The sequence below is a fragment of the Camellia sinensis genome, chromosome 1 (assembly GCF_055761805.1).
Source record: "Camellia sinensis isolate YWXY chromosome 1, ASM5576180v1, whole genome shotgun sequence".
In the NCBI taxonomy this organism is placed as follows: Eukaryota; Viridiplantae; Streptophyta; class Magnoliopsida; order Ericales; family Theaceae; genus Camellia; species Camellia sinensis.
This window is the reverse complement of record NC_138961.1, coordinates 119,694,186-119,766,274: the sequence shown is the minus strand read 5'-3', so window position 1 is coordinate 119,766,274 and position 72,089 is coordinate 119,694,186.

Sequence of the window (72,089 nt, the reverse complement as noted above, 5' to 3'; positions counted from 1 at the left end):
AAGTGGCAAAGTAAAGAAAAAGTGAGAGACAAATAAAGATACATAGATACAAATCTTTTACCTAGATGATGGTGGCTAGGCAAAGACGAATGGTGACAAGCTGAAGACAGATGACGGTGCTGATGATGGAGAGGAGAGGACGACAGACGACAGTGTTGATAGTGAAGAGGTGAGGTGAGTGGTGAGATTCAGAGGGCTAATTCAATTAGATTTTTGTGAAATATATATTATAAGGGTTTGAATTTTTTTGAATTTGTTTTCCCTACAATAGTGTTGGTCAGCCAAAATTGCACCATTGAGCTACGACCAAATTTCATTAGTCGCTAAAAAATTTTGGTAGCATTTGGTAGAGTTTTAGAGTCATGATTTGAAAATAGAGTTGTATTTTGAGTTTGTGAGTTTTGGAATTATGATTTGAGTGTGAAAAATTTGTTTGGTTATGAGTTTTGAAAAAATTCTATTCAATGCCCATAAAAAGTTTTAAAAAAAATTCTAAAAATATTTTTTATTTAAAATATAAAAATAACAGGTGCAAAAAAAAAAAAAAAACAAAAAACGAACGTTGTTTCGGTCAACCAGCCAGACGTTTGGGGGGATGTCCGGGATGATGATCGGGTAGACATGTTTTCAACCGTGGGTGTGGAATCAATTTTTGAAAGCTCTCACCAAACATGAAACTCAAATCGTTTGGTGGAATTAAATTTACAAATCTCTACCAAACAGAGCCTTTAAGTATCCCGTCCAATTTTTCACCTTCCTGCATACATTTTTGGGGACTAATATTTCAAATTAGTCGCAGAAAATCACTTTTGTGCAACTAAATTTCTTTAGTCAGTAAAAGTTAGAACTTAAAGCTATCAATTTCAAATTAGTCGCAAAAAAGTGATTTTTTTGCGACCAAAATTATTTTAGTCAACAAAAGTGTAATTTCCTGTAGTGATTGAACCCCCTATATTGTATTACTTGCATACTATTGGTGTAAGAATGCAGTAATATCAATAAGTAATATGTTTTTATATATCAAAAGTTGTTGAGTCTCGTTTCTTATTCTACGAATATCTTACATGATGAAAAATATAACATTAGTCATTAATATACCATTGCTATACAATTGTCATGAAAAATAAATAAATATAAAAAGTACAATTATTATCGTGATGTACGTGTTTTGTAAAGTCTTGGTTTGTTATTGAAAGTGTTTGTTGTGGACACTTGCTTGTATGACAATTGCCATACAATTATTGAGTCTCATTTCTTGTGCTACAAATATCTTGCATGATGAAAAATATAACATTAGTCATTAATATACAATTTCTATACAATTATTGTGAAAAAAATAAATATAAAAAGTACAATTATTATTGTGATGTACGTGTTTTGCAAAGTCTTGGTTTGTTATTGAAAGTGTTTGTTGTGAACACTTATTTGTATGGCATGTATGTGTATATGTATTGAACATAAGTTGATAAGAGAACAATACACAATTCTATAGTTTTTTTCCCTAATAAATATAAATATGTTACTAAAGCAGTACATGTTAGAAAATTAAAATATTTGGTGGTAACATAGCATTACAGATTGACAAATGTATGAATACAATAACATATATAAATTTACATTTATATTTTTTTATATGTTTATATATATAGACATTGACATATATAAGTTATCACAAAAATAATATGTGAAATCTTTTGCAACAATGTAATAAGGTAACAATGAGAAATTAATTATTCATAATTAAATAGTTATTCATAATGTAGATGTTTAGTGTTATATTTTTGTGCGTATGCAAAATTTTTTAATTAGATTATTAAATTCACATAAAAATTGAAAGGAATTTGTGAATAATTTGTATAAAATTAGAGATTAGTGAAGAAAATTTTTTTAAAAAAAGAAGAAGTTTATAGTGTTTGGTTTGAATTTTTTATTAATATTAAATAATAATAATAATAATAATAATAATAATAATAATAATAATAATAATAATAATAATAACCAAAAAGTTATAATAATAAAAAATAGTACATGTTTGAATTTATAAATTATTTTACTAATATTTTACTTTTTAATTCTATTTAGATTATTAGATATTATATTTTTATGTGAAAGTTTAATTTAAATATAAATTATGAAGAAATTCTAATATCTTTAATCACCAAAATTGAGAAAATATGAAAAACCATAAACTGAAAAACAGATTTAAAAAATAAAACCAACGAAAATGGTTCTTATTTAGAATTTTTACATTATACCTTGGTTATTAAAGTACCATGTAAAATATTACAGTTCATTAAATATAATTTAAACAAAAAGAAGGTGTATGAAGATAGCATGCAAATTTTTTAGATGCAGCACAAATCTCTATTTTAAAAACGCAGGTGCTTTCTTCCTCTATTTAGATTAAAAAAAATGCATACAATTGTTTGATTCAACCAAAACTATTCATAGTGACTTGATCCGTGATGGACAATTATAAATATTATATATATATATATATATATCTGTGTAGAAACAAACACATGAAACAAGAAAGAGTAATTATTTTTTGTTCTTCAATCATTATCAATGTAAAAAATAGGGAGATGATTTTTTTTTTTTTTTTTGATAAGAAGGGAGATGATTTGTTTATATTTATATAGAACTCTTGGAACTAATTTTCTCTAATATATATATAGAAAATTATTGTCAAATCTTCTTTTTATAAGGTTTAAGATTTTCAAAAATAAAGAGATAGTTGGTTTATATAGGACTCTTCATGACTTTTAGAAAGTATAGTAGATTTGAGAGGGTAATATTGGGATTTAAAAAAGTAGAAAATATGACAGGCTCTTTACACTTTTATAATAGTAGTAGATATATCGCCTTTCTTGGACGAGTAATAATGACTAAATGAGTATAGGCCAACGCCCAAGAGAAGTGAGCCAATTAGAAGGCTGAATCAAGTCCAACCCGTTGGATTTGAATGGACTCTTTGCGATGAAAGCACCTAAGGGAACCTGTCGAGGTACTATTTGTTGCGGTCCAGTACCCCATTGGAAGGTCATTGTGGTGCCACCTTTAAGATAGTACTTGAAGTACACTTTTCGAGGGAAGAGTAGCCAATGTGACTACAACCTCTGCAACTAAGTTATGAACCAAGACTCCCCAAGGTGATAGTAGCTTTTGAAGGAAGCCTCCTCTCTATAAACAAAGACTAATGCTTGGTGCTAATAGCAAACCTAAAAGCATTACTAGCTTGGCGTTGATAGTAGGTCCCAAAGTTCACTCCTTTAGTGCTGATAGTAGGCTCAAAAGTTCATTAGCTCGGCGTTGATAGCAGGCCCCGAAGTTTACTAGTTGGAGCTGATAGCAGGCTCTAGAGGTACCAATATACCGTGGTGACCCTACGCAAATGGGAGCAGGGCGACTTGAAAGTAAGGGACTTTCTTTCCATTACCCTGGTTATGGATTTGCCTCGGTCGCACTGGCAAGACCAAGGAAGCCCCCTTAGGCTTGGTATAAGGCATAACACGACTGATAGTAGGCTTAGATGTGGCCTCCACCCTGTGAAGTTGGGGAGTTTGTGGATAGTTTGCTAAGGGTAGAGGAGTCGCTAAGATAGACACAAGTATGGCTCATAGCAGGCTAGGAGTCCTAAGTTGTGCTTTGGAAAATCGAATTAAGAATGGGGGTGTCGCAGCAAGTACCATCGCCGAAGGTATCACTGAAGCAGGTGCATCGTCCATGGTCTATACGAAAAAAAGACACCTTCCGAGGTTAGTACAAAAATAGGCATTTGTTGAGGTTCATGCCAAACAACAAGCACATGCAGAGGTGTGTACCAAAAAATGAGATATGCAGAGAGACACGTGTCTACCAAAACTTGGTGGTTTAGGAAAAGAGATATTTCGCGTAATCCTCTTAGATGCGTTTCATCATTCTATTTGGCCACTTTGTGTGATCAGTACCAAGGAAAAGTCTACAAATAGACCCATTTTTCCAAGGTTTGAGAACTTAAGAAAACTCAACAGAGAGAATTCTTGAGAATTTTGAGGAATTTGGAGAGATGCTCCATTGCCATATATTTCTTCTTGAACTGCTTGCTTTACTCTCACTTAGCCACTCACTCTCCGGTTATCTCAGATTATTGACTCATTAGCACAGCTTTGTCTCTCTAAGTGATACTATTATCACTATTCATTTTGGACCCCTTACATTTTGCTACTTATAAAAGATGAATATATGCGATGGAGTTTAGCCATAGCTCCGTCATCATAAGAGTTTACTAGTATAAGGACAAAAAAACAAAAAACAAAATTACTTCCTAGTTATAGTGTTTTAAATTTTTGGATGCCATTTTCAGAACAAAATGTCTCTCCAAACACCAATGCTTGAGCAAAAGTGTAGTTTTAATTTTTAAAGGATTTTCAAAAGTTAAAATTTAATAACTTTTGATCTATATTATTTATTTTTATAAATTGTATATTTTTGGGAATACTTTCATCAAGATCTATCAAATAATATCTATGAGTTTTTCGGACCCTCAAACTATTTTCAAAATGTTTTTAAGGAAATTAGCACATTTTCATTCATTTTGGCCCTCCTAGGTAGTGTATTTTTCCAAAAAAATGTTTAATCCACTTTCCAAAAGAGATAGCTTAGAAAGCCATAATGAACAAGAAAACAGGGAAAGCTTTCCAAGAAAATCAAACGGATAAGCTTTGCTCGGCCGAACATCCTTTCAAACAACATGCTGAACGATTTTAGCCCATGGACGCGTGCTCGGATCTTTTCTTTTTCATTGAACATTTTTCAAGCAACGCGAAGAACAACTTTGATCTGTGGACATGTCTCTTGGTCTTTCCAGATTCGCCGGGCAACTTTCTGAGGAAATATGTCGGGCTACTCTACACCAGTTGGACATTTCTTATTCGGTGTAACCTGTTTTGACGTTAGCCAAATAGCTTTCTTGTGAGTTGTCCCAAAGATCTTGGAATATGCCATCCGGATCCATAGGATCTAGAGGCATATTCCAAGGCATAAATGCCATTTAAGGGAAAAGGGTTCTAGATTTTCTAGAGTTGTTTCAAAAATTTTTAATCACTATCCCTAATCCCTAATCCCTAATCATCTCTAATCACTCCCTCTAATACTTAATCAAATGCACTAAGAAAGAGAGAGTTTGGTGAGAATTTTGGACTACTTTCTACACACCCTTGCTTGGATGACTTAGAGCTAGAAGACTTATATTGATCAAAGGGAGCTTAGGTTAGAGCTTGTGATCAGCTTGGGCCCCATATCTGCTATTCTAGAGGTAATCCTTACTTTCATCTTGGGATTGTTGATTGATTTGCTGCTAGCTTGGTTAGTTTCTATCCTTCTTCCCCATTTTCTATAGTTAGTGGAGGCCTGTATGGCAGTTTTGGCCAAGCCTGAATTATTTTCTTTTTGATTTTATGGGTTAGAAACCCAGTCATTGTTTCCTCTCTGAGAGGGGGTAGTTTCTCTCATCCTGAACCTATTTTACTTGGATTTGAGCAGTTTACGCTCTTTTTCATGAGTACGAGGATGAGAATCTCCCTCTTCTCATTAGAACTTTTACCCTTTTTACCATTTTTGCTAGTTTTGATAATGAAAAAGCCTGGATATGGCTTCCTTTGCGACAATAGGTTCGATCTCCCCTCTCATCACCATTTCTTATGGATTTGGATAGTTTATACTCATTTTCATGTAAAAGGGAGAGGACCTCTCTATCTTCATCAGAATTTCCTTTATTTTTTTGCCTAGTCATTTTTGTAAGCTCATTATATTGTTGTGTGTGTTGAAATGGGTCTCCCTTCTCCTTACCCTTATATTGTTTCATTCTTTGTTAGTTTAGACTTGTTCTTATCAGTATCATAATCGTATAATTAGTGTATGAGCATGCATTTGGGCTTGGACCATTATTTTCAAATTAATTATGTGGTTTGTACTTTGTTCATACCCATGTCATCTTGATAATGTCCAAAGCTCCTAGGATTCATTGTATGAGGATCATGAATTCTTTTTAGACTTTTTTCTATTTTCTCTTGGCTAGAGTACCCAGTGAGCATCTCTAATGCCTTCTCTGCATCTCATTTAGTTTAGCATCTAGGATCATGCATCATTTTCTGACGCGTTTGGCATGGTATGGAGGATTACAAAGTGAGCTTCTTTCATCTTTGCATTCTACTTATGATTTTCTTATTACATCTAGCATGCTACCATGAGGCTATGTGCTTACTTGTTATATCTCTATGACTGTTCATTGTATGGAGGTCTCATTGCCTAAGTTGGAATAATTCTGATCTCCTTGCATGGCGGATTTCTCGATTTTTCCTAAGATTTCTGCTTTTCAAACTCTTTCCCAAAATAGTGAATGATTAGAATATTCTAATGTAGGTGATTTGGTCTATAGTTGTCTACTCCACATAGTAAAAATAACTGTAATAAATGAGTTATATGATCATATCATGTTAGTAATTCTCATATCATAAATTGGTAGAGGCCGATCTTTGACCGGGTAAGTGGGGGTGCTGAATTCTTGACATTCCCCTCTCATACCCAAGTTCTTGAGCTGAGACATGTTGGTTACGACGGATCATGACCTTTTGGTATGAGTCATGGGTTTCCTATTTTTCCTCAAAAGATTATGTGGCAACTTTGAATTTGGTGATATAGTCCATTGTTGGCATTTCTTCTGATTATTGGATTTTCTATGGAATTTCCAACTTTGGACTGTCATTCCATTTTGCATTAACTTATGGAATGAGATCAAGGGTTTGAACTGTCGGGCATGCTCAGTCCCCTCCTATTCGGGAGATCCCATACGTGTGCATAGCATGATCATATTCATTTTGATCATTTATATACTTTGTTAATGGTATTCCCAACGGTCATTAACTCACCCCAAATCTAATAAAATTTTCATGACTTGATGGTGTGACTTTGCCAAATTGATTAGGCGGTGGAGATTTTGATTCGAGCACAAGGGCTCATTGATGTTATATGTTGAAGCCTAAAGCTAATGTGCTTTTCGGACTGAATGTCCACCTTATGTGTAATCAAGGGATTTTCCTTCAAATGTGTACGCCATTAGGGCACTTTATCTATGTATTCTCTTGCTTTTGAACGATTATTACACATGAATGTACGATTTTGAAGCAATGATGTATAATTTACTTGAAATAGTTCAATGAGAAAGAGATTAATTTTAACTAAAAGACAATGTTTCTTTATTTATATTTCACGTGATTTTGACGATAATAAGGATAAATTGGAATAAATTTTAAGGTTTTGGATACAAAATGGATTATAAATTTAGGGGTGTTACAATTTGGTATAAGAACTAACCATGTTTGAACACTTGGCTCATGGGACATGGCTTTTGCCACAATGGGTTTATCATGTTGGGAATGGACATTAGTTTGCCTTGTATGCTTATGTGTTTATGTAACTATATGGGTATGGGGTTAAGCTTCCAGGATACAACTTGCACGTATTGCATTCATCTAAATCCCTTTAGAAAGGCACCTGATCAATGCTTTTTCCACTTGGAAGTCTTTGAGCATTGTGGGACTAGTTGATATCTTAAGAGAGTGATTCGTATGTGTTTTATGTGACTACGTGCTTACCTGGTTTGCCTTAATTTTGCATAGAAAGCATGTAACTTGGATTATTTAAGAACAATGCAACACACACACACACACATGCTATAGAGATTAAGAAGACTTACCTGATTGCCCACTTTCAGTGTCTTACATGTAATACATAAAATAAATATAACAATCTATTTTGGGAGATCGCTCGAGTGGTTAATCTGTCGCTCGAGTGGTTAATCTGTCGCTCAAGTGGTGATACGAAGCTCCTAGTATCTTGCCTGTTTGCAGTCTAGACCACTCGAGCGATTAAGTGGTCACTCGAGTGTAGAAATGAGACTTCTAGGATTTTTATTGTAGCTCTGCAAAACTTCTAAGACCTTGTGTTTACTGCTTGAGTGGTGTAGACACCCCATTTTTGACTGCCCGTAAGACTTGGGCGCTATATTTCGAGCACTCCATGATGAAGGTTACGTTGTGTAAGTGGTTTGACTTCTCAATAAAGGAATTTGAATTCGAGCTCTAAACAATCCCAACCTCCATACCTAAGATGTTTTTATCTTAGAAACCCATTTTTGAGCATTGTGCCAACCTGCATTGAACCTAGAATAGAGAGGCAGGGGAGCTACATTGGGGCCCGGCCGTGCCTCGTTTGGGGCCGGCTGTGGCCATTGGGATCCGGCCGTGCCTTTTGGGTGATAAACACTGTTTTGGGCTAAAATCTGCTAACTGTCTAGTTTTGAAGATATTTATGACCTATTTGCCTCATTCTATAAATAGACCCCCTACCTTCAGAATTGAGGGTTAGCAGATTTTCCTAAAGGCTTTGAAGGATATTGAGAGTTAAAACCATCCTCCTTCCTCCCTTGACTTCCATATCGTCCTATGGCTATACATACACAATACATACACCATTAGAGCTTGTTCTTGAATCTTTTTGTTGAAGTTTCAAACCATATTTCATAAACTTGAGGGTGTTTGGAATCAAGTTTGTCAATTAAGAGCTTATCTCTCTTTTAAAGAGGCATAACTTTGCATTTCGTCTTTACTTTTCTTTCATTCTTTTCCTCTCTTTTTCTTGCCTACATACTATTTTTCAAATGTTTTGAGGGGCTGAAATATGTGATTTAAGTCTCAAAGGGGAGGGGTTAGCCTCAATTTCTTAACCTTGCTTGCCTAGCTCGTTCTATCCTATTTCCCGACACTTTTTCCACAATTTTGAAGTAATTTTAGGTACTATTTTTTTTGGGTTTTAGGGGCTGTTTGATTCATTTAAATAGTTTATGCTTTGAATATTATATTTGTAATATTATAAGTCCTCATAGATTTGGTTGTTTAGGTCTTAGACACTGATTCATTTGAGTTGATAGCTTTATTTATTTAGTTTGCATGCAAATAATCTTACTTTTGTAATAATCAACTTCGCATAATCATCTTTGCAACCTCCCTCATTTCTTTGCTTCTTTTGACTAAGAGTTGTATCCGACATAGGATTACCGTTCAAAGTAAAAGAAAGAGACCCCTCATGTGCTAAATGGTTTAATCTCTTCAGAGATTCATTACCAGGGCATTACATCTCTCTTATGTTGAGAATGATCCCCTTGTTTCATACTTCTCTTAATTGCCGGTGCATTGTTTCTAAGGGACTAGTTTTTTAACTTAGGCCTATGAAAATCACAAAGAAAGGTTTCATTATAGCTTGTCATCGAGTTCGGATTTGAGGTCATTATCGCCCTTCTCGGGTTTGACTCCGAGTCCATTATTGCTTAGGAATAGGTTTGATTCCTTCTTTGTGATTTCCCCTATAGAGAAGGGCTTGAAAGGTTCATTTCTCGGGTTAAGCTTTGCTTGTTCATCTTTATTGCTTGTGGACTTGGTGGACGTAGATATCACTTTTGGACAAAATGGAATAAAAGATAAGAAATGGAGAGGTAAGATGAAAAAAGCTAATAAAATTGGCTTAAAATTGGATTAAAACCGACATAAAGAGCTAATAAAATTGGTTGGATTCGGTCGGACGTTATACTGAATCTGTCGCTTCTAGAGTCATGCATACTAAATTTGTGATGTTTTTTAATAAATTCTTGTCCATTTCAACTTGCGACAATTGATGGTATGAGGACCGAACTCGATCCTCCCTCGAGTATCTTCATGATAAGAAAAGGCAGAAAGGGCAAACATGACTTAGGAACACTCTGTCTGCACTGTTTTCATCTCAGAGCACAAAAACAGACTTCTGCAAAAAAATAGGGCACAACCAGATTTGTCTAGGCTCGGCCGGGCTCCAATGTATGGTAAACATTGCATTTTTGTTGAAACACAATGTAGATGCGCTAGAACGTCCTGGGGAAATCCCGTTTTGTTCATTGGGCTCACTACAGTTCGGACTCAATGTCACGGTTCTGAATCTAATCTCACAAAGTGCAATGAAAGATCGATAAATCACCAAAGAGTCTAAATCCGGCAAATCGTTTTGAAAAATTGATTTTTAGAAAGATGTGCCAAACATGGACTGCTTTACCAGATACAGAGTCGCCACCTAAATATTTTATTTTGGGGGAATTTAGGAAACCCTGACTCGTGCCTAAGGCCACGTGTCCGTCATCACCAAAGTTGCCTCGGCTCGGGAACTTGGGTACGAGAGGGGAAGGTCATGCAATGAGCACCCCTGCTCGCCCGATCAAAGATCGGCCATTACTAAACATGATATCTTGTTTTTGAAAACACATGTGATCTTATTCTGATTATTAGATAGAATTACTATGTGATGCGCACAACACACAAGTATAGACTGGATTGCCCAAGTTGGAACAAAACATCTCATGTTTGTTTTTGAAAATGGTTTGCTACTCACAAGTAGGCTAAAATGCGAATTTTGCTACCCTCAAGTGGGCTTAGAAAACATGGTGATTTGCCACTCTCAAGTGGGCTTAAAACTCGCAATCAATGAATTGTTCCAATTCAGGTAATCCAATCTTCACCCACAGGCATTCATGCAGTTATATCACTTAAGCAGTTAGCCTCATGGCAAGCATGCTATCATGGCAGTCACTCACACACATGCAAGGATGCTAAAGCATAAACACTTACCGAGTACTCCGAGCCAAAACAAAAGCTGTGTTAGAAATCAACACATGATCCGAGCTATGTCAAGAATGCCTAACGCAACACATGCAAAATGCAACTAAGATAGGCTCGGCTATTCTAAAATGTCATGTGAAATGCAATTTGATACATGTATTCAAACAGGAATTGAAATACAATGCAGTTAGTATAATGCGCCGAGCCCGGTGCATGCAAGACAAATGAATGGATGCAAACATGCGAGCATAAGGATGCTAATTGAAATATGCCCTAAAACTAACCTTCGTAAGCTGGTAAATAAAAGGGAGAAAGAAATGGGGGTTGGAAGACATGCATCACACACACGCACACTTATTTACAACAGTTGTGCCCTCTCGACGGAGGGTCCGAATGAATAATACAGAACTAACTAGCTAATCTAAGCTAATCTAATCAAACTAGTTATTACACAACAGAATGAATAACAAGCTACAACTAATTATTACACAACTCTAACTAATTAACAAATTAACTAAGTTAGCAATTAAATAAGCATATAAACTATATGATGTAGGCTACCTCAGCACTGCTTTGGATGACAAAGGATGCATGCATGCTCGAGTCGCCTTATTCGGAAATCCCTCGCGACACCCCGATTTGCCTCTGTTTGCAATTGATCTCAGAAACTTGCACCAAGCTCCAGAGAGATGAAACTCCACCAAGGGAACTTGTGGGAAGGCTGCCGACCAGATATTGGCCTTGGAGACCACCGGCCGACCAGTTTTTGTGGTGAAAACCAGAAAAAACGGTCGACCTGCCACTTTATCTGGTCGGCCGACCAGTTTTTACTGCTGGTTTCTGGTTTTCTGCAACAGAGGGCAAGAAAGGGGCATGGCAAAGTATTTGCAACACAAGTGTGCACAACCATCCTCCCTATCATTACATGAGCTCAAGGGAGTATAGTTCTCGATCCTCTAGCCATCAATCACGCATCTCGATGCATGATGGCCGAGGAGCCGAATTGCGTAACTCAATATGAAATGAATACACATATGAACACGTAAAGCCTAAAACTCCATCATGTATAGTCAAGAGTGTCGACGACCGGAAATTGAGGCACGTTTCATCACCTCGAGTATGAAATGCCCCTCGTTTCCCGTGTTTGGGCTAACTCCTATCCCAAACACAATGTAGCAAACATGGCATGCACAATGCGACTTCAAGTATGCAACCTAATGCGGTACAACTTAGACATGCAAACATGCAAGGGATGGACATGCAAACATGCGACTAGCATACACAATGCTATGAATTACATGGCATACACAATGCTCATGACGCTTGCATACACAATGCACATGGTAACTAACATGCATAATGCGATGAAAACGGCATGCACAAGAGTAATGATCAATCATGCAACAACACGACACATTCAATACTATGAACCACATGGCATACTCAATGCACAATGGACTTAAACCAAGATGGATATGCCTCAACCATGTCCAAATCAGTGGCCAATGGTGATGAAATAAAGGCAACAAAACACATACAATCATGCACAATGCAAGGGCCCAAGCCGAAGGCACAAAACACAAGTTTCCAAAAACATTGAAAGGATGCAACATGGAGTGCAATGGCCTATGTTCCAGCACTAAAATGGCATGCAAGATGACTTATAATCATGCAAAACAACTCATGTAATGCATGTTGAAAGGCTCAAGCATCAAAAGCTAGTGAAGCATATTACACTACAAGTATGCATGGAAAGCATCATTTGACCAAGGGGCCTCAAAACAGAGCTAAGACAGCCCAAAATATGAATGAGATCATGTTGGAGCATGGCCAAAATATGCTAGAATGGTGAGCCAAAACATCATGCATTCAAAGCTAGTGAACAAGATTTACACTACAAGCATATGAAGCATGCAAGAGGCTATTAAACCAGCCATAAACAGAGCCATGACATGCCAAATGATGACCAAAAATCCACTGAAATGGAGTTAAAACATGCTAGATTGACACGCTACTTTGATGAGCCACAAATGAGATTACACTACACATATGAGAAGCATGCCAAGGGTGACCAAACCAACCATGGACAGAGTCTAGGCAGGTCCTAAAAGTCACCAAAAAGTTCCTAAACCAAGCCTTGAAAGTATGAAAATATATGCTCCTTTGGTAGGCAAAAATGCAAGTAAACAAGACAAAAAGAGAGAGGGTCACCCCTCTCTGATTTAGGACCTCAAAACTACGTTCCAACCAATGAAAACCACTGGATTTCAGTGGCTAAAAGGCCAAGCAAGGATTAGCTCAAAGGCCCTAAGGCATGGCACAAAACAAGGCCAAACAAGGCATGCAAGAGGGTAGGAGACCCTCAACGCCCAAGAGGCCTTAAACAAACATGATAAGTGCTCAAAAATGAATCTTTTTTTAGTTAAAAACAAAGCTCAAATAAGCATGCAAGTATGGCTAAGAGAATGATCAAAACAAAGCTTAAAAGGGGAGAAAATGGATTACCCTTGAAGCTCAGCAAAATCAACAGATTTTCTGAACCAAAAACCAACTTTTCAACCTCCAAAAAGGTCCTCCAAGAGCCTTAGTTCAATGGTGGGGTGTGTGGTTAAGAGTTGTAGTGTAAAGATGAAGAACAACACACACTTTAGGCACCAAATATAGAGATATAGAGGGAGGTATATGCTTGGCTTAGGAAATTTTTCTGAACCTCAACTAAGAAGAGGGAAGGCCTCTCTTATAGAAAAACCAAGGGTTCAAGCTTCTTGGAGAAGCTAAACTTGGATGCAATCCCTCCACGTGTATGGAGGATACAATCTGTGCCCTCCAGCTAGCACAGTTGGCATCCATTCAGTCTGACAAAACATGGGGAAAGCTTGTAGTCAGCCTGCTACTTTTAGTGGTCGGCTGACCACCCAAAGTGGTTTCCCAGGAAAAAAGGTGGTCGGCTAGGGAAATTGGTGGTCTCCACATTGAAAGCAAGCCAATGGTGGGGTGGGAAACCAGAAAATGTGGCCCAAAGACCAAGAAAACCAGTTTCCCGACCAGAAAACTGGCTAGCGGGGAGAAAAGTGGTTTCCAAGGAAAAAGCTGGTCTGCCACCCTTGTACCACTTCCCAAACAAGGAAAGTAAGGTTTGTACCCAAGACAAACCAAAACGGATGCAAGATGAGGGTTCGGGAGGCAAGACGCATGGCCGGGAGCCCCAAAAACCAGCTGCCGAGCATCAAAAGTGGCGTACGGCCACAAAAGTGGTCTCGTGGACCACAGTGTCCCTCTAGACAGAGGAAACGAGGTGTGTTCCAAAAACCGTGCCAAACGGAGAATGTTAAGCCATCCCGAGTCGAGGCGTACGGTCGATGGCTCTGAAAATCGGACTAGTCTCCAAATGGGAATAGTAGCCTACGACCACGAAAAGTAGCCTACGACCAGTGAGAGATGGTCTATAGGACCTCTCCCCCCCTCCGGGAAGAGAAAACAAGACTTGGTCCGCGGATCGAGTCATAGTATAAAGGGTCCCGAGGTCCGGAGGCGAGGCTCTCAGCCAAGAACTCTGAAACCTCGAAACGAGCACAACATGCGCAATCACCGAGCGCTCAATCGGTGATGTCTAAGTCTTAGGGTCAGTCAAAAATGGGCTGTCTACACACAAAGCAGTGGCTAAGGGTGAAACAAAACAGTTTCCTAGGAGGCAGATAGAGCAGTTTCTGAGGACTGTCTTTGTTGGCGCATGTGCGATCTTTGTTTATTCTCTATATATTGTTGTGGTAATATTATTGTTGTAATAAATTAGATAGTTATTCATTTATTATTCATTCGGATTTGTAATAAGTAGTTGATTTGGACACTTAGACATTTAGACTCCCTTGTATGAGGGTAAAATTGTAATATTGTGTATGTCTTCCAATCCCTATTTCTTTCTCCCATTTATTTACTCGCTTATGATGGTTGCATCCATATTTTGATTTCATATCATTACTGTGTGTAAATAACCATTTTTACATGCATTGGGTTCAGTTCATCATTTTAACCATGTTGTCATTTCTTACTTACTTGAATACGTGCACTAATCGCATGACTTGATTTGAGCCATATGCCATGTTAAATAAATAGAACCTAGTAGTTGCATTTTTTATGTGTTGCATTAGTCATTTGCATCGTTAGGATCATGCATTTTTCTAACTATTTTTGTTCTATTTTGGCTTGCCTTGGTTAAGTACTGGGTGAGCGTTTCCGCTTTAACATATTGCATGTATGTTTGTGTTGCCATGCCAAGCATATTACCAGGAGGCTAAATGCTTATTTGATATATCTCTTGAGTTCCTGTGGATGAAGGCTAATTTGCTTAAATTAGGATGATTTGATTAAATGTACATATGAGCTTACTTTTTCAAGTGGTATACATTCCAAACTCTTTGCAAAACGAACATGAAAACAAAGAGTTCCAAATTTTGTGAAATAGTCTATACTTGTTTAACCTCACATAGTAAAGATAACATAATAATCAGAACATGAGCATATCCTGTACATAAAAATCACATCATGATTTGTAGAGGCTGATCTTTGATCGGGTGAGTGAGGTGCTCAATTCATGACCTTCCCCTCTCATACCTAAGTTCCCGAGCTGAGACGTTTTGATAATGATGGACAAGTGGCCTTTGACATGTGTCACGGGTTTCCTAAATTTCTCAAAAATATTTAGGTGGCAACTCTGAAATCTGGTAATGCAGTCCATTTTTGGCATCTCTAATGATAAATGGATTTTCTAAAGATTTGCCGGATTTGGACTCTCATTTGTTTAATCTATTTCACATTGCACTTGTGAAACCAGATTCAGAACCATGGGAGTCCGAACTATGAGGCTATCGTATCCAAGGAAACTAAACTCCTTTGAGGAGCACGAAAAGCCAGCTACAAGCAGTCTTTTTGATTTTGTGTACTTCGCTTGAGCAGTGGAAGTTTGCTCTAGCGGTCTATTGAAGATAGCATATTTAAAAGTTGATTTGAACATATTTTTCTCTCACTTTTTCACATCCTTTCTCTCTCTAACACCCATTTCCGAAACGCTAACCCTAAAACACTTGATTCCTCATAGTTTTACCCAAGATTCACCTTAGATCTTCAAAGAGGGTTAAAGAACAAGCTAGATTTTTAAGGATCTACTAATTGTTTCGTGTTATTTTGGAGCTTAGAGTTAGGTCTTCATTCCTTGTTTTCAATCTTGAGGTAGGGGCACTTTTAACTTGTTATATCTTTGATTTGATATGCATATGTGGTATTTTCATTAGTTATCAAAATTTATGAAATGTATTTGAGTTATAAAATAAGTTTGATGAAAAAGGGCTATACATCATGATTTTTGGAAGGGTTTATGTACATTTTTGATGACTATTGTTGTCGATGATAAGGATTGGCCTATAAATGATGTAAGAAGGAAAAGCCTCAATTTTTCTAAAATCTTAGTTTTCAAATTGGTTCAATAAAAGGGATTTTGCTCATTGGACTCTTAAATTTTGAAATTGGGTGTAGTGGCTTGACTTTGATGTTGGCATATGAGATTTGGAACTTCTTAACAAATAACCATGTGACGGTGATGATTGTGAGTTAGGGAATTTTTTTTGATTCTGAACGTTTATATTATTGGATGGTTGTGAGTTAAGAATCACCTTAGGGAAATTAAGATTTGGAAATTCATGCATCATATGCATTTATAAATATAATTTAGGACTTTAAATGTTAATGTTCGAGAAGTGTTAGAAGGGGGTAAATAGAAAATGAGTCCTGGTTGTGAGTCGGGCCTTGGTTTGAGTTGTGTAATGCATATTGGTACCTGAGCAGAGAATCAAGGTGCCCAATTTCCTTATCTTGTGCATATTGCTAGACGAATGTGGGAAAGGTTTTAGGGTGTCCATGAGCTTGTCGTTTATAGAGTTGGTGAATGTGGAAAACAGGATTTTGGTTGTCCACGAGCCCGTCGTTTCAAGAGTCGACAAATGTAGAAAGGAAAAGGTATTGGGTGCCCATTGCCCCACTGTTTTGAGAGTTGGCACATGTGGGGACTACTTTCTATATGTCTATGTATGGTTCACGGCTCATGTATTGGGACTTCATTGCAGATTTACACCACATGGTTTGGTTATGATATGTTGTTGGCATCAACCATTTCGTATCATGGTTTTGTAAAGGAAAAAGGTTTTGGTTTTCTCATCTCTAGCATGGCATGATTGTATGTATTTCGATTAGTTATATAACACGTTAATGGTATTTTCTACTAGGTAATTGCTCACCCTAAAACTAACAATCTTTTAAGAGATGATGCTATTGTGCTGCCAAAGTGAGTTGGCTTAGGATGGATTTTTGGATGGGAGCACGGAGACTCTTTGAATGTTTCTTGTTGAAGTCTTGGGCTATTTTTGTGCGGGAGGTAGAACTCCATCTTTTGTGTATTTAAGGAAGGGAATTATGTTTGGTTTTATCTCTTGTGTTCTGAACTATATATTCTGTTGATGAATGTACTTGACAATGATGTAATCACTCGAATAGTTCAATGGGGAAGAGATAACTTTTCAAATTAGGAAATGGATTTATTTAATGGTCTAACTGGTGTTTATAAATCAAATTTTGTGTGAACAAATGTTGTGAAAGGATGATAATTATCGGGGTGTTACAAATTGGCATCAGAGCTAACCGATTTGAATACCTAGAGTTCGTGGGATTTGACTTATGCCATAATGTGTTTATCATGTTGGGATGGGATGTTAGTTCCTTATATGTTTATGTGTTTATGTGCTTGCATGACTATGTGAGTATGGGGTCAAGTTTCTAGTATACAACTTGCGTCTATTACACTCATCGATGTCTCATTAGAAAGGCACTTGATCAATACTTTTTCTAGTTGGAAATCCTTGAGCATCATGGGATGAGTTGATATCTTAGGAAGGTGATCCGTATGTGTTCTATGTGCTTATGTGCTTATATGGTTTGCTTTATTTCAAATAGATACATAAGTAGAGTTGAGATTATTCGAGTGTGTCAAGTGGGTTGAGTGTGAGTATATGAATTATGAGTTAATTCTACTTTACCTTTACGCTTATATAGAATGTCTGGATATGGCAGAAGCTATGGTAGACCTTGTTGGCATGGTCAAGGTATTTTGGCCCAATAAGATCTTCTTTTCCAAGAAGAAGGAGTAAGACAAAACAACGTTGCTACACCTCCTACCCAAGATGCAATTGGGGCACTAGCCCGAGAAATGGTCGAGGCTCTTTGGGAGTCCATGGACATATTTTGAGCCGAGCAAGCGGCTAGAATAGTGGAGGGGGAACCTAGAACCTCCTTTTTAAAGAAAGAGTTCTTCCGTTCTAATCCCACCGAGTTTTTTGGCAGACTCGATCCCATGAAAGTCGACGAGTGGCTAGAACAAATTGTCAATCCTTCAAAATTCTGGATATTCGTGAGGGAGAGCTTCGAGTAATCCTAGTAGCTTACTAATTGAGAGGAAGCCCGTCAATGGTGGAAGACAGTTAAATATAAGGTCGAGCATACTTGGGAGGCATTTAGTCAAGCCTTTCAGGAGAAGTTTTGACTCCTACTGCTAAGAGGTTGAGAAAATAGTTTGAGGAACTAAGGAAACTAGATACACCTGTGGCAGAGTTTGAGGCCACATTCACTCGTTTATCACGTTTTGCACCCCAGCTCATGGCGACCAAAGGGTGTCGATGCTTGAGTTGAGAAGAGGTTGAGGCCCAAGATCTTGATGAAGGTGATGGATAACATGTTTAGGGAGTATGACAGTCTTGTTGAAGCCACAGCTCATGTGGAGATCATGTTGGAGGCTGAGGAGTCTAGGTAAAAACACAAGTGGTCGGGTTTTGTGAAGTCCCAATGTGACGCGTTCCAAGAAATAGAGGGGTTCTTCTTCTTCTTTCCAGTCATTACCACAATAGGCTAAATCTTCAGGTTTTACTTTTATGAGGAGTTCGGGAAATACGAATCCGAGCCATATTACCATTTTTAGATGTGGCCAACAGGGTCATAACTTTGAGTGCAGATAGAGTCTGGGTCAGTAACAGTCGGCTCGCGCTTAGAGCTAATCTTAGGAGAGGTGTCAGTTGCCCACTTGCTATCATTACAGATAGTTAGGGCATATGAGGAGGTCTTGCATAGTTAGTCGGGACGACCAGTGCTTCATGGTCTCAACAGGCAGGAGGTTATCAGGCATGCCAGGGTTAGAGGCTGACACATTAGCCAGTTTAGTCTAGATAGGTATCGAGAGTAGTGCTTGAGGCCACTTCTACGCAGTCGGTGTAGCCGACCTATCAAAGGGGAGACTAGAGAAAGCAGGGACTACATGAGCAAGTTTATGCCATTACCCCGTTTGAGCAGTTGTCTGGGCCATCTAGTGAGAGGTACATATCTTATCTTTAATACTTGGGCCAATGTATTGATAGATATCAGAGCATCCCACTCATTTATAGCAGCTGCATTCACATCTATTTTAGGGTTAGAAATTGAACAACTAGAGTCTGTGCTTATGGTAGAGTCGTTTGTTAGGGGTAAAGTTGTCTTGAATCGGGGATGTCGCTGGTGTGTGATTGAAGTCGTTGATCGTTGACTCCCTTTTAGTTTTGTGTTATTAGATATGTTAGGTTTTGATATCATCCTCAGCATGGATTGGTTGTCCTCTTACCGTGCCATCATAGACTGCTACCGTAGGAGAGTTACCATGTGCACATCGGGTGGTGATTGATTTTCTTTTCTATGGAATAGAACCGATAGATTGTTACCACCATTGTATGACCCACATGGTCAAGACTAACTTAGCTTTTTTCTGGTAACCTTTATGAATGATGGGAGTGGTATAGTTCAGGGTGCTTTTCCTAGAGTGGTTTGCGAGTATCTAGATGTCTTCCCTAAATACCTCACAGAATTACCCCTCCACCGTAAGGTCGAGTTCTTTATAGACTTGGTGCCTGGCACGACACCATTGTCCATGTCACCCTATAGATTTACGCCGACACTGTTACTCTTTTTAAAGGAGCAGTTGCAAGAGTTACTAGATAAGGGCTTTATACACCCCAACACTGTGCCATGGAGAGCATCGACTCTCTTTGCCGAAAAGAAGGATGGTTCAATGCGGTTGTGTATCGATTACGACAAGTTAAATAGGGTCATGGTTAGGAATAAATACATGTTGCCTAGAATGGATGACCTTTTTTATCAACTCAAGGGTTCTCGATGTTTCTCTAAGATAGATCTAAGGTTAGGTTATCATCAGCTGCAAGTAAAGGAGGAGGATATACCAAAAATGACCTTTCGTACTTGATATGGCCAGTATGAGTTCCTTATGTTCCCATTTGGTTTGACCAATGCCTCTACCATTTTCATGGACTTGATGAATCGAGTCTTCCGCAAATGTGTCAACAAATTTGTAGTGGTTTTTGTAGATGATGTTCTTATCTATTCACCTTCGGAGAAAGAACACGAAGAGCACCTCCGTGTTGTCTTACAGTTTCTTAAGGAGCACCAGTTATATGCTAAGTATGAGAAATGTGAATTATGGCTTTCCGATGTGAAGTTTTTGGGTCATGCTATTTCTGGGGATGGGGTCACTGTGGAACCTTCAAAAATTGAGGCAGTGCAGAATTGGGAACAACCTAAGAATGCCTTTGAGGTTCATAGCTTTTTTGGGTCTTGCTGGTTATTATAGGTGGTTTGTGAAAAACTTCTCTACCCTAGCATCCTCATTGACTAAGTTAACCCAAAAAGGGGTAAAGTTTGTTTGGAGTGAGTCTTGTGAGAAATCTTTCTTGGAGTTAAAAGGTAAATTAATTGCTGCACCAATTCTAATCATTCCGAAGAGAGGGTTGGGTTACACCGTGTATTGTGATGCTTCTAGGAAAGGTTTGGGGTATGTCTTGATGCAAGAGAGTAAAGTTGTGGCGTATGGTTCGCGTTAGTTAATGACTCATGAGAGAAATTATCCAACCCACGACTTAGAGTTAGCCGCAGTCATCTATACTCTAAAACTTTGGAGATATTATCTCTATGGGGAGAAATTTGATGTGTTCTTGGATCATAAAAGCCTTAAGTATCTATTTTCTCAAAAATATTTGAACCTACGTCAGAGGAGGTGGATGGAGTTCAGAGACGATTACAACTTTGAATTACATTATCATCAGGTAAAGGCCATTATAGTGGCTGATGCCTTGAGTAGAAAGTACGTAAGTATCGTTGTTGTCACAATGCAAACCCGCCCTTAGAGGTTTAGGCTGTAATTGACTAGTAGTCCCAGATTAATCAGCCTCAAAGACAGAATTCCAAAATATAATTAAACATACGGGGCCTGAAGCGGAAGCAGAGTAAGACATTTGTTCATTGAGATGTGCATACATGGCATGAATGGAAGCAAATAAAACACATCTAACTTCATATCATAATATTTGCAAATATTTGTCTTATATACAAAACCCAAGATCAAAACTTATAACATAACTGTAGACACCCCATTTTTGACCGTTCTCAAGACTTGGACGTCATCGTTTGAACACTCGATGATCATCCATGCTCGTGTTCGTTTTGAGTTTCTGAAGGTCTTGGCTGTGCGCCTTGCCTTGGAGCCTCTCAACTTGGCTGCTTTGTGCTTGGTTGTGGACCAAGAGCTTGTGGCTTTGTTTTTTAGGGAAATGAGGGGACTGCTGGCCAGCCCTACAACCCATTGGCCAGGCCCTGTGCCCATCGGCCATGCCCTCTTTCCATCGGCCATCAGTGTTGGCCGGTCGGCCTCACTGATGGCCGAGGCCTTTTTCTTTACTTTTGCAGATATTTTGTTGCCAGCTAAGCACAGAAAGCATCCTCCATACACGTGTATGGAGGGATTGTAACAAGCTCTTAGCTTATCAAACAAGCTTGAAGCTTGTGATTCTATATAAGGGGAGGCTCCTCTCCCCTTGAAGAGGTTCAGAAAATTTGGATTAGGGTTAACATATCCCTCTGTCTCTATATTTCTCCCCCTCTCTCTCTATATTTTCACTATATTTGAACCAAAAATGTCATTTCTTCACACTTTTGCACACAAATACCTACTCAAACACCTTCACTCTTGAGCTGAGGTTATTGGAGGTTGCATTTGAGTGATTTTGGCCTGGTTTAGCCTCAGAGGTTGCTAACTTGCTGTTGTTCTTCAAGGGTCTTCAAGGGTAAGCATATACCCCTTTTAAGCTTTCTTTTGATTAATAGCTTAACCACCTTTGCATGCTACTTTGAGGCTGGTTTTAGCCTCTTTAAAACTCTGTTTTTAAGGCTTTGAAATGTGGGTTTGAGTCCTGTTTGGTTAGGGGATGTTTCCCCTCTTTTGCTCTATGGCTTGTAAAGCCTCTTGAGCCACCATTCTTAGCCTTTGTTGTGACCTTTGTTTGGCCATTCTACCACTGAAACTACCACTGAAACTCAGAGGAATTTCAGTGGTAGAAAGTTGGTTTTCTGGCTCAAAATGAGAGGGGGTGGTCCCCTATCTTTACGTCTTGTTTGTATGCATAGAGGGCCTACCAAGTGAGCATGTATTTCTCTACTCTTAAGGCTTAGTTTGAGCATGTTTTTGTGAGTTCTTGGACCTGGTATAACTTTGTTTTTGGCTGGTTTGGTTGTCTCTTGAATGCTTCATACACTTCTAGTGTAATTCTATTTGCTAGCCTAACATGCTCTATGCTTTGGACCATCATTCTAGCCTTTTTTTGACAACACTCCAGCATGCTTTTTGCCATGATTTCACATGCTTCAGGTCTGAATTGGGTGGTCTTGATCATGTATGCTTTGCTTTGTATAGCCATAGTATAAAGCCCCTCCACTAGCTTTGTGTTTCGGGTCCACTAGCATGCATTGCTTGGGCTATTTACATGATACAACATCATTTGATATATGATTTCAGAGCATGTTTCAATGTCATACCCTCATGTGTGTTACTCTTTCAATGCTTTGGAGGGTTATGCTTTATGCCTTAATCATGAGCCAATTTGCATGCATGCTTGTCTAAGCTCTTGGGTTTCATTTCAGCATGTTCTTGGCCCTTAACTTGGCATGTTTGAGCTCTGTCCAGAGCTGGTTTGGCTAGTTGTGCTATATATTGCATGCCTCTTGTATGATGCTCTTAACTAGCCTTATGCTCTAGACCCCCTAACATGCCCTGTTTGTGTTATTTGTGTGATTTGGCATCATCAAACACTTGATTTCAGAGCATATAGTATTGCCATATTCTCATACATATCACTCTTTAATTGCATTTAAGAGTTGTGCCTTTGTGCCTTGCTTGCGAGCCATGAGTTGAGTATGCATTCCTTGCTTTTTGTGTCTAAGTTTTGTTGAGTTTTGGCCACTATTTTGGCATGCATGATCTCTGTCTGGGGATGGTTTGATCATTTGAGCATTGTAGTACATGCTTCATGTGTGATACACTTCACTTGCCTTGATGCCTTAACTCCTAAACATGCCATGCATGCATTGTTTGCATGTTAAGAGTCTTATGCATACCACCTTAACATGTTAAGATTAGCATGTGATTTGCATAGCATGTTGTTTGCATGTGTGTTGCATTGCATTGTGTTGGGATCGGATGTTGATCCAAACACGAGGAACGAGGGACGTTTCATACTCAAAATGATGAAATGCGCCTCATTCCTTAGGTCACCGACACCTTTGATCATGTATGATAAGGCGGAGGTTCATCGAGTCCTATATGTTATTTGAGCATTTATCAACATTGTACAAGCTTGACTCTTTGGCCATTATGCGTCGAGATGCATGATTGGTTGCTTGAGAGCCGAGCACTACATTCCTTTGAGCTTCAGACATGATAAGGAGTGTGGTTGCATACACATTCCCTTGCAAATACACTGCCATGCCTCTGTTTGTGCTCTGCTGCAGTAAAAGGAGAAATTACAGGAAGTAGTGGACGACCGGCCATCAAAGCTGCTGACTGACCACCAAGTTTGCCGATCGGCTATCAAAAGTGGCCGATGGCCATCAACTCTGGCCGATGGCCACCATTTTTGGCCGATCACCCCTTAGTATGTTCCCGAGGTGGGTTAACAACAATCTGGAAGTTGGCACAAGTTTCAAAAGTCCAATAGAGTGAAAATAGAGGCATCATGAGGCACGATAGTGGATTTCCGGGAGGAAGCCGACCGAGCATGCATGTCCCTCATCCTTGAGGCCATTTAATTGCTTTTGTTAACTTAGAACAAGTTAGCTATTTTATTCATGCAAGTATTGTAATAATTAGTAATTGATTTGCTAGGTATTCGATTTGGTTGTGTAATAATTAGTCTAATTATATTATTAGAATAGTTAAGTAGATTAGCTTAGAATAGCTTAGCTTTCATTCGGACCCTCCGTCGAGAGGGCACAATGTTGTAATAAGTGTGCGTGTGTATGTGAATGTCTTCCAACCCCACGTCTTTCTTCTTTTTATTTATCCGCTTTCAGTGGTTAGATTAGGGCATATTTTGATTAGCATACTTATGCTTGCATGCGTGCATCATTCGTTCGTATTGCATGCACCGGGCTCGGTGCATCATTCAAACTGCATAGTATTTCAATTCCTATTTGAATACATGTATCAATTGTCGCATTCATATGCCATCTTTAGATAGCCGAGCCTATTTAGTTGCATTTTTGCATGCGTTGCATTAGGCACTTAACATAGTTAGGATCGTGCATTGATTACTAACTAGCTTCTGTTTTGGCTTGGAGTACACTGTAAGTGTTTATGCTTTAGCATCCTTGCATGTGTGTAAGGGCTGCCATCTTTAGCATGCTTGCCATGAGGCTATGTGCTTAATTGCTATAATTGCATGAAAGCCTGTGGATGAAGGCTTCATTGCTTGAATTGGAACAATTCATCGAAATGCGAGTTTTAAGCCCACTTAAAGTGGCAAATCATCATGTTTTAAGCCCACTTGAGGGTGGCAAATCCGCATTTTCGCCTACTTGTGAGTAGCAACTTCAAACCATTTTCGACAAACAAACATGAGATGTTTTGTTCAAAATCAAGTGATTTAGTCTATACTTGTATGCCGTGCGCATCACATAGTAAGGTTAGCTAATAAACCGGAACAAGAACGCATGTGTTTTCAAAAACAACGTATCATGTTAGTAGAGGCCGATCTTTGATCGGGCGAGCGGGGGAGCTCATTTCATGACCTTCCCCCCTCGTACCCAAGTTCCCGAGCCAAGGAAACTTTGGTGATGACGGACATGTGGCCTTAGGCACGAGTCAGGGTTTCCTAAATTTTTCAAAAATAAAATACTTAGTTGGCGACTCTAAAATCTGGCAAAGCAGTCCATGTTTGGCGCTTTTTGGTCAAAACGATTTGCCGGATTTGGACTCTTTGGTGATTTATCAGCTTTACATTGCACTTTGTGAGATTAGATTCAAAACCGTGATAGTAGTTCGAACTGTAGTAGCTAGAACACAAATCGCGCCCTCTTCGAAACGGGGGCGCGCGGAGCACGTTCGGGCGGTCTACATTTTCTGGCGACTCTGCTGGGTACTTAGAAAACTTGACTCAAACTCATGATATCTTGTTTTGTCTACTCTTATGTGCTTCTTTGCATTGCATTCGCATTGGTGTGCCTAGGACACCGTGTTTGCCGTCTACTATTCCTGAACGGTTTGCCGGAGGCTCACTTGGAAAAGCGTGCCATAAGGATGACCGGTTACGGGTTCTGCCACGATAGGTACACAAACCTCGGTTTTTACAGAGGCACCCTTTTTGACCATTCGACCTAGTTGCATATCGGAATCCATAGAGACCATTCCAAACTAGGACAGGTTGCTTACCTAATTATAAGTTGTTTGAAACCGCTGCGTGCGTAGTGAAACCCTAGCTCCTGACAAAGTAGGATAGGGAAACCCTATCCCTCCACAGGGGTGTTTTGGCTCTCATTTTCTTGTTATTTGCTTTTAGAGTGTGTCTCTACAGGAATCCATGTATCAGTTTGCAAGTCAGGGTAGATGTCTGAGGACATCAGTATTTGGGGGTATCAGATTTGAGGCAGTGATTTGGGGACAACGATCAGTGTTGAGAACAGTGTGTTCAGCTTACAAATGTCAACTGTATGTTGTGTTTATTTTAAGCCGAAATGTTATCCATTTTTCTGGTTGTTTGTTTCCTTATTTTGCTTTATTTATCTCTTTGCAAGGTAGTATTCCATCATTGCTTTTGAAAAGGCAGATACCCCCCGAGCACTCTAGACTAGAGGTAGAAGGCTTTCCCGATCTAAGAATCTAGTTGACGGACAACCAGTGTTAGTGTCATTACCCCTGGTTACGAGATGGAGGTCATCCAGGCACAGATCACCAGTACAGTGGTTACCAGTTCAGAGGTCTTTATCTACTCCACCTGTGCACAGTAGGGATCAGATTATTGTTTCTCCCGCAGAGAGGGAACATACACTGGTTCAGTCAGATCCACACTTTACAGTCGAAATGGAGGACATGATGCGTCAGCTCCAAGAGACCATGCAAGTCATGCAGCGGGATGCTGCCCGCCAGGCAGAGTTTGCCGCCCGTCAGGTAGAGGTTGTGGCTCAATAGACAGAGCTGATTGCAAGACTTTAGCAACAGTAGCAACCACAACAAGTTGGAGCATCTGCTTCGCATCCACCTCCACCTCCACCTAGAGTTCTAACACTCGGGGATACTACAAACGTCCAGGAAGATACAAACGCTTCAACAGGGCCAGCCCTGCCACCAATTCTATTGCAGATTTCAAAGACATCGGCCTTCTCAACAGATACACTGTTTGAATCTGGGATGGACCCGACCGCTCTAAAAGTGAGCAAGCTAGAAAAGCTGTTGAAGAGAGCTCAACGCATCAATTCCATTCCAGATTCGGCGGTGACTTTGTTGGACCGGTTTAAGATGCCGCATATAGACCGTTTTGACGGTTCTAGGACCCCATGGTACATTTACGGTTGTTCTTAGATATCCTAAGGCCAATGGGCCTCTCCAGACTACAAAAGCTTTCCCTCTTTGGCTGGACCCTGTCGGTTGTTGCGGCCATCTGGTACGTGAAGTTAGAAGATTCTGTTAAGAGAAGTTGGGAGGAGATGGCTGAGGCCTTCGTTGCCCAGTATTCATACAACACACAAATCGAGGTCAAAACTTGTGATCTCGAGACAACGAGGCAAGAGCCAAAAGAGAGCTTCTCTGACTTTGTAACCCGTTGGAGAGCCAAAGCTTCTATGATGACCACCAGGCCGGTCGAGAAGGATCAGATACGAATGGTTGTGCGTAACCTTCGACCCAAACTAATGTAAAAGATGATCGTCTTACCCCTCTCCACCTTTGTTGATTTACACGAGATTGGGGTACAGATTGAAGACGCCATGAAGTAGGGTCTGATTGACCACGAGAGAGAGCAGCCCAAGCGGTCATTTACACACAGTTCGAATGTAGGTACGAGTAATGCTGCAGCTGCTAGAATTTCCGATATAGACATGGTCACTACCACCACTCCAAAAACAACCAATCCCTTTGCTGGCACTTTCACTTCAAACCCCCAAACTCCGAATTATGCACCCCGAGGCAAGAGGGTTTTTACCCTGTTGTATATGCCTTTGTCCAAAGCTCTGGGAGTCCTACTCAAGAAAGGACATCTAAAACCGTTAGAACAACGGCCTCTACCTGATCCTCTCCCTCCAAAGCATGACTCGACTAAATACTGTGCCTTCCATCAATAGCATGGTCATGACACCGACCAGTGCTTCAGGCTGCATCATGAGATCCAGGGTCTCATTGACAATAAGGTAATTACACCATCACAAAAGCCAAATGTCACTGCCAATCCTCTCCACCCACATAATCAAAACCCTCCCCCAAGGTAGGTAAACTTCATCCAGTCAACGGCCATTCCATATGACCCAAGCATATATATCACGCCCTCCCACCTATCCAAGCCTGAGGTGTTCATTCTAGACAACACGAACTTGTGCATGTTGAGCATCTCCCAAACCCAACCTGAATCGGTGGTGGTGACTGTCGAAGATAGAACCGGGATGACTTTGGGGGCAGATGGGAATGTTGATTCAGAGCCTGAGGGGTCTGGGAGCTTTGCGTACAACTTGAGTGGTTATATCACATCAACAGATCAGGTTAAGCTGAGGGTAGAGTTGCTGGTAGGGGCAGAGATCAGTGTGGTTCAGGAAAATGGACCAAGTCAGGGGTTAGATGACCTGGCAGAGCTGGAAGAGGATATTGCCAATCTACAGTTCTTCAACGAGCAGGACTTAGGGGATATGGACATCAACTGGTTCGACTTGGATGGATCAGCAGAGAATACAGGGTGGCTCAGTGACGAGCTAGATGTTGTTGAGATGCCTCAGCCAGGATAAGGGCAATCAGAAGCCGGAATATCAACAGTGGCCGGAATGGCCGAGAATCAGGAAGCATCGTCGGAGAGCACCGATGCTAAGAATTTTACTTGGGATCCGGGTAGTTTGAGAATAATAGATACCGAATAGGAGGTTGCATTGAAGCGTCTTGAGTAAGAAAAGATCGAGGATCTTGAGAGGGCTATGAAGGCCAAAGCTCCTGCGGGGACGAAATGTGCTGTGAGCACAGAAACAGTTGCAACAGGACCGGACAGCTGTCAGTTGGTTGCTAACGGGATGTGGTGAGAAGACAATGACTTATGTCTTGCCCACACCGACGAGGACTGGGGGCAGAACAAACTGGATGACACCTGGTACATCGAGGAGGTTGACCATATGACTAGGAGTGGGCAGTACTTCAAGCCCCCACACTTAGACCAGTTGGAGGCATCCGGGAAGGACAAAGAAGCGGAGAGGCAAAGGGAAAAACTGCTAGAGTAGGAGGCTGTACTGAAACAACTTAAGAAAATTCAAGCAGACATCTCCATCTGGGGACTGCTTATGGCCTCGGGGGTTCACAGACAGGCGGTCCTTACAGCCATGGATAGGGCCAAGCTTTCAATTGATACAACACCTGAGCAGTTGATAGGATTGGTTTTCCCGGGAGCAGTTTCCCCGACCTTGACCTTCAGTGAAAAAGAGCTGCCGCTTGAGGGCTCAGATCATAACAAACCGCTCTATATCTCCGTGGAGGGCAGAGAGAAGTGGATACCGGTGGTCCTGATTGACACAGGGTCTGCAATCAATGTATGTCTGTCGAGAACGGCGTATGCTATCTGGTTGAAGCCCGCGGATTTTGTGCCTACGGCCTACGTGATACAAGCCTATGAAAATACCAGCCAAGAGGTGACCATACGAATTAAGACTCAGGTTGGCCCGGGGCAACAGGACATTGAGTTTCGTGTCTTGGATGTTCCCGCAACCTTCAATGTACTCCTTAGGCAGCTGTGGCTGCACCAGGTAAAAGCCGTTTCTTCCACCCTACACCAAATGCTGAAGTACCCCCACCGGAAGGAGGTGGCAATCATTTTTGAAAATTCCTCGATACATCTACCGCCAGTGGTTTCTAAACAAGTTCTGGAGATTGAACATGGCGCGGAAGATGTATTTTTGTCAGGATTCACCATAGCTGAGGCCCGGGTTGTACAAAATATGCTAGTTACTGATGAGAGGCTACACGTCAGTGCACAATCTGTCTACCTTATGAACAAGCTTCAGCACACGCCCGGAATGGGATTGGGGCGAAGTAGCAAAAAGGGCATCACAGCATTGGCCGAAGTGCCGCATAACCCATATACCTTTGGCTTAGGTAATATGCCTACCAAAGAAGATTAGGCGAGGAAAGGAAGAGAGATGGCTGGAAGAGCCAGGGCAAAGCAAGCCGGGAAGCATTATGAGTTGGTACACCGACCTATCTAGGGGACCCTGAACGGACGCTTTGTCCGGGAGGGGGAAGACTTCCCATTCTACGGCTTTCCGGAGCCTTGGATAAATTTAGAGAAGCGGCGCTTGCCCAGCTTTGAAATCATTTTTGATCTTCAGTTGTCCGAGGATGAAGTTGCCGAAGAGCAGATAGACCCACCAGCTGAGGCTGAGTAGTGTAAGGAGGAGGATTCCGAGGGCACAGAAATTGAGATGGGGATATCGCTGGCTTGTCTCATCGCTGATCCTCAAATCGTACCGGAGTGCTTGGGGGATAACTTCTCAGTTTCTATGATCGGGGATGAAGCGGCTGTGGGCCCATCTTCAGGCATTCTTGATGCATCCATCACACCCTCCCTTGTCTGGCAATACAAGGAGGTCTTTTTATCGAGCAGTTCCGGGTTAGGTAGTGAGTCGGAATCAGGTTCCAGCTCGTTTGAGTCCGGTATTCTTGGGGGTGATAACCCGGATGCCACTGTCCTGTCCAGGTCATCTTTTTCTTTTTCCTTTGAGTCTGTTGTAACAGAGGAATAGGACGGACTGGATGTTATTAATGAGAATGGTATGGCTGTGGCTTCCGAGTACTTTTTTGTGCCTTTAATTTATTGCATTAATCAAGACTTTCAAAATTTTGATGAAAACGACGAGGAAGAAATTCCTCCAGTTTTGAAATATTTGCTTGATCAAGAGCAGGAGAGGTTTGTAAAACTGTTGGTTGATGAAATCATCACAATTAATGTTGGTACTGAGAAGGACCCGCGGCTGGTCCAGATCGGGTCGACGTTGTCTTCGGAGGAGCGCGAGCGCTTAGTCATTTTATTAAAAGATTTCAAAGATGTTTTTGCGTGGTCCTACGAAGATATGCCTGGAATCAATCCTGAGGTTGTACAGCACCGGATCTGTCTTGACCTAAAGGCCTGACCTGTTAAGTAGAAGCTCCGAAGGATCCACTCGGACTGGGCTTTGAAAATCAAAGAAGAGGTCACCGAGCAGATCGATTCAGGGTTCCTGTTAGTATCTGAGTACCCAACTTGGTTGGCCAATATAGTTCCGGTGCCAAAGAAGGACGGCAGAATTTGGGTATGTGTGGACTTCAGGGATTTGAACAAAGCCAGTCTGAAGGACGATTTTCCTCTGCCGCATATCGATGAATTAGTGGACTTCACTGCTGGGCGTGCATTGCCCTCATTCATGGATAGGTTTTTAGGCTATAATCAGATTTTGATGGCACCCGAAGATAGGGAGAAGACTGCTTTTACCACCCCGTAGGGAACCTATTGTTATAGGGTGATGTCGTTCGGCTTGAAGAATGCTGGGGCTACGTATCAACAGGCTGCGACCATGATTTTGCACGATATGATCCATAAAGAGGTTGAGGTGTACATGGACGATATGATTGTCAAGTCCAAGGAAAGCGAGGGCCGTTACACCGCCTTGCAGAAATTCTTCCAACGGATCAGAGAGTATCGGTTGCGGCTGAATCCTCAAAAATGTACATTTGGTGTTATAATAGGGAAAATGCTGGGGTTCTTGATCACACAAAGGGGTATTGAGGTCGATCCTTCCAAATCAAGGCCATCTTAGAAATGCCACCACCGAGGACTAGAAAGGAGGTGCGAGGCTTTCTGGGTAAAGTGCAATTCATAAGATGGTTTATTGCAAAATTAACCTTGACTTGTGAACCACTATTTGGTCTTCTGAAGAAAGGAAAAAAGTTCCAATGGGAAGACCGATGCCAAGTTGCTTTCGAGTAGATCAAGCAATATTTACAGAACCCACTTGTGTTGTCACCGCTTGAGCCGGGGAAACCATTAATTCTGTACCTATCAGTGACCGAAACAACAATGGGCTACAGGGTTGCACAGGAGTCTGAGGACAAAGTGGAAAAGGCTATCTACTACCTGAGCAAGAAAATGCTGGATTACGAGACCCGCTACACTCTGCTAGAGAAGGCTTGTCTAGCCTTGGTATGGGCTACTAGCAAGTTGAGGCACTACCTGTTAGCTCACTCTGTAATACTGGTTTCAAGATTAGATCCCATCAAATATCTCTTCGAGAAACCGGCACTTACGGGTAGGCTAGCTCGTTGGTTGCTTCTGCTTTCCGAATTTGATCTGAAGTACATAACGCGCAAGTCAGTGAAGGGGAGAGCAGTAGTGGAGTTCCTAGCCGACCGCTCAGTTGAAGGGGATGAAGCAGTTGAGTATCTGTTCCCAGACGAGGCCATTTTTCATGTCGAAGAAGAGACTTGGATGATGTACTTTGATGGAGCATCAAACCAATACGGGTATGGGATAGGGGTGTTGTTGATAGCACCTGACGATTCCCGCATACCCTAGCATTCAAACTCCGGTTCAAAGTGTCGAATAATGAGGCAGAATATGAGGCATGTATTGCTGGACTAGAAGCCGCCCTGGAACTAGGGGCAAAACGGTTGGATGTCATCGGGGACTCGAACCTTGTTCTATCTCAAGCTAAAGGAGATTGGAAAGTTAAAGAAGAAAAGATGAGAATTTATCACCAGACCTTGGACGTTCTGATTCCTCGGTTTAAAAAACTGAATTTCGCCCGTCTGTTAAGAGAGAACAATAGGTTCGCTGATTCATTAGCAACACTATCTTCTATGATAGACATCCCTTTCGGAGTCCGGATACGTCCGACCATCATTGAACATAAATTCATGCCGGCCTACGAGCTGATTGCTGCCATAGATGAGGTACAGGATGAGAACCCCTGGTATTACGACATCTGGAACTTCTTGGAAAAGGAGGTGTATCCACCAGGGGAAAATGCCAAAGATAAGAGGGCAATTCGAAGAATGGTTGCTCAGTTCATCGTCTGTGGGGGTAAATTGTACAAGCGGGGTCATCTCGGGATGCATAAGTTATGCGTTGATGCTGAAGAATCCAAGCGCCTGATGGAGGCCATCTATGGAGGAGAGTGCGGAGCGCACATGAGCGACGTGATGCTAGCCTGGAAGATCCTCAGATAGGGTTATTATTGGTTAACCATGGGAGAGGATTGTATTTGCTTTGTCCGGCGATGCCACAAATGCCAGATTCATGCAAACCGCATGAACATTCCGCCGTCAAAGTTATACAACATGACTTTACGATGGCCGTTTTCAGTCTGGGGGATTGATGTGATTGGGGCTGTCACTCCGAAGGGGTCCAACGGGCATGAGTACATTTTGGTAGTGATAGACTACTTCACGAAGTGGGTTGAGGCCCAATCTTACGTGGTGTTGAAGGGATCGCATGTCACTAAGTTCATCAGGAACAACATTATTTGTCGCTACGGGGTCCCGAATGAGATTATTTCAGATAATGGTTCCCACTTCAAGAAGGAGGTGATCGACTTGTTGGAGAAGTACAATGTGGCTTTTCATAAGTCATCTACATATCGGCCGCAAACCAACGGAGTAGTTGAGGCCACCACCAAGAACATCAAGCACATTCTGCAGAAGATGGTGGAAACTTACAGGGATTGGCCATATAAGCTGCCATTTGCTCTTTGGGGCTACCGGACTTCAATTCGAACTTCTACTGGGGCAACTTCGTATTCCTTAGTTTATGGGATGGAGACTGTTTTGCCTATCGAAGTTGAGGTTCCGTCATTACGGGTATTGGTTGAGTGTCAGATAGCTGAGGCAGATTGTCATCAAAGCAGGTTTGAAGAACTCATGCTCTTTGATGAAAGAAGGCTGAAAGCACTATATCACGTTCAGGGTTATCAACGAAGAATCGCCAGGGCTTTTAACAAGAAGGTTAAGTCCAGGAATTTGAAGGAAGGAGATCTAGTGCTCAAAGACAACTGAGCCCCCATCCATGACCCTTGGGGCAAGTTCAGACCCAATTGGACTGGCCCTTACATCATCAAGTCTATCTGGTTGGGTGGAGCTGTCGTTCTGATGGACCTAGATGGCCTAGAGTTCTCCCAACCAATCAACATGGACAAGTTGAAGAAATACTATCTCTAAGTGGCTCGCTAGGCCGAAAACCCGAAAGGGCGACCTAGGCAAAAGTTAGAGCACATAAAATTTGAAATAATAAAAACTGAGCTTGCAAGGTTGAAAACCAAAAAAGGGCGGCCTTGGCAAAAGTTAGAGCGCAAAAGGAGAGGGTTAATGCATGAGTGAACCTGAACCAAACTACGTAAGGCTTGATTCCTATCTTTGGGATACGTAGGCAACTTCATTCTGAAGTACAGCCATAAACACTTCCAAATCAACTTTGTCTGTGTGATCATGTTGGTCATCTTTGTCCATTCTACATTCAAGAGCTCGGTTGTGATCTCTAGTGCAGTGCTATTCAGACTAGGGCCAACTTTCCAGTTGCTAGGATCGGGTTGTACATCTCAGAAATAGATCTCGGGCATGTCCACTTTTGATCCATATCGAAAATGGTTTTGAAAAGTTTTAATAAAAGTTGATTTTGCTCAAATTAATTTTTTTACGACTTAGACCATTTTTGGACCAAATGGATAATTTTCAGTACCTATAACCTTTAATTACATTGATTTCAGTACAGAGTTCTCGTACTCTTGAATACAAATTGAAGTTACTTTTTATTACATTCATAAAGAAAACTTGAAAGTACTGATAAAGCAATAAATTCGGGGCATGAATAAGTCAGGTGTTCCTGCGCCCCTTCCCAGAGCTTGTGGAAGCCTCTGATTTCAAAGTAGGCCCAACCTGCGCCTTTTCATCGAGCCAAGCTATGCACTCATCAGAGAGGGTGCAACTGAAAGTGGGTGCGGAGGCCAGAAGCTCTCTTGTCCTCCATTCCGTGGCATACCAAGCTAGCTGTGCGCCTCGGACTGGAAATGCAGCAGTGTACTGTAGACCGCCCGGAACTCCCGGCTCCGCACGCGAGTGCGCATAGTCGTTTGTTCTTAGCTACTACAGGTCGGACTCGTGTCACAGTTCTGAATCTAATCTCACAAGGTGCAATGTGAGATCAATAAATCACCAAAGAGTCCAAATTTAGCAAATCATTTTGGAAAATCGATTTTAACAAAGAAGTGCAAACATGGATTGCTTTGCCAGATACAGAGTCGCCACCTAAATGTTTTATTTTGGAAAATTTAGAAAACCCTAACTCGTGCCTAAGGCCACGTGTCCGTCATCACCAAAGTTGCCTCGGCTCGGGAACTTGGGTGCGCGAGGGGAAGGTCATGCAATGAGCACCCCCGCTCACCCGATCAAAGGATCGGCTTCTACTAACATGATATGTTGTTTTTGAAAACACATGTGTTCTTATTCTGTTTATTAGCTAGCTTACTATGTCATGCGCACATTATACAAGTATAGACTCAATCACGCGGATCGGAATAAAACAACTCATGTTTGTTTTTGAAAGTGGTTTGAAAGTGCTACTCGCAAGTAGGCTAAGTCGCAGATTTTTCACCCTCAAGTGGGCTTAGAAAAACATGATTTTGCCACTTCAAGTGGGCTTAAAACTCACAATCATCGAGTTGTTCCAATTCAGGAAATCAAGCCTCCACCCACAAGCATTCAAGCAGTTATAGCAGTTAAGCACATAGCCTCATGGCAAGCATGCTATCATGGCAGTCACTTACACACATGCAAGGATGCTAAAACGAAAACACTCACTGTGTACTCCGAGCCAAAACAGAGAACTAGTTAGAAATCATGCATGATCCTAGTTCATGTTAAGATGGCTAATGCAACACATGCAAAAATGCAACTAAGATAGGCTCGGCTATTCTAAGATGTCATGTGAATGCAACTTGATAACATGCTGTTGAACATGTATTCAAGTAAATGTATTGAAATACAATGCAGTTAGTATGATGCGCCGAGCTCGGTGCATGCAAGACAGATGAATGATGCACGCATGCGAAGCATAAGGATGCTAATTGAAACATGCCCTAAAACTAACCATTGAAAGCTAGTAAATAAAAGGGAGAAATAAATAGGGGTTGGAAGACATGCATCACACACACGCACACGCACACGCACACTTATTACAACAGTTGTGCCCTCTTGACGGAGGGTCCAAATAAAAGCTACACTAAGCCATGCTACTTAGTTACAAACCGAAACTAATTAACTAACAAGCTAATTAGAATATTACAACACGGATTGAACTAATTAATTACAAGACAAGTAATTAAGTACAACTAGCTAATAAAGCAGTAAAAAATGGCCTCGAGGGGAGGGGTATATGCATGCTCGGTCGGCTTCGCTTGGAAATCCACTACTGTGCCTCAATTGCCTCTATTTACACTATTTTGTATCTCTGAAAATTGTGCCAACTTCCATAGTGCTTCTGACCCACCTTAGGAACAATCTGAGGGGTGGTCGGCCATGAAGAAAGGCCATCGGCCAAGTATAATGATCATCGGCCAATTTTGATAGTTATCGGCCAATTTTGATAGCCGATCGGCAGACTAAGCGGTCGATCGGCCACTGCTTCCTGTAAACTCCTCCTTTTGCGGCAACAGAGCACTAACAGAGGCAAGGCAGTGTATTTACAAGAAAATGTGTGTGCAACCACACTCTTTTTCATATTACATGCTCAAAGGAGTATAGTGCTCGGCTCTCGAGCCATCAATCACGCATCTCAATGCATGATGGCCAAAGAGGCCGAGTTGCACAAATCAATGACGATGAATGCACACAAATACCACACAGGACTCAATGAACCTCCACCTTATCATGCATGATCAAAGGTGTCGGTGACCTAAGGAATGAGGTGCGTTTCATCACTTCAAGTATGAAACGCCCCTCGTTCCCCGTGTTTGGATCAACATCCAACCCAAACACAATGCAATGCAACGAACATGCAAAGATAATGCAACATGAGCATACCAAATGCAATGCAACAAGCATGCAACAACATGCAACAGCATGCTATCTAATCAACATGCTAAACATCATGAACATGTAACATGCAAACAACATGAGCATGCAACAACATGCAAACAACTATGCAATGGCAAGGGCCATGTAATGCAACACCTAGTGGACTTAAACCGCATATGGACAGACCTGAGAGGGTCCAAAAACAGTGGCCAATAGTGCTGAAATGATGGCATGAAAAGCATGAAAAGGCAAGACAAGCATTCATGCCAATTAGCTCGAGAATTAAGGCATAAAGATGCGACTCTTAAGAGCACTTAAAGAGTGAAAAGTATGGACATGTGACAACACTATAAGCTTTGAAATCATGTATGGAATGGTGTCAAACCACTCAAACAACACAAATATGGCATGCAAGAGGGCTCAAAGCTTGAAGCTAGCATAGGCACTTGCACTATAGCTATACAAAACATGAAACATATGGCCAAAAAAACCCAAAACAGTCCTAGAACATGCCAAAGTGATGCTAAAACATGTATGGACCAAAGCTAAAACATGCTAGCATGAAGGGCATGAAGCATGGAGTATGCAAGGCCAATATGGAGGATTACACTACACCTACCAAGACCAAGCATGAGATGGCTTCGCCAACAAAAATTAGAGTTATATCATGGCAAAATAACCCCAAAAACACTTTGAAATGATAGCTCGCAAGCTTAGGCAGGAAGGCATACACAATGGCTCATGTTTAAGGCATAAAGCACAAACTCTCCAATGCTTTGAAAGAATGATGTGAGTGTTTGGCAATGAAACATGCTCTGAAATCACATATGAAATGATGCCAAATCATGAAAATAGTCCAAGCAATGCATGCTAGTAGACTCAATACACAAAGCTAATGAGCTAGATTGAACCATGGCTATACAAAGCAATGCATTCATAATCAAAACAACACAAATCAGAGCTTAAGCATGGTAAAACATGAACAAAATCTTCTTGGTGTTGAGCCAAAAGCATGCCAGAATGATGGTCAAAAGCATGATGCATGTTTGGCTAATGAATGGAATTGCACTACAAGTGCATGGAGCATGCAAGAGGCTATCAAACCAACTTTAGACAGAGTTATGACACGCTAAATAATGACCAAAAATATGCTGAAATGGAGTCCATACATGCTTAACAAACATGCTACTTCATGAGGCATATAAGGCTAGTTTGCAAGAATTACACTACAAGTGTATAAAGCATGCATAAGGTGATCAAACCAAGCCAAAATAGTGATATGCCAGATCTAAGAAGTCACAAAAATGAGCCTAAACAAAGCCATAAAGAAGTAAAAACACATGCTCATTTGGTTGGCCATAAACACTAGCACTCCTATTTGGGCCCTCAAAACAAGGTTTTTACCACTGAAAATCCTTTGGATTTCAGTGGTCAAAAGGCCAAACAAAAATTTGTTTTGAAAGGCCTTGAAAGATGGCTCAAAAGCTATACAAGCTAAGGAACAAAAGGGAGAGACAACCCCCTAACACAAAATAGGCCTATACCATCACTTTTAGGACTAAAAAACGAAATTTTCTTTAGTTCAAAACGAAGCCAAAAACAGTTTGCAAAGGTGGTAAAACAAGCATGCAAAACAAAGCTTTAGAGGGACAAGTGCCTACCCTTGAAGCCAAACAGCAAAACAGCAAGATTTCTGAGTTAAAAACAAGCTTTAGTAGCCCAGAACAAGTTCCAAGGGACCTCTGCCCAATGGTGATCAAGTCTTCTTAAAGGTTGATAGGTTGAACATGGATGTATGTAAGCCTTCAAGCACAAAATCCTTAGAGAGAGTGAAATCTAGAGAGAGTTTCTAGAGAGAGAGGCTCCCAAATCTTTTGCCAAAATTGTTCTAATCTATCCTCTAATCTTCTTTCTTGAATATGAGATATAAGGCTCTCATATATAGGAAAATATCAACTTTGGTTGAAATATCTGAGCTAGGACAAGTGGCACAAGCTGGAAACAGCTGGAAGAAAAATATCTGCCAAAAATTTGAGTTTTGGACACTTTTAGCCGACCGGCCATCATTGGTGCCGACCGGTAACCATTTGTGGCTGATAAGGTTCACTTTTGGCCGACCTATGGCAGATGAGGTCCAATTGTGGCCGATGCACTTCCATAGAGGCTGACGGCAAAAATCAGCCCTGGTCCCTGACTTGAAGCAAGCCTAACTCCTTTATTTGGGTACCTTTTCAGGTCATTCTTGTGTCTAAAATGAAGCCCTGGAAGTAAGATTTCCAATGGTGGAAACCTTGCATCAAAATTCCAATTGTGAAAAAAGTTATGCCTCTTTTAGTCAAGGATGCTCAGTTTCGGTCCAACCGAAATGATGTCCAACTTCAACCAATCATATCTCCCCTATTCGGACTCGGCTTTAGGAGATTCTTGAGTGCATGCAAAATGAAGCCCTGGTAGTCTTGTTTCCAATGGTGGGGGCGTCATAGCTGAAATCCAAGGGTACAAACAAATAGGTCTGATTTAGCGAGGGCCGCCCGAGTCTCTCGTAACGATTCATGCCTAACTTTTTACTTAACTAGGTTTCTTCTCTCCACTCTTCTTTTCTTCAACTCCAAACCCCCGAACAAGGTGTTTTGAAAGATTTTTCAAAGATTTCATCCCTCTTTCACTCATTTCCACTTTGTCCCTGCTCGATTTACCGAAAAGCGCAACATTTAACGAAATGCGAGCCTCGAAGCATCGTAGGAACTTTATTTCAAAAATATTTTGAAAGAGAGGGTTTTAAGGTCTAAAAACCATCCAAAATAGCTTTGGTCCAAAATAGGGTGTGAGGTTAGGATTTAACTCTCCTCATGCCGAAGAAATCGAACCTTTTCCCTGCACACCTTTCACCACCAAGTAAACCATCAGTAGCGCCCAAGTCTTAAGGGTGGTCAAAAATGGGGTGTCTACAGATACTCTATCCCTTCTTCCGAACAAGTCTGGTTATGCCCAAATTGGCACTGGAATTAGAATGGGAAGTAAAAGACGTAGTGTGTCAGGCCAAACAGCTGAATGCCCAGCTGGCGAGACATGCTGTAACTCATCACTGGCAGATTGAGCGAGGGGCAATGCCAAGCAATGTTGACAGCGGATAGACTGCACATCCATTCGCACCACCATCCCTCACCTGGGGCATCAACTAGGCATCGCTGGAAGAAATAACCGCATGCTGAATATGCTGGGCATGAGTCCACAACCTTCAACTTATCCATCAACCATATCTGAGGAGGTATTAAAAATGAGAGATTAAAGAATAGAGAGGTGTACGAGGAGAGAGAAGTGAGAAAAGGGTTTTGAGAGAAAAACCAAGCCTGAGGGCCGAGTGATATGAGAAATATATGAGAAATAGGGTGGGAAACATTACCTACAGTAGTAGTGAACTCCCCGCGAATCTAGTCATCTCACGGCGACAGAAAGCATCCAAACCCAGCAGTGTCTCAGCTAGTGTCATGGTAATGTAGCTCTTGCCCACTTTTAAGCCTTGGGCAACCTCAATCAAACGGACGCTAGACCCACTGGAGCCTGGGGCAAGCAAGAAATGAAACAACATGCATAAGCAAACCCATGTCGCCGAAAACCCTGCCAGTGATGATCGCCGCGGTCACCGGCATCAGAAAACTGACGAATCAGGCTCGGAATATCCAGTTCTCCGTCGTGGATCAAAGACCGAGCGTCATGCAAAGTGAGCCCGTATATCCGTCCTAAGGCTTGGATGTGGCCGAAGCAGAATTGGGGCAAGATCTCTTCATGGCGCTCGGACTCCATCAAAGCTTGGAAGTCTTCGAAAGTGGGACATATCTCTTGTCCGCCAAAGTTAAAAACATGAGTTACCGGATTCCAACACCTTGCTGCGGCATGGAGGAACGAAAAACGTAGCGGGGTGCAGCTCAGTGTAAATAGTGTATTTATTTCGAAACCCCAGAAATTCATCTTTTCTAAGCCATCCAAGTTTGCAATCCGATTTGTGAGGTTTTGGGCAAGAAATGCTTCCATTTGGGGCAAAAATAGAGTTGAAATGGAGAAACTACGATGCTAGAGCTTTTGTAGGAGATATGGTGTTGAGTGGAAGACAGGTGTCAACAATCTAGAGATTTTCTGCATTAGTGGCCGACCGGCCAAGATTGATGGCTGACTGACCATATTTATAGCCGATCAGCTAGTTCTAGTGGCCGATGGCCCTCTATGGTGGCCGGTGGTCTCTACCTTAGGCCGATGGCCTCTCATTTTGCTCCCTGAGCTATCTATGTGTTAGAAGTGCTGAGAACTTGTGTCTTGTTCCACTTTGGATGCATTTTGTGGCAATTTTGTGAAGTCGTGCCTGTGTTACTTCAATTTGTTTATCGAGTTGTTGCATTTTTTTTTATCGAGATGTATTTTGCGTTGATTGTTAAGTTCTTGTCTTGCTTATCGAGTTGTTTTGTTCTTTCAGTTGTCAGTTGGTTCACTACCTGATTAAGGCAATGCAATTCGAGTGTGTGGTTTTCAAACAAAGCTCAATCTCATTTATATGCTGTGTGATGCGATGCGATGCTTAGAATGTAAAATGTAACACTTTTTCAATCAAAAAGCTATTTTCATTCAATCATGGTTTGTTTTTTGCAAAAATACAAGTTTTAAAGAACATAAAACGGCTTGCGGCTGTACAATGTACAAAAACTACAGGCAAAAGGAGAAATAAAGCAAAAACGAAACATCTGAATCGACGCCAGTTGCCTTAAGAACGGGAAGCCCTCCTCGCCCTCTTCCTCGACGAAGGCCCAAAACTACCGCCGTTAGCTCTGTTACCAGCGTCTGAACCCACACCATCTCTATCCTGAGACGACTCTGACTGTGGACTCACTGCCTCCTCGTCAGACTCATCATCATCTAGGGCAGGCTCCCGCGAACTGCTCTCGGTATGAGTATGCCTATCTTTGCCTCGACTGTGTACCAATATCCCTCGTCCCGCTCTCCCTGCTGCTCGAGGAGGCACTGAAGGTCCGCTGCGGTGCCCGCTAGGGCCAATTTCTGGAATGGGGCCTGAAAAGAACAATTTGGCAAATGCATCAGTTATGCTATGCGAAGCTGAGTATGGTATCAAAATGCAGTATATGATTACAGTGTATGAATGCTGTGAGCAATATATAAACGCCGTGAACGGTGAATGATTGCAGTGTATGAGGGCCGTGGCCAGTATATGAGATGTAGTGTATCGGTGCATGAGTGGTATATGAGTGTGGTGTATCAAAATACAGTATTGATGATGTGATGCATCAAATCAGTATGGAACAAATTATAGAGGGTTTTGGAGTATAGGATGAAAGAACTTACTGGAATTTTGTAAATAATGAGCAGGTCCATGCTTCTCTGCAGCATCCCCATCACCGAAGCCGATAGCTCCAGAGCCTGCCTAGTGTACTCTATGGAAGCCTGCAAAAGTGTTGAGGTAATTAGTAATTTGCGAGATATCAATTGAAATGAAATGAATGTACAGAATGTAAAGTATAGCAAATACCGGGGTCGAGCCGCGACCTCCGATGAGCTCGTGATCAGCTGGGGGAGGAGCGATGGGAATCTGATAAGTCTCTCCAACCTGTCCTCGGCATGTCATAGTAGTGGGCAAGTCTGGCCATTCTGCCCTCTGTCTTCTCTGGGAACCCCTCCTACCATGGGCCTGGGTCGCCCTAGATCATCCCATTCCTCATGCTGTGGCTACAGGTCTCTCTCTCTCACCTCGGCGAACATTGGCCAGAGGCTACATGAGATATGTCTGGATGAAGACGGTTTAGTCGCCGTCGAGCTTGAAGAAGTCGGCATCCCAACTTATCGTGAAATCGGCCATCTCCTGCGGGGTGTACCTCTCTGTCTGTCTCATGTGCGAAGGAGGCGGCATCGGAACCACCGACTCGGGTAAACCAAGGCTCTGTCACAGGAAGCGTTCACCCAAGTACCACGCTCGATAGACCGGACCCTCAAGTAAAACCCGAAATTGGGAAGTCTCCCGAGCACCCATAAATCGGTCTCTAACTACGTCAGGCGACACTGCCTAGGGCTGCCAGGTGATCTGTAAATGACGGATATACAAGTTGTTATCTGCTATTGAAAGTGCAATATAAAGCAAAGCTCAGATGAATTGTAAGGTTTGAAATACCTCCGCTGCGGCTACAGTGTGAAAATATCGGTGGAAGAATGAGAAAGACTCTCGCGGCCTCCGCTCGTATCTCACATCATACCTATGTGAATATGGAACCATGGTGGGCGTCTCTACCTCCGGCTTTGGGCCAAGCCTCGGGAAATAGGCATATACCCACAACTACAGAATGTGAAAAGGGTAGTAATGAGTATGTTTATCAGTAAAGCAGTGTACAGATAAAGCTGAAATCAGAGAATGATGTGCAGTGTATTGTCCAGTGTGTGCAGTGTACAACTAGTGTAAAGCAGATTACGTCTTATGCAGTGTGTGTGGTGTACAGATAATGTAAAACAGGACTGTACAGCAGAATGGAAAGATGTACCTCCTAGGCTCTCCAATAGCCTCCTAGCAGGTGCCCGCTTCGGCGAGATGAGGAACTCATATATCCATACAACGTGGCCAAGCCTGCGCCGCCCCAGTCATAGCACCGGATGCGAGACACGTCTACCAGTGCACTCAAGAGGTAGAGGCCAACGGTGTTCGCCCAGTCGGCGAATAGAGTAGTGCCAAGCAAGAACATGAAGAATCCCCGGGCGTAGTGCTCGACCTCCTCACGGTTCGTCGGCGTCTCCCCCTCTAAACTGCTCGGCAAACCATGAGTATCGCACCATCCCTGGTCGGGAGAGAGGTGGGCGAGTCCCTAGCGAAAAGATCTGAGCAGCATCCCACTCGTCCATATCAGTGTTGAAAGGGATCGGATCACCCCTTACTCCTATGCTAGTGAGCATGGAGAAGTCGAAGGGAGTCATCGTCATCTCCCCTACTGTAGAAAGGTGGAGGGAATTGGTGGTGTCCCACTACCTCTCCACTAAGGCGCCTAGAAGAGGCCGACTTGCAGTGAGGCGCGAGAGTCCCATGCAGAATATGCCAAAACTAGCCTCATTGACGATGTGGAAAACATCATCGGGAAGCTCCATGTACCAGTCTCGCGCAATGGTGTTCCCATAACCCCGGAAGGCATGAGAATCTCCCTGTGTCCAAGATAAACAGATGCAAAGCAGTGTCAGGAATACAGTTTATGCATGTGTTCAGAACTGATGAAAATGCAGTGTGTACATATGTTCGAGTTAACAGAAGTATTATGTATGAATATGCTCAGAATGAACTAGGCATGTGATGTGCAAGTGTGTTTGGACTAATCTAATGAAAAGCAATATCGGCTACCCAAGACATATGACCTACATTACAGAAAGTAAAGAAGAAGAGCATACCTCAGCGGCGCCGTATGATAAGTGTAACTCCAGCTCGCGTAGCAGGAGGTCCTCCGGTGCACCTCGCGCGAATCTCCTGAACTGGCGGATATCGTCAGGGGGCAGCACGTGTATGTCAGGGTCATAAGATGCTGGATCGAAAGGTCGAATGCCGAGCGGCAAAGGCTCAAACTCGGGATCCATCTCCATCCTTGGAGGAGCCCCATCATGCGGAATGTCATCCGCTATCTCAAGAAGCATGAGAAAATAGTCGAAGATGCGGAAAATAGGCGAGAATGCCAAAAGTCAACGAAAAGTCAACTTCGACGGGTGAAAAATGAAAGAAAAGGTCAAAGCTCGGGAGAGGGCACGAAGATCAAGGTTAACTCGGTGGAAACAAACCCCAAGTGATGGAAGTCAAGAATGAGGCTCCAAAAACACTTTTCAATCGGTTCAAAGTGTTTGAAATCTCAAGGGTTTCACGAATCGAATGTTTGTGGGACACTTGATAATGTGTATAAAGCGCGGATCGAAGGGGGAAATAGTCAAGAATGGGAGGAGAAATGATTTTCGGCCTTGAGGAAGTGAAAGAATATGGTTAGGAACCCTATACTTAAAGACCCGTGGCAAAATGTCAAAATTGCCCCGAATCTGCCACTTTTAGCCGATCGGCCAAATTGTTGGCTGGCCGGCCATATTTTTGGCGATTAGCTTATCTTGTGGCCGATGGACCTCTAAGGCCCTTGTTTGGGGTTGTTCTGTTGATTTGTATCCTCATCTCTCAAGAAAGTTCAAGAAAATACACCTTTGAGCTCAAGCAGTTCTCGTGGAAGCCCCGAATTGTATTTCTAGTGTGTGGTGCTCAATATGCACAAATTGTACCCTTTTTGTATCCTTTTGTATATTACAAAGTTTGAAAATTGGTTTTGCCTACGTTGCATTATGATGTTTTTGCCATGTTGGCAAGGTTTGCATTTGTTATATGCCTTTTGCTTTGAGCATGCCTCGTCCCATTTTGAGGTTGTATCTTGATATTGTAGGAAACGTGCCTTTACCATGCTTGCATTGAATATGTGCATCTCTATGTCGTTACATGAAACATGCATTTTGCATCGTCGCCTAGAACATGTATTTTCGTTTTGCATAGAATGTGCATTGCTCACTTTTGCATAGAATATGCATCCTAATGTTGCATGGAACATGCATTCGCCGCGTTTGCATAGAACTTGCATTTCTTACACTTGCATAGAATATGCACCTCTTATATTTGCATAGAATGTGCATTTGGTAGTTAGCATAGAACATGTTGTTGATCTTGCATAGAACATGCGTTCTCATTGCATTGTACCTGGTAAGTTTCTCTTTTGTGCAGGCACGATATTGTATGTACGGTTCAGTTGAGGCGGGCACAACCATGCAATATTGGATGTGCAGTTCATTCAGGGAAGTTTCGTTTAAGATTGCTCACTTTGTGTATCTATCACACATGTTCGCTTTGTGTATCTATCACACATGCTCACTTTTGTGTATCTATCACACATGTTCGCTTTGTGTATCTATCACACCTGCTCCCTTTTGTGTATCTATCACACGTTCGCTTTGTGTATCTATCACACACGTTTGCTTTGTGTACCTGTCACACACGTTCGCTTTGTGTATCTATCACACATGCTCACTTTGTGTATCTATCACACATGCTCGCTTTGTGTATCTATCACACATGCTCACTTTTGTGTATCTATCACACGTTCGCTTTGTGTATCTATTACACTTTGCTCACTTTGTGTATCTATCAAACGTTCGCTTTGTGTATCTGTCACACATGCTCACTTTGTGTATCTATCACACATGCTCGCTTTGTGTATCTATCACCCATGCTCACTTTTGTGTATCTATCACATGTTCGCTTTGTGTATCTATCACACATGCTCACTTTTGTGTATCTATCACATGTTCGCTTTGTGTATCGGTCACACGTTCGTTTTGTGTATCTATCACACGCTCGCTTTGTGTATCTATCACACATGTTCGCTTTGTGTATCTATCACACATGCTCACTTTGTGTATCTATCACACATTCTCGCTTTGTGTATCTATCACACATGCTCCCTTTTGTGTATCTATCACACGTTCGCCCTGCGTATGTATCACATGTTCGCTTTGTGTATCTATCACACATACTCACTTTGTGTATCTATCACACGTTCACTTTGTGTATCTATCACACATGCTCACTTTGTGTATCTATCACACGTTCGCTCTGTGTATCTATCATATATGCTCACTTCATGTTTACTTGCTCATGTACAAGTTTGCCGTAGCATTTCTTTCCATAACATTTGCATCTATATGTTTCATTGCAGGCCTCATTGCAGGATCATAAGTTATGTTTTGCATTGTACATGTCATTTGCATTTTGCCCCAGCCCGCGGGCGCATCTCTGTATTGTTATTTTATATGTTTGTCTAAGTCTTCGGCCTTGTCAAAAATGGGTCATCTCTCGGCTTTGACATTCACTCTCATCATCTCATGGCTTTCGAGTTCTGTCAAAGAGGGGCAACTATAGACACCCCATTTTTGACCATCCTCAAGACTTGGACGTCATCGTTTGAATACTCAGTGATCATCCATGCTCGTGTTCGTTTTGAGTTCCTGAAGGTCTCGGCTATGCACCTTGCTTGGAGCCTCTCAACTTGTCTGTTTTGTGCTTGGTTGTGGACCAAGAGCTTGTGGCTTTGTTTTTTAAGGAAGGGGGTAGCCTACTGGCCAGCCTTACAACCCATCGGCCAGGCCCTGTGCCCATCGGCCATGCTCTCTTTCCATCGGCCATCAGTGTTGGCCGGTCGGCTCCTTTAATGGCCGGTTGGCCATATCTTTTGGCCGAGGCCTTTTTCTTTGTTTTTGCAGATATTTTGTTGCCAGTTGTGCCAGCTGGTAAGCACAGAAAGCATCCTCCATACACGTGCATGCATGGATTGTAACAAGCTCTTGGCTTGTCAAACAAGCTTGAAGCTTGTGATTCTATATAAGGAGAGGCTCCTCTCCTCTTTCAGAGGTTCAGAAAATTTGGATTAGGGTTAACATATCCCTCTCTCTCTCTATATTTGCACTACATTTGAACCATAAGTGTCATTTCTTCACACTTTTGCACACAAACACCTACTCAAACACCTTCACTCTTGAGTTGAGGTTCTTGGAGGTTGCATTTGAGTGATTTTGGCCTGGTTTTGCCTCAGAGGTTGCTAACTTGCTATTGTTCTTCAAGGGTCTTCAAGGGTAAGCATATACCCCTTTTAAGCTTTCTTTTGATTAATAGCTTAACCACCTTTGCATGCTACTTGAAGGCTAGTTTTAGCCTCTTTAAAACTCTGTTTTTATGGCTTTGAAATGTGGGTTTGAGTCTTGTTTGGTTAGGAGATGTTTCCCCTCTTTTGCTCTATGGCTTGTAAAGCCTCTTGAGCCACCATTCTTAGCCTTTGTTGTGACCTTTGTTTGGCCTTTCTACCACTGAAACTCAAAGGAATTTCAGTGGTAGAAAGTTGGTTTTCTGGCTCAAAATGAGAGGGGGTGGTCCCCTCTCTTTATGTCTTGTTTGTATGCATAGAGGGCCTACCAAGTGAGCATGTATTTCTATACTCTTAAGGCTTAGTTCGAGCATGTTTTTGTGAGTTTTTGGACTTGGTATAACTCTGTTTTTGGCTGGTTTGGTTGTCTCTTGAATGCTTCATACACTTCTAGTGTAATTCTACTTGCTAGCCTAACATGCTCTATGCTTTGGACCATCATTCTAGCCTTTTTTTGACTACACTCTGGCATGATTTTTGCCATGATTTCACATGCTTTAGGTCTGATTTGGGTGGTCTTGATCATGTATGCTTTGCTTTGTATAGCCATAGTTTAAAGCCCCTCAACTAGCTTTGTGTTTTGGGTCCACTGGCATGCATTGCTTGGGCTATTTACATGATATAGCATCACTTGATATATGATTTCAGAGCATGTTTCAATGCCATACCCTCATGTGTATCACTCTTTCAATGCTTTGGAGGGTTAAGCTTTATGCCTTAATCATGAGCCAATTTGCATGCATGCTTGTCTAAGCTCTTAGGTTCCATTTCAGCATGTTCTTGGCCCTTAACTTGGCATGTTTGAGCTCTGTACAGAGCTGATTTGGTTAGTTATGCTACGTATTGCATGTCTCTTGTATGATGCTCTTAACTAGCCTTATGCTCTAGATCCTTGTTTGTTTTATTTGTGTGATTTGGTATCATTAAACACTTGATTTCAGAGCATATAGCATTGCCATATTCTCATGCATATCACTCTTTAATTGCATTTAAGAGTTGTGCCTTTATGCCTTGCTTGCGAGCCATGAGTTGAGTATGCATTCCTTGCTTTTCGTGCCGAAGTTTTGTTGAGTTTTGGCCACTGTTTTGGCATGCATGACCTCTGTTCGGGGATGGTTTGACCATTTGAGCATTGTAGTACATGCTTCATGTGTGATACACTTCACTTGCCTTGATGCCTTAACTCCTAAACATGCCATGCATGCATTGTTTGCATGTTAAGAGTCTTATGCATACCACCTTAACATGTTAAGATCAACATGTGGTTTGCATAGCATGTTGTTTGCATGTGTGTTGCATTGCATTGTGTTCGGATCGGATGTTGATCCAAACACGAGGAACGAGGGACATTTCATACTCAAAGTGATGAAACGCGCCTCATTCCTTAGGTCACCGACACCTTTGATCATATATGATAAGGTGGAGGTTCATCGAGTCCTATGTGTTATTTGTGCATTTATCAACATTGTGCAAGCTTGACTCTTTGGCCATTATGCATCGAGATGCGTGATTGGTGGCTTGAGAGTCGAGCACTACATTCCTTTGAGCTTGAGAAATGATAAGGAGTGTGGTTGCACACACATTTCCTTGCAAATACACTGCCATGCCTCTGTTTGTGCTCTGCTGCAGTAAAAGGAGAAATTGCAGGAAACAATGGACGACCTGCCATCAAAGCTGCCGACCGACCACCAGGTCTGCCGATTGGCTATCAAAAGTGGCCGATGCCCATCATCTCTGGCCGATCACCCCTCAGCATGTTCCCGAGGTGGGTCAACAACAATTTGGAAGTTGGCACAAGTTTCAGAAGTCCAAAAGAGTGCAAATAGAGGCATCATGAAGCACGGTAGTGGATTTCGGGGAGGAAGCTGACCGAGCATGCATGTCCTTCATCCTTGAGGGCATTTAATCACTTTTATTAACTAAGAACAAGTAAGCTATTTTATTCATGCAAGTATTGTAATAATTAGTAATTGATTTGCTAGTTATTCGATTTGGTTGTGTAATAATTAGTCTAATTAGATTATTAGATTAGTTAAGTAGCTTAGCTTAGAATTGCTTAGCTTTCATTCAGACCCTCCGTCGAGAGGGCACAATGTTGTAATAAGTGTGCGTGTGTATGTCAATGTCTTCCAACCCCACGTCTTTCTCCCTTTTATTTATCCGCTTTTAGTGGCTAGATTAGGGCATATTTTGATTGGCATACTTATGCTTGCATGCGTGTATCATTCATTTGTATTGCATGCACCGGGCTCGGCGCATCATTCAAACTGCATAGTATTTCAATTCCTATTTGAATACATGTATCAATTGTCGCATTCATATGCCATCTTTAGATAGCCGAGCCTATTTAGTTGCATTTTTGCATGTGTTGCATTAGGCACTTAACATAGTTAGGATCATGCATTGATTATTAACTAGCTTCTGTTTTAGCTCGGAGTATATTGTAAGTGTTTTTGCTTTAGCATCTTTGCATGTGTGTAAGTGTTGCCATGTTTAGCATGCTTGCCATGAGGCTATGTGCTTAATTGCTATAACTGCATGAATGCTTGTGGATGAAGGCTTCATTGCTTGAATTGGAATACTTCATCAAAATGCGAGTTTTAAGCTCACTTGAAGTGGCAAATCATCATGTTTTAAGCCCTCTTGAGGATGGCAAATCCGCGTTTTAGCCTACTTGCGAGTAGTGACTTCAAACCATTTTCGACAAACAAACATGAGATGTTTCGTTTCAAATCGAGTGATTTAGTCTATACTTGTATGCTATGCGCATCACATAGTAAGGTTAGCTAATAAATCGGAATAAGAACGCATGTGTTTTCAAAAACAACATGTCATGTTAGTAGGGGCCGATCTTTGATCGGGCGAGCGGGGGTGCTCATTTCATGACCTTCCCCCCTCGTACCCAAGTTCTCGAGTCGAGGCAACTTTGGTGATGATAGACATGTGGTGTTAGGCACAAGTCAGGGTTTCCTTAATTTCCTAAAAATAAAATATTTAGGTGACGACTTTGAAATCTGGCAAAGTAGTCCATGTTTGGCGCTTTTTGATTAAAATTGATTTTCCAAAACTACTTGCCGGATTTGGACTCTTTGGTGATTTATCAGTCTTACATTGCACTTTGTAAGATTAGATTCAAACTATGATAGGAGTCCGAACTGTAGTAGTTAGAACACAATTCGCGCCCTCTCCGAAAGGGGGGCGCGCGGAGCAAGTTTGGGCGGTCTACAATAACAAATGTACAAAACCAAAGCTTCACATGCTTGGCCAAAACAAAAGATAAGGCCTTGACGTGGAGGCATGACTTTGGTGGCTTTACAAAAGGCAGAATCCAAAGTCGTTTCTAGTGCGAAGCTTCCTGATGCTCACCTTCATATATATATATATAAATGAAGTGAGCTGGAAGCCCATTGAGAATCTTAATTTAAAGGGGTTAAATGAATGAGTTCCATAACTTATCGAAGCAATTCGAAATTCTTGACATGATTAAAACATGTTTTAGAAATGTAATAACAAATATAGTTCATCAAATCTCTTAAAGCTTAACACATTTCATAACATACAAAAGCCTTATTTAACTTGTCGAAATACCATGCAGAATATTCATATAGAATGACTTATTCAAAACACCCATATTGGTGACCCATACAGAACATCACACTTGATGGCTTATGCGGAACATCACACTTGATGCCTTATACAGGACGTCACTTTGATGACTTATACAAAACATCCCTTTGATGGCTTATACAGAACATCACTTTGATGGCTTATACAAAATTTCACAGTAATGGCTTATACTTGATGAACTCATTCAGAATTTGTTACACTTGTAGATACCATGCAGAACGATTACTTTCGATATCAAGATCATACAGAACGATCATCAGAGAATGTCATCATATGAAACGTTTACAATGGTTCAATGGCTTATACAGAACGTCCAAGATGGAACATAGGCAAACACAATAGTCACTGAAGAACAAAGTATATTTCTCAACGTATCATATTTGTTGTTCAAAAGGAAATTCATTCAGTCTTTAGCAAATCTCATTTTCAAAAAAACTTATCACATTATACATAATTCGGAGTTTCAAAGCATAACTTAGCATCTCAAAAGTACTTGTTCAGAAACTTATCATCTCTCATAACTTGTGACATAGTATAGATTTCATAATTCATTGTATAGCAAAACCAATTTCAAAGTATGTAACGCCCTAAAATAAATACAATAAACCATCCATTACGATAAGTAAATAACAATGCGAATCAGAGTATAATATCCTCCCATTACATAAGACTCAAATGTAAAAAAGGGTGACACATGTGGATATACATTCATAAGTCCTAATCCTGAATCTATAGCATGTGTCAACAGCAACTATGTGAAATAGAAGTTAAATAGATAATTGAATTGCCCTGAAGTCTACAACTTTCCAAGACTATGCTTGGTTACATCAAAATGGATTTAAATCTAATACACATAAAGCCCTAGGCTTGTACAAAATGATAACAAGTAAACAAAATGAAGCCTTTGCTCCAATCCTCCGAAGCTATTGCCTCGACGGAGGCATCTCACCAACAGCTGAAAATGGTTTCCCATATAAGGTGAGCGAAAGCCCAATAGAAATAATCCAACATAATATATGAATCTTAATAAATATATGAGGGTGAAATGCATATGCAATGCTTATGACCACAACGTTTTACATTTCTTCTCAAAAACCATGCCATGCTCAATTTATATCTCAATTCTCAAATCATGTCCTTTACAACAGAAAAAAGGGGAATTCTCAACCGGTACAACCTTTCACGGATATTTTGTCCGTGGAAAACCGTTAAACGGTACCCACGTAAATGTAGCCTATACAAACGCTATTATTGCCATTTTACGAATATTTCGTCTACAAAAATCGGTACCCATGTATACGCATGTTTTTTGGGACTTTCACCCTTGACACACAGGCCAACTTAATTTCGTGATATACACCTCTTTCCAACATTCACCCATTTTTCTCAAATTCATATACATTTGCAATGTATTAAATAAGGAACAATGTTCAATGCACATGGATGAGAAATTAGTTTCAATTTACCTAATCCTCATGCAATTTCTATAACAATCATGGCTATCCTTTACCGATAGCCCAAAACAAATATTTTTAAATAGATGTAAAATCTCCAATAAAGATAAACTTTCCAAATTTCAAGGTGAGTGATTATACATATCAAACTTCGCTATCTATATTGATATCCATCCAATTTCACATTTTCAACATCAATTCCATTTATTTATGCAAAATAAATATTTGAGTCATTTATGGTAAAATCTTCATTTTCTTCCAAAATTCATTCTAAGTATCAAAATCAATAGTTTGATGATAACTCAACCTCATTTTCGACCCCACAACCATTTTCAATACATCTATTTGAAAACCTCCCTTTTGATTTTAAACCAAATCCTTAGGTTTGTTCAAAATCCTCCAAAATCACAAGATTATTTTATTAAAACAAATAGCTAAGTTAAAAATCATAAAAAACAAAGCTCTAGGTGAGCTCTACCCTTTTAACAAAGGGAGTAGGGTGGAGAAATGGGTAGATCTTGGTGTATTTGTAGAGAGAGAGAGAGAGAGAGAGAGAGAGAGAGAGAGAGGGTCTCAACATAGGTTTTTGAAATGTTTAGAGAGAGAAAGAGATGAAAAAGTGATGTAAAATGGCTTGCTTACGAATTGATTTACGCACAGTTCGCTCGAGTGACCAGACACAATAAGTTGTTTCGCTCGAGCATAGAATACAATCTCCCAGAAGTTTTACAGACAGAAGACCGTCACTTGAGCATAAGAAGTCTCACTAGAGCGAAGCACACTACTTTCCCAGTATCTCTGCAGGCCTACAAAAGTTACTGGGAGCTTACAAAGCTCGCTCGAGCGAAGAGGCCAAATACTGGATAACAACAGTTTGGACCAACTCAACTAGCAACCAACCTGCTCTAAACACAACCAAGACACTTCAATAACCAAACTCAATGAGAAATATGGAGAAACATGGTATGAACATTTAAATAAGACAAATGAAACCCCAATTCAAAACATCAACGGGTCGGGTCTAAACCAGGGACCCTATAGCCTCCCCCCTTAAGGAATTTCGCCCCTGAAATTATATATCAAATGTTAAAATCATGTTTAAACCAATTTCAACAATGATAATAAATCAATTCCAATACTATGACCCATTCCCCGGTCATTCATTCTGATTAACATGACAAACAAGTTCTCAATACTGAATATATAATTCACACTTCCAAAACATATACAATGTTTATATTAAACCAACATAACAAAAGTTTCAATACATGCTCAAACATTAACAAATAGGTCCGGATACTTCTCATGGACTTCGAACTCATGTTCCCAAGTTGCTTCGTCAACTCCATGATGTCACCACAATACTTTTATCAAAGGAATTGTCTTGCCTCGCAAGACTTGGTCTCCAGTACCCAAGACTCTCACTGGTCTCTCCTCATACGAGGCATCCTCATTTACCTTTAAGTGGGTCCAATCCAACACATCGATGGATTTGGCTCATACTTTCCAAGAATACAAATATGAAATACATTATGAATTCCGGAAAGCTGTGACGGCAAGGCCAAATGATAAGCTACCTCTCGAATCCGTTCAAGGATCTCAAAAGGCCCAATAAATCTAGGGGACAACTTCCCACTCTTCCCAAGCCCCATCAAGCCCGGCTTAGGTGATATAGCCTCATCAAGCCTAGCTTAGGTGATATCTTCAAGAAGACATGATCTCCTACCTCAAAAGACAAAGCTCTCCTCCTACGATCGGCATAACTTTTTTGGTGACTCTGGGCAATAACCAACCTCTTACGGATAAGAGCGACTTTCTCAATCATTTCCCGAACCAACTCAAGGCCTAACAACGGTGCATCACCCACCTCAACTCAACACACAGGAGATCTACACGGTTGGCCATACAAGGCGTCAAGTAGTACCATACAAATACTTGACTGGAAGCTATTATTATAGGTAAACTCCACTAAAGGCAAGTGCTTGTCCCATGACCACTTAAAGTCAAAGATGCAACCTTGAAGCATATCCTCAAGGATCTGAATAGTATGCTTGGACTTCCCGTTAGTCTGAGGGTGGTACGCAGTGCTAAAAGTCAATCTCATGCCCAAGGCATTCTATAGGCTCTGCCACAATCGAGCCGTGAAATGTGGATCTCTATTCAAGACAATCATTACAGGGACCTTGTGTAAACTCACTATGTCTCTAATATAAAGGTTGGCAAGATAATCTACCGAGTCACTCATGCGCGTAGGTACAAAGTGCGCTGACTTGGTTAACCGGTCAGCTACCACCTGTAGACGTGCCCTGAGGGCTTTGCTACTACAGTTCGGACTCAAATGTCACGGTTCTAAATCTAATCTCACAAAGTGCAGTGCAAGACCAATAAATTACCAAATAGTCCAAATCCGGCAAATCGTTTTGGAAAGCTAATTTTTAAGAAAGAAGTGCCAAACATGGACTGCTTTGCCAGATACAGAGTCGCCACCTAAATATTTATTTTGGGAGAATTTAGGAAACCCTGACTCGTTGCCTAAGGCCACGTGTCCGTCATCACCAAAGTTGCCTCTGCTTGGAAACTTGGGTACGATTGGGGAAGGTCATGAAATGAGCACCCCCGCTCGCCCGATCAAAGATCGACCACTACTAAACATGATATCTTGTTTTTGAAAACACATGCATTCTTATTCCGGTTATTAGCTAGAGTTACTATGTGATGCGCACAACACACAAGTATAGACTAGATCGCCTAAGTTGGAACAAAACATCTCATGTTTGTTTGAAAATGGTTTGAAGGTGCTACTCGCAAGTAGGCTAAGACGTGGATTTGCCACTCTCGAGTGGGCTTAGAAAAACATGATTTTGCCACAATCAAGTGGGCTTAAAACTCGCATTTCAACGAATTGTTCCAATTCAAGTAATCTAACCTTCACCTACGGGCATTCAGGCAGTTATATCATTTAAGCAAATAGCCTCATGGAAAGCATGCTTTCATGGCGGCATTCACACTAATGCAGGATGCTAAAGCATAAAAGCTTACCTAGTACTCTGAGCCAAAACAAAAGCTAGTTAGTAATCAATGCATGATCCTAGCTCATGTTAAGATGGCTAATGCAACACATGCAAAATGCAACTAGAAATAGGCTCGGCTATTCTAAGATGACATATGAGATGCAACTTGATAATCATGTATTCAAATCGGAATTGAAATACAATGCAGTTAGTATGATGCGCCGAGCCCGGTACATGCAATACAGATGAATGGATGCAAACATGCTATCATAAGTATGCTAATCAAAATATGACCTAAAACTAACCATTGAAAGCATGTAAGTAAAAGGGAGAAAGACATGGGGTTGGAAGACATTCACACACTCACGCACACTTATTACAAAATTCGCCCTCTCGACGGGAGGTCCGAAAGAATAATACAAATTAACTAATTAATCAACTAACTAGCTAATTAATTATTACACAAGACTTAACTAATTAAACAAATTAATTAAGCTACTAAAGTGGTAAAGAGGCCTCGGAAAGAGGGACAAATGCATGCATGCTTGGCTTCGCTCGGAAATCTATCGCCATGCTCATTTTACCGCTGTTTGCACTGTTCTGTACCTCTGAAGGTTGTGAAAATTGCTGTGATGCCTCAGAACCACTGAGAGGTCATGCTGAGAGGTCATCGGCTGAATGGAAAGGCCATCGGCCAAGGGAAACTTGTTATCGACCAAAAATGAGGTCATCGGCCAGACTCCTTTAGCCAATCGGCACTGAATATGGTTGACCGACCCATTTCTTCCTGCAGAATATTGTTTTGCTGCAGCAGAGGACGAACAGAGCATGGCGATACATTTGCAAGAAAAGATGTATGCCACTACACCCTTATCATGTCTAAGACTCAAAGGTATGTAGTGCTCGACCCTCGGGCCACCAATCACACATCTCAATGTATGATGGCCAAAGAGGCCAAGTGTGCAATTCACTATGGAATGAATGCACAAAAACACATGAATGCCTCACACTTTATCATGTTGGATCAAGAGTGTCGGCGACCAAGGTTTGAGGCACGTTTTGTCACTTTAAGTATGAAACGTCCCTCGGCCCTCGTGTTTGGTTTGACACCCCAAACCAAACACAATGCAATGCATGTATGCCAAATACAATGCAAAGCATGCAACCAATGCAATGCAATATGAACGTGCTAACTCAATGCAATGCAATGCAATGCTACCTAAGCATGGAAGCTAAGCTAATGTAAAATGAACATGCCAAGTATGCAACAAGGTTATGTAATGCAACTAGCTAAACATCATGCAATATACCAAACATGCAAGCATGATATAATGCAAGCATGCAAATAATGTAATGCAACATGAGCATGCCAACTCAATGCAACCTACACAAGCATGTGACAAAATGTAAACTAGCAAGCATGTAACAAGATACAACATGTCAAACATGCAACTATATGCAAAGATGGGCTTAAACTGAAATGGGAAGACCTTAGCCATGCCCAAAACAGTGGCCGAAGTGATGAATTAAGGCATTGAAAGGGCAAAACACACAAGTACACACATCGATCCATAAACTATGCAACAATGCACAATCCTCAAACATGAGCGAGATGTGATAAACATGAGAATGTGACAATGCAATAAGCTCTGAAATCATTCAAGGAGTAGTGTCAAACCACTCAAACAGGTTAAACATAGCATGCTAATAAACTCAGCTCAAAGCTAGCTAAGGGACTTGCACCAAGGCTATAAGAATCAAGCCCCAAAGGGCCAAGGTGACCCAAAATAGTCCCAAGGCAGTCCAAAACAAGGCTAGAACATGCATGGGATGGGGCCAAAATATGCTAGAAAGGTGAGCACAAAACAAGACGCATACAAGGCCAAAAGGGGTAATTGCACTACACCTATTACAACCAAACATGGCATGACTTAGGCCAATAAAATCAGAGTTATGGCATGTTAGAATGAGCCCAAAAACCCACTTAGATGGCGTCCCAAAGGCCTAAGCATGATGGCATACATAATGGCACATTCATGAGGCATAAAACACAAACCCTTCAAAACATTAAAGGAGTGACAAATGCAAGTAAATGAGCATACTATATGGACTGAAATAACATAACAAGTGATTCCAACTCGTTGAAATGAGCCAAGTAGAGCATGCTAGTGACTTGGACACTCAAAGCTAACAAGCTAAAATGCATGGTGGTTATACAAAGCATGGCATATATGGTCAAAACAACTCAAATCAGAGCTTAAGCATGTTACAACAAGACTAAAAGCTTCATGGAGTCTAGCCAAAATCATGCTAGAAACATGGCTTAAAGCATGATGCATGTTAAGGTAAATCGTGGGATTACAAGACAAGTACATGAAGCATGCATGGTATGTCTAAACCAACTTAAAAAAATGCTATATCATGGCAAAACAAAGCCTAATATATACTAAAATGAAGCTAAAATAAGCTAAGCATACAAGCTACCAACATAAGCCATTTATGCAAGCTTTCAAGACAACAAGGAGAGGGGATGATCCTCTCCTATTTAAGACACCAAAACCACCTTTCCACCACTAAAAATCCTCTGGATTTCAATGGTGGAAAGGTCAGGCAAATCTCAAAGAAAGGGCCAAAAGGGATGGCCTAAAACAAGGCCTAACAAGGCCTTAAAGGGGGTAAACAACCCCAAACCTCAAAATGACCTTAAACAAAGTTCAAAAGCAAGTAAAAATAGAACTTTTATCAGTTAGTAGCTAAGCTTAAAACAATAAGCAAGAAGCGCTAAAAGCCTAAGCAAGAAAGGGGTATCTAAAGTAAGAATGCTCACCCTTGAAGAACACCTTCAACAACACAACACCAGCACCTTTCTCTGATCAAAACTGCTCCAAGAACCCTAACAACAACTCCTTAGAACCTCAGCAACCAAGGATGGTGTAATGCTAGGTGTTTGTGTGTAATAATGTGAACAAAACTCACTTTAGGTCACAAATACACACACAAATGATAGAGATAGGGAGATATAGAGATAGAGAGAGATACAACTTTCTAACCCTAATTTTAGAACCCTGAGAAGGGAAGAGGGCCTTCCCTCTTATAGAAATCCAAATTGCAAAGCTTCTTGGAGAAGCTAAGCAAAGCTCAAACACCTCCATATGTATGGAGGCGGTCAATTGTGCATGCTAGCTGTGCCAGCTGGCATAAAATATCTGCATAAAGTAGATGAACAGGGTTCGGCCACCAAAAATAAGCGATCGACCAACATAAGGGCCGGCCGACCAAGTAAAGTGCCGATCGGCCAATGCCTTTGGCCGATGGAAAGAAAATAGGGCCGATGGCCTCAAGCCTTGGCCGGTGGGTTGAGGGTATGGCAAACAAGCCACCCTTGTCCCTTAGAAGCAAAAACACAAGTGTTTGGTCAACAACCAAGCACAAAATAGACAAGTTGAGAGATCTTGAGGCAAGGTGCGCGGACGAGACTTCCAGGAACTCAAAACGAACACGAACATGGATGATAATCGAGTGTTCAAATGATGATGTCCAAGTCTTGAGGATGGTCAAAAATGGGTTGTCTACACCACCCAAATTGCATCACTATCCCGTTGAGTCCTAAGAAGATCCACCACAAAGTCTATCGTGACATTCTCCCACTTCTACTCGGCTGTGGGTTAGGGTTGCAACAAACTCGCTGGCCTCTTGTAGACACCCTAATTTTAACGGCCCTTCAAGACTTGGATGTTCTTGCAAGTACATCCAATGACGAGTCTAATTGCTCGCCGAGCGCTCAAAGTCCTCAGCAGAACGCCACAGGTTTGAGCTTTCCAAACCCTGCATCCTTTTTGTCTCATTTTTGGACCATATCTTGGCCTCTCTCCCCTGTAGTCTTTGGTGGCTTGCCGACCATCTATAAGGGCTACCAGGCAAGGCTTTTGGCTTGTCTGCCATTGATGTGTCTTGCCGGCCATCAATGATCCCTTGCTGGCCATCACTGATGATCGGCCGGCCACCAGTGTTTTTTGTAGATATTTTGTGCCAGTTGGTTGCACAGAGGCTTGCATCTGCCCACATGTGGAGGGCTGGATCTCTTTGTATGGAATTCATATTATCTATATATAGGGAAGCCCTCTCTTATGTTTTGAGGTTGGAAGAATTAAGACTCAAATTTCTCTCTCTCTCTCTCTTGTATTTCTCTACACCTTTGCCTACTTACACTACATTTTTGCACATCAACCCTTAACCAAAAGTGATCACCTTTGAGCCGAGGTTGTTTGAGGGCCTCTTGGAGCTCTACAAGTTGTTTTTGGCTTGAATTGTTGCTTTGAACCACTCTTCTCATCAAGAGGTATAATACTAGTCTTTAAAGCTTGCTTTGCTTACTTGTTTTTCCATCTTTTTCCTACTGTTATGGGCTGGTTTTGAGCTATAAAAAACATTGCTTTCATGGGCTGAAATTGGTGTTTTGGGCCATTAAAGGTTAGAGGGTGGTTCATCCCTCTTTATTCCTTGTCATTAAGGCCTTTGCACCTTTGTTTCCCATCATAAAACCATCTTTTTTTGGCCCTTTAACCACTGAATTTTAGAGGTTTTTCAGTGGCAAAAAACTCATTTTGAAGTCCAAAATTGGAGGGGTTAGCCTCCCCTCCTTGTGTCTTGTTTGGTAGTCTAGTTAACTTCATATATTAGCATGTTTTTCTAGGTTAGCGTAGCTTAGCTTACCTTAATTCCAGCATGTTTTTGCCTCTAAAATAGCTTGCTTTAGCTCTGTTTTGGGCTGTTTGGTCAGTTGAGTCTTGTTTTGCATGGTTGTAGTGCAATAGTCCTCACAAGCTTAGTGTTTTAGGTTCTAGACACCTTCTTGTTTGAGTTGATAGCATTTGTTTATGCTTTTATCACTCATTTTCAGCACTTAACCATCTCTGCAACCTCCCTCCTTTCGTTGTTTTATTTTTTCTTTGAAAGTGGTTCAAACCATTTGCTTATTTAACACATGAAATTGAGGTTTTGTGCTTAATAGTTTAATCCCTTTGGGGGTTCATTACCAACGACATGAGGTCTCTTTCATGCCTAAAACAACCTTCGGTTTGAGTTTTCTTTCCACTTAGAGGACTTAATTCACGATTTAAACTTAATGTGATTAAAGGATGGTTGGTAACTAAAATGTGCAAACAAAATTGATAAGTAAAAGAGGCAAGATAAGCATCTCTTTTTGTTGTATTGCATGTGTTCAAATCGGACGTTAGTTTGAGCATAAGGAAAATGGGACATTTCATACTCAAAAGTGATGAAATGTGCCATTTTCCCTGGTCTCCATTGCCCTTGATCATGCATGATAGGTTGATGGTCCTTGAGTGTTTGGCTTTGCATTTATTAAGCTTGCACACCCTGAAACACAAGCCATCATGCAATGAAATTGCTTTGATTAGTGGATTGTGATTTAAGTTCACAATTCCATGGACTTGTCCATGAAAAGAAGAGGTGGATTGTGCAAACGACCCTTGAAAAAACCCCATTTTTGCTTTGTTTGTGCTCTGTTATAGCATGTTGATCCAATGCATCAGTGGCCGGTAATACACCATCAGTGGCCGGCAAATCTCCCTTTTGGTCGGTAGAGGGCTGGTAGCAGCCATCCATGGCCGGCGGGTCATTGACGTGAACCTCAGTTGATTTTGGTAAGATAGAGCAGAAAGATTTTGAAATGCTCAACCTTGCAAACAGAGGCTTTCGAGAGCAAAATAGAGGTCTTTTCGGGCCAAAACTGAGCATGTGCATCTTCCACTTGTCGAGGCGTAGCAGTGGCAGCATAGTTTAATGTTTTACATGCTTAGTTCGTGTGCATTTGTGTTGTAAATTAATTAATTAGTTAGTTAAAGTGTTGTAATAATTAGTAATTAGCTTAGCTAGTTATTCATTTGGCTTGTAATAATTAGCCTAAATTAGCTTAATTAGATTAGTTTAATTAGCTAGCTAGTTAGCCATTATTCATTCGGACCCTCCTTCGCGAGGGCGTAATGTTGTAATAGGTGTGCGTGTGTGCGTGTGTGTATGTTTTCCAACCCCACGTCTTTCTCCATTTTATTTAATTGCTTTCGATGGTTAGTTTAGGGACATGTTTCAGTTAGCATACTTTATGCCTTATGCTTGCACCCATTCATTCGTATTTCATGCACCGAGGCTCGGCGCATCATTCAAACCGCATTGTTATTTCAATACCTTATTTGAATACGTGTTTAACCACATGTTATCAAATCGATCCATATGCCATATTAGTAGCCGAGCCTATTAATTGCATATTGCATCTGTTACATTTGACACTTAAAATATTTAGGAATCATGCATATTATTCTAACTCATATTTTCTTAACTTGGAGTACTAGGTGAGTTTTTATGCTTTAGCATACTCGCATGAATGTGAATGTTGCCATGAATAGCATGCTTGCGAAAAGGCTATGCGCTTAAATGTTAAACTGCTTGAATGCCTGTGGATGAAGGCTTGTTGTTTGAATTGGAACAATTCAATGAATGTGCGTTTTAAGCCCACTTTGTTGAGTGGCAAATCATGTTTTAAGCCCACTATGTTTGATGGCAAATCCGCAACCTTTAAGCCCAATTGAGGTGGCAAATTCAAACCATTTTCGCAAAACAAACATGAGTTGAATTGTTCCAAATTGAGCAAACTAATCGATACTTGTATGTGTGCATCACATAGTAATGCTAGTTTAAATAATCAGAATAAGAGCACATAATGTTTATAAAATATCATATCATGATTAGTAAAGACCGATCTTTGATCGGACAAGCAGGGGTGCTCAATTCATGACCTTCCTCTCTCGTATCTAAGTTTCTGTAGACACCCCATTTTTGACCATCCTCAAGACTTGGACGTCATCGATTGGCCGCCTGATGATTGTGCTTGCTCGTGTTCGTTTTGAGTCCCTGAAGGTTTTGGTCAAGCGCCTTGCCTTGGAGCCTCTAATCTTGTCTGTTTTGTTCTTGGTTGTGGACCAAGAGCTTGTTGCTTCAATTCTGGAAGAAAGGGTGGCCTGTCGGCCACTAGTGGTGGCCGGTTGGCTATGTTGATGACCGGTCGGCTACATTGATGGCCTATCGGCCACTGATGATGGCCGACGGCCATTTTTCTCCTTTTTCAGATATTTATTTGTCAGCTGTGCCAGCTATTGTTCACTGATGCTCATCTCCATACACATGTATGGAAGGATGAATACAAACTCTAAGCTTGATTTTCTATATATAGAGGGGTCTGTCCCCTATTTTGAGGGGTCAGACAATTTAGAGCAAATTTTTTTTTCTCTCTCTCTCTCTCTCGAATTGTCTCCCTCTCCTCTTGTTTTGTGCTTGATAGTTGATTTTCTCTACACGTTTTCACAAACACCCTTAACCAAACATCCTCATCTTGGAGCTGAGGTTCTTTGAGGCTTAGTTTGAGCTCCTAAGGGTGGTTTTAGGTCAGAATTGTGACTGTTTTGTGCTGTGCTTCAAGAGGTATAGGACTTGCCTTGTAGAATTTATTTTGATTACTTGTTTGGCCATCTTCTTAAACTGTTTTTGGCCTAGTTTTCAACTACAAAAAACTCTAATTTTTGAAGCTTAATATGGTAGTTTGAAGTCATTTTGTGCTAAGGGGTTGCCCACCCTTCTTGTTGCTTAATTGTGAAGATTTTTGCACCATCTTTTAGCATATTAAAATCAAACTTTTTGGGCCTTTAAACCACTGGAATTCAGAGTTATTTTAGTGGTGGAAAGCATGTTTTGAAGTCCAAAAATAGAGGGGTTGGCCTCCCTTCCTTGTGTCTCACTTGCATGCCTAGTTAGCATCCTATGGTAGTATGTTTTTGTGGTTTAACTTGGCTTAATTCAAGCATGTTTTCACTACTATTTTGACTAGTTTTAGCTTTTTTTGGGGCTGTCTTGGTCATATGAGCCTTGCTTTGCATAGTTGTAGTGCAAATAGCTTCACTACCTTAGCATTTTAGCCCTTCAAACTTGATTTGCTTGAGATGGTTGCATGTTGAAGTGTCTTTTTACATGTAATTTCAGTGTTTATAGCCCTGTCACATGCTCATTTGCTTCACTCTTTCATTGCCTTTTTTAGAGTTTCTCTTGAGTCTTGTTTGCAAGCTAATATGTAGGCATGTTTTTCTAGCCTTTTGTGCCTTAATCTCTAGCAAGTTTTAGCCACTGTTTTGGCATATTTTAACTCTATTCTGAGCTAGTCTAGTCAATGAAGGCTTGTATTGCATGGCTATACTGTAATGGTCTTCACTAGCTTAGTGAATTAGGCTCTTAAACATGACTTGCATGTGTTGCTTGCATGATTTAGTGTCATTTTGCATGCCATGCCAGCACTGAAATATCTGCAACCTCCCTCTATTCTTCACTCTTTACTTTGTTTTGAAAGTGGCTTTGAGCCTCTTGTTGGTTTGTGTGTGGAATTGAGACCCTCATGCTAAATGGTTTAATTCCTTCGGGAGTTCATTACCAATAGCGTAAGGCCTCTTTCATGCTCAAGGTACTTGTGACTTAAGGCCTCTTTCCATTGGAGAACTCTCATCTTTTGGACTTAATCGGTTAAAGAATGGATCGGTAATTAAAATGAGTAAATAAAACATGAAAAGTAAAACTTGAGCAAGTTAAGCATGTTGTGTTGCATTGCATGTGTTTGGATTGGACGTTAATCCAAACACAAGGAAAATGGGATGTTTCATACTCAAAGTGATGAAACGTGTCATTTTTCTTGGTCACCATCACTCTCGATCATGTATGATAGGGTGGTGGTTGTTTTGGTCTTGTTCGAGCACTCATTAAACTTGTACAAGCTTGGTTCTTTGGCCATCATGCATTGAAAATGCTTGGTTGATGGTTTAGGAACGAAGAGTTGCACTCCTTTGAGCTTATGTAATGATAAGGAGGGTAGCCGTACATACACTCCTTCAGAGTACACTGCTTTGCCTCTATTTGCTCTCTGTTGCAGCAAAAAAAGGGAAGTCCAAGAAAGCAGTGGCCGACCGACCACCTGTATCAGCTGACCGACCACCCTAAGCAGCTGTCCGGCCACCAATGGTTGCCAACAACCACCATTGGTAGTCGACTGGCCAGAAATGAATTTTGCACCAGTGTGCTCCTGAGTTAGTGCAGAAGCATTCTGGAAGTTGGCACAATTTTTAGAGATCAAACGAGTGCAAACAGAGGCATCTGATGGCAAGGCGGTGGATTTTCAGGAGGAAGCCAATTGAGCATGCATGCATTCCTCGCCCTTGAGGCCATTTAATTGCTTTAGTTAGTTAGCGTAGCTAGTTATTCAATTCAAGTGTTGTAATGAATAAGTTCAATTTGGTTTGTAATATTTTAGCTAGCTTAGAATAGTTAGTTAATTTGTCTCAATTGTTGTAATATTTAATTAGCTAGAATAGTTAATTAGTTTTGGTTTGTAATAGTTAGGTTAACTAGCATAGCTAGCTTAGCTTATTCATTCAGACCCTCTTTCGCGAGGGCGTAATGCTGCAATAAGTGTGAGTGCGTGTGTGCATGTCTTCCAACCCCAAGTCTTTCTCCCTTTTATTTTTTCCGCTTTTGATGGTTAGATTAGGGATCATGTTTCAATTAGCATACCTTATGCTTGCATGTTTGCGTCCATTCATTTGTCTTGCATGAACCGAGGCTCGGCGCATCATTCAAACTGCATTATCAATTCAATATTTCTTTGAATATGTGTTTCAAAGCATGCTACCAAAGTGTTGCAAATACCATGATTAGGTAGCCGAGCCTATCTTATTGCATTATTGCATGTGTTGCATTAGGCATCTTGTATAGTTAGGATCATGCATTGTTTCTAACTAGCGTTTGTTTTGGCTTGGAGTACTCGGTAAGCTTTTACGCTTTAGCACATCGCATGAGATGTGGATGTTGCCATGATAGCATGCTTGCCATGAGGCTATTTGCTTAAATGATTAACTGCATGAATGCTTGTGGATGAAGGCTTTGTTGTTTGAATTTGAACAATTCGACGATTGTGAGTTTTAAGCCCACTTTGCGAAGTGGCAAATCATGTTTTAAGCCCACCTGAGGTGGCAAATCCGCGTTTTAGCCCACTTGAGGGTGGCAAATTCAAACCATTTTCGAAAACAAACATGAGCTGATTTGTTCCAAGTCTTGCGACTTAGTATATATTTGATTGTGTGTACGTCACATAGTAAAGTTAGCTTATAACTGGATAAGAACACATGAAGTTTATGAACAACATATCATGTTTAGTAGAGGCTGATCCTTTGATCGGGCGAGCGGGGGTGCTCATTTCCGGACCTTCCCCTCTCGTACCTAAGTTCCCGAGCTGAGGCAACTTTGGTGATGACGAACATGTGGCCTTTGGCACGAGTCAAGGTTTCCTAAATTCCCCAAAAACAAAATATTTAGGTGGCAACTCTATAATTTGGCAAAGCAGTCCATTTTTGGCATTAGTTGATTCAAAATCTAATTTTCCAAAATGATTTGCTGGATTGGACTCTTTGATGTTTATTAGTTTCACATTGCACTTTGTGAGGCTAGATTTAGAACCGTGACAGGAGTCCGAACTGTAGGACCAATTCGAGCTCTTTGAAAGGGGACGCGAAGAAAGTCAAGCTACAGTTTCTGGCGACTCTACTGGGGATTTAGAGAGCTTAACTCGAACTTATGATATGTTGTTTTATCTACACTTATGTGTTTCCTTGCATTGCATTTGCATCGGTGCGCCTAAATCACAGTGTTTTCCATCTGTTATTCCTGAACGGTTTGCCGGAGGCTTACTTGGAAAAGCGTGTCATAAGGCTGAACGATTGCGGGTTCTGCCACGATGGGAACACAAACCATGGATCTGGACTATCACTGTACCGTTTGATCCTCCTTTCATTTCTCGGTGTTAGGTGTGAGAGGTATATTAGGTGGTCTTGCTGAGGCACCCTTTTTGATCAATCGACCTAGTTGCATATTGGAAGCCTTAGAGACTGTTCCAAACTAGGACAGGTTGCTCACTCAAATGTAGGCTTGTTTGAAACCATTTGCTTGCGTAGCGAATCCCTAGTTCTTGATGAAATTAGGACAGGGAAACCCTACCCCACCATAGGGGTGTATTGGCTCTCATTTGCTGGATATATGCTTTTAGAGTGAAACTCTACAGGAATGTATGTATCACTTGCAAGTCTGGGTATCAGTTTGTGGGTATTAGTTTTGAGGTAGAAAGTTGGGGCAGAAATCTGTGTCTGAGTACAGTCGTCCAGCTTATGATTTCAAATGTGTGTTGTCTCTGTCTAAGCCGAGGTGCTGTGCGTTTGCTAATTCTTATTTCTTTTTTTTTTTTGCTTTATTTTGCTTTTGCAAGGTAGTGTTTCACAATTGCTTCCGACGAGGCAGTTACCCCTTGAGCACTCTAGACTCGAGTCAGTAGGATTTACCGATCTGAGGATCATATTGGAGGACAACCAGTGTTTTCTTTGCTACCCCTGGTTACGAGACGAAGGAGAGTCAGGCATAGATCACCGGTTCAGTAGTCGCCAGTTCAACGGTCACTATCTACGTCACCAATGCTCAGTCGGGCCCAGTTTTTTGCTTCCACATCAGAAAGAGAGTATACACCGAATCTAACAGATCAACACCCTGTAGACAATATGGAGGATATGATGCGCCAACTTCAACAAACCATCGAGGCCATGCAGCTGGACGCTGCTTGCCAAGCGGAAGTTACCTCTCACCAAACTAAAATCGTAGCCTAACAGGCTCAGTTAATCGCTAGGCTTCAACAGTAACAACAACCACAACAAGCAGCAGTTTCTGCTTTGCATCCAACCCCAGTTAGGGTTCCAATACCCGAGGATACAACTAATATCCAGGAGAATGCGGACATTCCAGCACGGCCAGTCCCATCTCAGACTTCCAAAGCACCGGTCTACCCAACAGAGGCACCCTTTGAGTTCAGGTTGACCCTACTGCTCTGAAAGTGAGCAAGCTTGAGAAGCTTTTTAAACGAGCTTAGGGCGTCAACTTGATCCTAGATATAGACTACAGTTACACAGATTCGGCAATGACATTGCCTGATAGATTTAAAATGCCACATATAGAACGCTTTGACGGTTCGGGTGATCTAATCGTCCACTTGCGCCTATTTTCAGATATTCTGCGGCTGATGGGCCTAACTAGACTATAGAAGTTATCCATTTTCGGTCCACCTTGTCAGGTATCGCGGCCATTTAGTATGCTAAACTGGAAGATTCTGTGAAGAGGAGCTAGGAAGAGATGGCCGAGGCCTTTATTTCCCAATACTCCTACAACACTCAAATCGAGGTCACAACTCATGATCTCGAGGCAACTCATCAAGAGCTAAAGGAGGTCTTCTTCGATTTCGTCACTCGGTGGAGGGCCAAGGCCTCTATGATGATCACCCGGCAAGCAGAAAAGGACCAGATAAGAATGGTTGTTCGTAATCTACAACCGAGGCTGCTATAACAGATGATAGTCCAACCTCTACGTACATTTGCTGACCTTCATGAGATAGGGGTGCAGATAGAGGATGCGATGAAACAGGGTCTGATAGACCATGAAAAAAAGAAGCCCAAGAGGGCTTTTACACGCGGTTCAAATGCAGCAACGAGTAGTAATGTAGCTGGAAGGACTTCTGATGTTGGTATGGTCACCTCTACACCGAAAATAGCCACCCTTGTTACCGGTACATCCGAAACCACCTCACAACCTGCAAAGCACTATCCCCGAGGCCAAAGGGTTTTCACCTCACTCTACATGTCTTTATCTGCGACCTTAAGGGTCCTGATCAGAAAGGGACATCTAAAGCCCCTAGAGCCGTGTTTATTGCCTAATCCCCTCCCTCCTACACACAACCCAGCCAAGTACTGTGCCTACCACCAGTAGCATGGTCATGATACCGACCTATGCTTTAGGCACCATCATGAGATTCAGGATCTCATTGACATCCAACCCCAGTTAGGGTTCCAATACCCGGGGATACAACTAATGTCCAGGAGAATGCGGACATTTCAGCACTTCCAGTCCCAACTTAGACTTCCAAAGCACCGGTCTACCCAACAGAGGCACCCTTTGAGTTCAGGTTGACCCTACCGCTCTGAATGTGAGCAAGCTTGAGAAGCTTTTTAAATGAGCTTAGGGCGTCAACTTGATCCTAGATATAGATGACGGTTACACAGATTCGGCAGTGACATTGCCAGATAGATTTAAAATGCCACATATAGAACACTTTGACGGTTCGGGTGATCTAATGGTCCACTTGCGCCTATTTTCAGATATTCTGCGGCCGATGGGCCTAACTAGACTATAGAAGTTATCCCTTTTCGGTCCACCTTGTCAGGTATCGCGGCCATTTGGTATGCTAAACTGGAAGATTCTGTGAAGAGGAGCTGGGAAGAGATGGCCGAGGCCTTTATTGCCCAATACTCCTACAACACTCAAATCGAGGTCACAACTCGTGATCTCGAGGCAACTCATCAAGAGCTAAAGGAGGTCTTCTTCGATTTCGTCACTCAGTGGAGGGCCAAGGCCTCTATGATGACCACCTGGCCACTCCGAGTTATGTGATCAACTCCCTCGGCATACCATGTATCATCTGGCAGATTCTGTCCCTAATCCTCATCCGTATGGGTGAGATGCAAATCCTCATCTTCCCACCACATTCCTTCGACAACCGACAAGCAACTGTCTGGTTTCGTTGTAAGTACTCCTATATCTGTAACACAATCAGTCCCCAAAGACCGCATAGGCCCAAAAGCATTATAATTGAAGGCCCATCTAGAATTGGGAAAACATGTTGGGCTCGGTCTTTGGGACCACATAATTATTATTCTGGCCACATCGACCCGAGGGACCACAAGAACGACGCTTTCTACAACATAATCGATGATGTGGCCCCACAATTTTTGAAACATTGGCGCGAGTTTATTGGAGCGCAACGGGATTTTTTTTCAAATTATAAATATGCCCGCCCAAGAAAATAACGGGCGGGATTCCAAGTATTATATTATGCAACCCCGGAGCCGATTCCAGTTACAAAGAGTTTTTGGAAAAACATGAACACGCCGGGCTCAAAGCGTGGACGATCCGAAACGCAGAATTCTATACAATCAAGGAGCCCCTGTTCGCCAGAACCAATCAAGAAGAGGCATCGTAATGCCAAGAAGAAGGCCCAACGTAGGAAGATATTCCACTTCCAATGCGGCTTTTCGATATTCCATACGAACGGATGCGTCGAACCACATACATTGGAGAGAGAGGACGCTGTCAGGGGTCTTTTACGATACTTTGATGAACCCGATGTAGTTCAGAGCAGTAGACCTCTCCATACCGGGCAATCAGGGGGTGTACAAGATAGAATGCCTCTTCAACTACAACCTCCGGAAAGCATTGAGAATCTGGACGTTTACCGCGACAATGTATACATGGCTGACATCCAGTGGTCGCAGAAGCCTGTCGGAGACTGTATTTACCCAGCTTATTGCACGCAGGATGACGAACAAATTATCCAGCTTTGGGATTATTAGCCTTGTAAATTATTGTCTCGCACTGACCATTGTACTCGACGAGCTTTCATATTATGTAAAAGATTGGCGATGGGAAAATATTTATGTAAATTTTTACGATTAAATAAAAATGCAAGTTTATTGAATTTATGTGTCTTAATAAATTCGATTTCTGAGCAGGTTTAAGCTGGACAAATAGGCTGTAATTGGTAAACAGAGCAACGGCCCAATTACAACAATGAGGCCCATTTAATGTTTATTAGTTATTTTAAAATAGGCCCAGACATGTGGCACAGCAGCCCATTAGAGATAGGCCCATCAGTAAGCGGCCCATCCAAACTATGAAAGAAGTGGACACTAAAGAGAAAGCCCAAATTTTATTGCGCTTAAAACAGTTACAAAATAATAATTTACATTTTATTTTTATGATTCGAACATCCACAACTAGAACGCACAGGCTGATTTTCTGAAGGCGCGGTGATGTAGCAAACATCAGCGGCAAAACACCTATCTGCACGTTGCTCTATCGTCTGCATAATTGGAGTCGTTGCCGGGGTTTCTATTTCGGAAACCGCTTTCAGATCGGCGAATAGAGCATCTTCTTGCCGCTGTAAGGCGTTGATGAGCCGGATTAAACTTTCGGCGTTGTTTTCGCCGACGACCAACAAGGACCAATGCAGCAGTAATAGATCCGGCTCGTATTTTAATATCAACCGCCGAAATTGGCCTAGATCTCCGCGATCCATTTGCAAAATAATTCAAATCCCCCAATTATTTTGGCTTATATAATTTCCCGCCTGCGCTTGCCTTTTTAGATTTTTAATCCTGGCCGCTGGATCGGGGAGCGGCGCTTTGCCTTTTTAGATTTTTAATCCTGACCGCAGATCTGGGCGCGGAGCAGAAGCCCTAGACGACAACACGCCGCGAATTGCGGAAGGGAGCACCAATCGGGGGACGACACGTGGCGCGGGGGGGAGCGTCCCAGTTAATATTAGTGGGACGCTCCGAGGCACCTATATAACTCACTCCCTAACTCTCTTCCACCAGTATAATTTTCCAGAGAGTGACTTGCGTCATCTGAGAGAGTTAGTGACGTCATTTGAGAGTGAGTTATGGCATCAATGCGACGTCGTTTTGGAGTCCAAAACAAGAACATCTTCCTCACATATGCCCAGTGTTCTATACCTAAAGAGAGATTGTTAGAGAAAATTAGAGCGCTGTTCACAACCAGGCCACCAAATTACGTGAGGGTCGCACATGAATTACACGAGGATGGGCAACCACACCTCCATGCCCTTGTGCAATTTCCATACCGTTTTCAGACGCAGAATGAACGGTTCTTCGACGTTACTCACGATCGAATCAGTCACCATTTCCATCCGAATGTACAAGGGGCCTACAACCAACAGAATGTGTTAGAATACGTCTCCAAACACGGGGATTACACGGAATGGGGTGAATTCCGTGAGAGGAGCCGCTGCGCTAACCAGCCCTGAGGCCAAAGGGTTTTCACCCCACTCTACATGTCTTTATTTGCGACCTTAAGGGTCCTGATCAGAAAGGGACATCTAAAGCCCCTAGAGCCGTGCCTATTGCCTAATCCGCTCCCTCCTACACACAACCCAGCCAAGTACTGTGCCTACCACCAGTAGCATGGTCATGATACCGACCTATGCTTTAGGCTCCATCATGAGATTCAGGATCTCATTGACAACAAAGTGATAGCGCCTCCTGAAAAGCCTAATGTCACTACAAATCCTCTCCCGCCACATAACCAAGCCCCACCACCCAGGCAAGTAAACCTTATCCAAACACTGCCCGTCCTATACCACCCCAGCATATACATCACCCTATCCCATCTACCTAAGCCGTTGTTGTTCATCCCAGAAAGCACAGACTTATGCATGATGAGCGCGTCCATATCCCAACCCGAACCCGTGGTGGTGGCTATGGTAGAAGAAGGCATGCTTGAGGACTCCGCGAGCTTAACTGAAGAGGCATATAACTCGTGTCGCTACATTATGCTAACGAGTCAGGGCAGACCAGGGGTGGAATTCCTGACGGGAATGGAGGTTAATGTAGTCTGAGAAGACGGGCCAAGCTAGGGACTGGATGACCTAGTCGAGCTTAAGGAGGACATCAGTAACCTGCAGTTCTTCGATGAACATGATCTGGGAAATGTACAGATTGGTTGGTTTGATATGAATGGATCAACAGATAATACGGGGTGGCTCAGTGATGAATCGGATGTTGATGAGGGGTCTTAACAAAGCAAGGACAGTTGGAAACAAGAACTTCTACAACGGCCGGAACGGTTGATGACAAGGGAGAGTTGCTGGAGAGCACCGATACTAAGAATTTTAC